This window comes from Pongo abelii, chromosome 5 (genome assembly GCF_028885655.2).
Source record: "Pongo abelii isolate AG06213 chromosome 5, NHGRI_mPonAbe1-v2.0_pri, whole genome shotgun sequence".
Taxonomy (NCBI): Eukaryota; Metazoa; Chordata; class Mammalia; order Primates; family Hominidae; genus Pongo; species Pongo abelii.
Genome location: NC_071990.2, coordinates 85,987,586 through 86,059,674, shown reverse-complemented (window position 1 = coordinate 86,059,674; position 72,089 = coordinate 85,987,586). Strand labels below are relative to the sequence as shown.

The 72,089-nt window shown below is 39.1% G+C and overlaps 2 pseudogenes; both read right to left on the bottom strand.

Annotated features, from left to right (window-relative positions):
* Positions 1–20,148: 20,148 nt before the first annotated feature.
* On the bottom strand, positions 20,149–21,448 carry LOC112133817 (keratin, type I cytoskeletal 18-like; annotated as a pseudogene).
* A 2-nt stretch (positions 21,449–21,450) lies between these two features.
* LOC129059820 (importin subunit alpha-3-like) lies at positions 21,451–43,025 on the bottom strand (annotated as a pseudogene).
* Between the last annotated feature and the right edge of the window lie 29,064 nt (positions 43,026–72,089).

Sequence of the window (72,089 nt, the reverse complement as noted above, 5' to 3'; positions counted from 1 at the left end):
CCCATGCCTGGCTTGGTGGGTCCCACGCCCACTGAGCCTTGCTCACTGCTAGTGCAGCAGTCTGAGATCAATCTGCAAGACTGAAGCCTGGTGGGGGGAGTGGTGCCCGCCATTGCTGAGGCTTGAGTCAGTAAACAAAGTGGCCTGGAAGCTCAAACTGGGCGGAGCCCACCACTGCTCAGCAAAGCTTACTGCCTCTACAGACTGTACCTCTGTGGGCAGGGCATAGCTGTAGAAAAGGCAGCAGAAAATTCTGCAGACTTAAATGTCCCTGTCTGACAGCTCTGAAGAGAGCAGTGGTTCTCCCAGCATGGTGATTGAACTCTGAGAATGGACAGACTGCCTCCTCAAGTGGGTTCTTTACCCCCATGTAGCCCAACTGGGAGACACCTCCCAGTAGGGACTGACAGACACCTCATACAGGTGGGTACCCCTCTGGGATGAAGCTTCCAGAGGAAGGATCAGGCAGCAATGTTTGCTGTTCTGCAATATTTGCTGTTCTGCAGCCTCTGCTGTTGATACCCAGGCAAACAGGGTCTGGAGTGGACCTCCAGCAAACTCCAACAGACCTGCAGCTGAGGGACCTGACTGTTAGAAAGAAAACAAACAAAGGAATAGCATCAACATCAACAGAAAGGACATCCACACCAAGCCCCATCTGTAGGTCACCAATATCAAAGACCAAAGGTAGATAAAACCACAAAGATGGGGAGAAACCAGAGCAGAAAAGCTGAAAATTCTAAAAACCAGAGCACCTCTTCTCCTCCAAAGGATTGCAGCTCCTCGCCAGCAACAGAACAAAGCTGGATGGAGAATGACTTTGATGAGTTGACAGAAGTAGGCTTCAGAAGGTCAGTAATAACAAACTTCTCCGAGCTAAAGGAGCATGTTCTAACCCATTGCAAGGAAGCAAAAACCTTGAAAAAAGGTTAGATGAATGGCTAACTAGAATAAACAGTGTAGAGAAGACCTTAAATGACCTGATGGAGCTGAAAACCATGGCACGAGAACTTTGAGATGCATGCACAAGCTTCAATAGCCAATTTGATCAAGTGGAAGAAAGGGCATCAGTGATTGAAGATCAAATTAATGAAATAAAGTGAGAAGACAAGTTTAGAGAAAAAAAAGTAAAAATAAATGAACAAAGCCTCCAAGAAATATGGGATTATGTGAAAAGACCAAATCTGCATTTGTTTGTTGTACCTGAAAGTGACGGGGAGAATGGAACCAAGTTGGAAAACACTCTTCAGGATATTATCCAGAAGAACTTCCCCAACCTAGCAAGGCAGGCCAACATTCAAATTCGGGAAATACAGAGAACACCACAAAGATACTCCTAGAGAACAGCAACCACAAGACACATAATTGTCAGATTTACCAAAGTTGAAATGAAGGAAAAAATGTTAAGGGCAGCCAGAGAGAAAGGTCGGGTTACTCACAAAGGGAAGCCCATCAGACTAACAGCAGATCTCTTGGCAGAAACTCTACAAGCCAGAAGAGAATGGGGGCCAATATTCAACATTCTTAAAGAAAAGAATTTTCAACCCAGAATTTCATAGCCAGCCAAACTAAGCTTCATAAGTGAAGGAGAAATAAAATCCTTTGCAGAAAAGCAAATGCTGAGAGACTTTGTCACCACCAGGCCTGCCTTACAAGAGCTCCTGAAGGAAGCACTAAACATGGAAAGGAACAACTGGTACCAGCCACTGCAAAAACATGCAAAATTATAAAGACCACTGATGCTATGAAGAAACTGCATGAATTAATGGGCAAAATAACCAGCTAACATTATAATGACAGGATCAAATTCACACATAACAATATTAAACTTAAATGTAAATGGGCTAAATGCCCCACTTAAAAGACACAGACTGGCAAATTGGATAAAGAGTCAAGACCCATCAGTGTGCTGTATTCAGGAGACCCATCTCATGTGCAAAGACACACATAGACTCAAAATAAAGGGATGGAGAAAGAACTACCAAGCAAATAGAAAGCAAAAAAAAAAAAAAAAAAAAAAAGAGGTCATAGTCTCTGATAAAACAGACTTTAAACCAACAAAGATCAAAAGAGACAAAGAAGGCCATTACATAATGGCAAAGGGATCAATTCAATAAGAAGAGCTGACTATCTTAAATATATATGCACCCAATAAAGGAGCACTCAGATTCATAAAGCAAGTCCTTAGAGACCTACAAAGAGACTTAGACTCTCACACAATAATAATGGGAGACTTTAATACCCCACTGTCAGACAGATCAACGAGACAGAAGATTAACAAAGATATCCAGGACTTGAACTCAGCTCTGTACCAAGACGGTCTAATAGATATCTACAGAATTCTGGACCCCAAACCAACAGAATATACATTCTTCTCAGCATCACATTGCACTTACTCTAAAATTGACCACATAATTGGAAGTAAAGCACTCCTGAGAAAATGTAAAGGAACAGAAATCATAACAAACTGTCTCTCAGATCACAGTGCAATCAAATTAGAACTCAGGATTAGGAAACTCATTCAAAACTGCACAACTACATGGAAACTGAACAACCTGCTCCTGAATGGCTACTGGATAAATAACAAAATGAAGGCAGAAATAAAGATGTTCTTTGAAACCAATGAGAACAAAGACACAACATGACAGAATCTCTCGGAAACATTTAAAGCAGTGTGTAGAGGGAAATTTATAGCACTAAATGCCCACAAGAGAAAGCAGAAAAGATCTAAAATCGACACCCTAACATCACAATTAAAAGAACTAGAGAAGCAAGAGCAAACAAATTCAAAAGTTAGCAGAAGGCAAGAAATAACTAAGATCAGAGCAGAACTGAAGGAGATAGAGACACAAAAAACCCTTAAAAAAATCAGTGGATCCAGGAGCTGGTTTTTGAAAAGATCAACAAAATTGATAGACTGCTAGCAAGATTAATAAAGAAGAAAAGAGAGAAGAATCAAATAGACACAATAAAAAATGATAAAGGGTATATCACCACTGATCCCACAGTAATGCAAACTACCATCAGAGAATACTATAAACACGTCTATGCAAATAAACTAGAAAATCTAGAAGAAATAGATAAATTTATGGACACATAGACCCTCCCAAGACTAAACCAGGAAGAAGTTGAATCTCAGAATAGACCAATAACAGGCTCTGAAATTGAGACAATAATTAGTAGCCTACCAACCAAAAAAAGTCCAGGATCACCGATGGATTCACAGCTGAATTCTACCAGAGGTACAAAGAGGAGCTGGTACCATTCCTTCTGAAGCTATTCCAGTCAATAGAAAAAGAGGGAATCCTCCCTAATTCATTTGATGAGGCCAGCATCATCCTGATCCCAAAGCCTGGCAGAGACACACACACACACAAAAGAGAATTTTAGACCAATATCTCTGATGAACATTGATGCAAAAATCCTCAATAAAATACTGGCAAACCAAATCCAGCAGCACATCCAAAAGCTTATCCACCAAGATCAAGTTGGCTTCATTCCTAGGATGCAAGGCTTGTTCAACATACACAAAGCAATAAATGTAATCCATCACATAAACAGTACCAATGACAAAAAACACTTGATTATCTAAATAGATGCAGAAAAAGCCTTTGACAAAATTCAACATCCCTTCACACTAAAAACTCTCAACAAACTAGGTACTAATGGAACATATCTCAAAATAATAAGAGCTGTTTATGACAAACCCACAGCCAATATCCTACTGAATGGCCAAAAACTGGAAGCATTCCCTTTGAAAACCGGCACAACACAAGTATGCCCTCTCTCATCACTCCTGTTCAACATAGTGTTGGAAGTTCTGGCCAGGGCAATCAGGCAAGAGAAAGAAATAAAGGGTATTCGATTAGGAAAAGAGGAAATCAAATTGTCCCTGTTTGCAGATGACTTGATTGTATATTTAGAAAAACCCATCATCTCAGCCCAAAATCTCCTTAAGCTGATAAGCAACTACAGCAAAGTCTCAGGATACAAAATCAATGTGCAAAAATTATAAGCATTCCTATACACCAATAAGAGACAGAGAGCAAAATCATGAGTGAACTCCCATTCACAGTTGCTTTAAAGGAATAAAATACCTAGGAATCCAACTTACAAGGGACGTGAAGGACCTCTTCTAGGAGAACTACAAACAACTGCTCAATGAAATAAAAGAGGATGCACACAAGTGGAAGAACATTCCATGCTCATGGATAGGAAGAATCAATATTGTGAAAATGGACATATTGCCCAAGGTAATTTATAGATTCAATGCCATCCCCATCAAGCTACCAATGACTTTCTTCACAGAATTGGAAAAAAGCTACTTTAAAGTTCATATGGAACCAAAAAAGAGCCTGCATTGCCAGGAAAATCCTAGGCAAGAAGAACAAAGCTGGAGGCATCATGCTCCGTGACTTCAAACTGTACTACAAAGCTACAGTAAGCAAAACAGCATGGTACTGGTACCAAAACAGATATATAGACCAATGGAACAGAACAGAGGCCTCAGAAATAACACCACACATCTACAACCATCTGATCTTTGACAAACCTGATAAAAACAAGAAATGGGGAAAAGATTCCCTATTTAATAAATGGTGCTGGGAAAACTGGCTAGCCATATGTAGAAAGCTGAAACTGGATCCCTTTCTTACACCTTATACAAAAATTAATTCAAGATGGATTAAAGACTTAAATGTTAGAGATATAACCATACAAACCCTAGAAGAAAACCTAGGCAATACTATTCAGGACATAGGCATGAGCAAGGACTTCATAACTAAAACACCAAAAGCAATGGCAACAAAAGCCAAAGTAGACAAATAGGATCTAATTAAACTAAAGAGCTCCTGCACAGCAAAAGAAACTACCATCAGAGTGAACAGACAACATACAGAATGGGAGAAAAGTTTTGCAACCTACCCATCTGACAAAGGGCTATTATCCAGAATCTACAAAGAACTTAAACAAATTTGCAAGAAAAAACAAACAACCCCATCAAAAAGTGGGCAAAGGATATGAACAGACACTCCTCAAAAGAAGACATCTATGCAGCCAGCAGACACATGAAACAATGCTCACCATCACTGGTTATCAGAGAAATGCTAATCAAAACCACAGTGAGATACCGTGTCATGCCAGTTTGAATGGCGATCATTAAAAAGTCAGGAAACAACAGGTGCTGGAGAGGATGTGGAGAAATAGGAACACTTTTTCACTGTTGGTGGTAAATTAGTTCAACCATTGTGGAAGACAGGGTGGCGATTCCTTAAGGATCTAGAACTAGAAATACCATTTGACCCAGCCATCCCATTACTGGGTATATACCCAAAGTATTATAAATCATGCTACTATAAAGACACTTGCACATGTATGTTTATTGCGGCACTATTCACAATAACAAAGACTTGGAACCAACCCAAATGCCCATCAATGATAGACTGCATTAAGAAAATGTGGCACATATACACCATGAAATACAATGCATCTGTAAAAAAGGATGAGTTCATGTCCTTTGCAGGGACATGGATGAAGCTGGAAACCATCATTCTAAGAAAACTATCAATAGGTCAGAAAACCAAATGGCACATGTTCTCACTGATAGGTGGGAATTGAACAATGAGAACACTTGGACACAGGGTGGGGAACATCACACACTGGGGCTTATCATGGGGTGCGGGGCTGGAGGAGAGATAGCATTAGGAGAAATACCTAATGTAAATGACAAGTTGATGGGTGCAGCAAACCAACATGGCACATGTATACCTGTGTAACAAACCTGCACGTTGTGCACATGTACCCTAGAACTTAATGTATAAAAAATATATATATATACATATGTATATATACACACACACACATATATATATAAGGATTCCAGAGCCCACTCTCAGACCATGCTCACTCAGTTTGTCCTGGTGTAGGTATCAGTGTGTCAATGTTCAAAATCTCTAAGGCGACTCAAAGGCATGCCCCTGACTGGGAAACTTTGAGTTAGAAATTCTACAAAAGCCATGAATATCAACAAGCCATTGGTGTCAGGCTGATAAATTATTGATGAAAATGAAAAGGTGTGAATCTTAAGGACTGATTAAAAGCTGACATTGGCCTTGAATTCAAATCTTTCAAAGCATATTTCAGACATGTTCACAAATTACCATGATTAGTTGAAGTGGGAAGGCCCAAGTGTGACTAATTTGGATATTTTTACTTTTCTAATGTATGTATTCTTCCTAATATATTGACCTATTAGATTGTTATGTGTCAAAGCGTAATGAGCCCACAATCCCCATAAGTGAATTATAAACCTCCTTAAAAGCTTTTGAAAATAACGTGTTGAAATTGAATTGACACAAACCACCAGTGGATCATTTGGAATCTCTCTGAGGCCCACAGCACAATCAAACACACACAGTGTAACTACTTGGGGTTGCTCTTTAAGATTCCTAATAGCTCCATCCTAAGCAATTCCTCTCCATTTGGTGGCATGGCTGGTCACATGGATGGAGGCCATTCACAACTGCACGTGATCCTCATTGGCGCTTCATTGCTCTCCATTGCAAAGTCTAATACTTGATTGATTAATTGGATGCCATCAGCAGCCTTGGAGTGGACTTACTGAGAAGGTGAGACCACTAAATGAAGGCTGAAGGTGCCATGGTGTAGCATAAAGATTCTGTTTAGGATATTTCTATCTTACGATCACTAGAATTGAATGCATGGACTTTCCCCTAGAGTAGTAGGTGCCTGTTTAATGATTCCCCCTACTTAATATAATGGGAAAACACCTTTTCCATTTAAAAATGCACTTTTTGAGAATTGTTAGAGCCTATGGTGAAAAGGTAGAAGTTTACTTTCTTTGAGTGGTGAGTGGGGAGATAAAACTATTTTTGCCATTTTTGCCATTTTTTTCCACCTTCACCAATGATTTGACAGTTCATATAGATTATGAAAAATGGAGAGTTTGGAATTTGGTAAGTTTTAAATAATTTTATATAAAGGGATACTTCAGAGAGCCTATGTAGTTTAAAAGTATCCCTGGTATAAAAAGGGGAATTAGATTTTCCAAATCATGGGGGTAAAGTTATTAGACTGTGGTGTTCTGGAAAAGCTCAGGATGTATCTAACTATATTAATAAGTAGTAGTAGATTGCATTTGAGAGGCACATGTGATTTAGCAGTAAAACAAAAGTGGATATTGCTTGGAAATACCTGCCAACCAGCAGCTGGCTGGTTTGGAGATGTAATAACCACAAGCCACACGGTGTTTGGGCACACATGGGTACGAATGCTGTGTGCATGATGGAAAGTTTCAGGCTCCCGGGGGTGTATGTGCTGCTGGCTTCAGTGGGGGATGAGCTGTGTTTCAGATGGGACAAAAGCTTGCAGGCCTAGGTCCCAAGATGCTGTGAAAGTAAAATAAATCTAAATCTTCAATTCTCACCTCCAATGGGGTAAATATTTGTTGTTGGTGGGCAAAAAAATTCTTACTTTTGCTTTTAGTGTATGAAGTACAACTATACATACAGTACATAAATGTACTGCAAATCTGTGGTATTAAAATTTCATTTCATTGGGGAGGGCATAAGAAAAAAAAAGCTTAAGAAAAGCTGGTGAGGGAGGAATAATGAGAAGAAAAATCTTAGATACATTACTTTAAATAAAGGGGAAAAGTTATCCCTGACAACATCTGAACAAGTCCAGACATTTCCATTGTGTGGAATGTTCTTTCCGAGTTCATATCCAGAAAAGCAGAGGCCCATGGCAGGGACATCATCACAGTCTCCTGAACAGCACTGCTCTTTCCTTTCTGGCAGCCCCAGTGATGTTCTGTGTATGTGTGGACCAATGACTTGGAATGGGGTCTTCACTTAGGGCCTTTTTGTAAAAAATAAAAAGTATGTGCTATGCCTTTCCACCTCCCTGCATCCCAGAAGATTGTTAGAAATGGTGACAGTGCCTTCTTTTGAGAAGTGTCTGTTCATGTCGTTTGCCTACTTTTTGATGGGGTTGTTTGTTTTTTTCTTGTAAATTTGTTTGAGTTCATTGTAGATTCTGGATATTAGCCCTTTGTCAGATGAGTAGGTTGTGAAAATTTTCTCCCATTTTGTAGGTTGCCTGTTCACTCTGATGGTAATTTCGTTTGCTGTGCAGACATTTATGCAGCCAAAAAACACATGAAAAAATGCTCACCATCACTGGCCATCAGAGAAATGCAAATCAAAACCACAATGAGATACCATCTCACACCAGTTAGAATGGCAATCATTAAAAAGTCAGGAAACAACAGGTGCTGGAGAGGATGTGGAGAAATAGGAACACTTTTACACTGTTGGTGGGACTGTAAACTAGTTCAACCATTGTGGAAGTCAGTGTGGCGATTCCTCAGGGATCTAGAACTAGAAATTCCATTTGACCCAGCCATCCCATTACTGGGTATATACCCAAAGGACTATAAATCATGCTGCTATAAAGACACATGCACACGTATGTTTATTGCGGCATTATTCACAATAGCAAAGACTTGGAACCAACCCAAATGTCCAACAATGATAGACTGGATTAAGAAAATGTGGGACATATACACCATGGAATACTATGCAGCCATAAAAAATGATGAGTTCATGTCCTTTGTAGGGACATGGATGAAATTGGAAATCATCATTCTCAGTAAACTATCGCAAAAACAAAAAACCAAACACCGCATATTCTCACTCATAGGTGGGAATTGAACAATGAGAACACATGGACACAGGAAGGGGAACATCACACTTCGGGGACTGTTGTGGGGTGGGAGGAGGGGAGAGGGATAGCATTGGGAGATATACCTAATGCTAGATGATGAGTTAGTGGGTGCAGCGCACCAGCATGGCACATGTATACATATGTAACTAACCTGCACGTTGTGCACATGTACCCTAAAACCTAAAGTATAATAGTAATAATAAAAAAAAAAGAAATGGTGACAGTGCTTATTAACCTGGAGGTTGTTAAGTTTAGCCTACAGCTGCCTCCTTATATATTTTAAGTTCAGCCTAAAGGTTTCTCTGTATAAAATGAACAGTAATCTAACTGGATGTGTAAACAGGCTATAACCTACTCTTGCACCAATCAGTGAGTTTCGACCAATCAAAGACAGCCAACTGTTTAAACCGTGTTCAAATAAGCACACACTAAGGCACACACCAAGCTGTAACCAGTCGGGCTGTTTCTGTATCTCACTTCCATTTTCTGTATGTCACTTTCCTTTTTCTGTCCATAAATTTTCTTCGACCATGTGGCAGTGCTGGAATCTCTCTGAATGTATTCTGGTTTGGGGACTGCCCAATTCCTGAATGTTTTTTTGCTCAGTTAAACCATGTTAAATGTAATTTGTCTAAAGTTTTCCTTTTAGCAGGTAACTGAGTGAAACCCAGAATGATGTTGCCAGGCCTCCCTAGCTCCTGGTGTACAGAGGTCACAGGAACAGCCAGAATCTCTGTCTTCTGGTTCCTACTTGCACCTACTCATGAGGGACCACAGGGTCTCTCTTATCCCTTTTTAGTTATTTGTGCGAGGCCCTAATGTGTTTCTCTCTATGTTTGTGGGACCCAAGTGTCTCATATTTTTCTTCTCCAGAGACTCTGTTGGTGTCCACTGCTCACAGGGTAGTTAAGGGAGGGATCTTGCCCTTGCCCTCCTGCTGATGTGTCCACCCCAAAGGATCACAGGGTCCCCCTGCCATTCACTGCAGCTCCAGAGCTCCCTTAGAGAAGAAAGGTCCTCCCCTCCTCAGGGTCCAGTGGAGCCTCTCGGGTGGGGCTGGAGTGGATGCTATGTCCTTCCTTACATTATCCTCATGTTCTCTGCCTCTCTTCCATATTCTTAACGTAAGATGACTGTCTTCTCATGGGATCCCTGTCCCCATGTCAATGAGCTCATCCGTATGACACTGGGTGAGGGAATACCTCTGGCTCCACACCCAGCCCCATGTCAGTTTAGGCTCCACAAAGACCATCCAGCTACAACTGCATAATAATTATCAGTTGATGAGTAGTGTAAAAGTGAGCAGTGGTTCATGAACAGTGGCATGCTCTTTGCTTGAAGGGAACTCATTCATTTATTAACATTCAGCCTCAAATTCCCAGCATTTTCATAGGTTGTTCTTGATAAATACCCTGGCACATTTAGAAACTGTAAACACCTAGATAAAAGGAAGAGGAAAATAAATATCTGAGAACTTTTAACAGAGCATGAGAGACATGTTTAAAGAGTGACAGGGTGGAGCCCAGGTGGAAGACACACCCTGGGAAGGACTGACAAAGGAAGGTGAGCTGTCAGGCAACCTCACAGTATCAGGAGAATTAACACTTCAAATCTAAAACAGGTCCACGCACCTCAGGTGTTGAGCACACACGGGTCTAAAAATCTTTTGTCTCATGATTTTTAACTCTACGGCAAAGTTTATTAGATTTTCTTCAATTTAATAATGAAAATTAAAAGTTGGGTTTTCTTTACAATAGTCATCTTTTGTACCAGCTCTGCTCTAATACATCTCTGTGGAAGTACAGGGTTATTTATACATTGGCTTCTTACTTTCTTTAATTATGAAATTCACCTGTTTGCTTAGGCGCAGGAGAGAACTGTGATGAAACTAAAGGGAATAAGGAAGTAGGTGCTGAAAAGAGTGAATGTAGTTTGCCTATTTCCAAGAATGATATTATATATCTATGTATAGCTCTCTATCGTTTCAATCTCTATCTATAATCATAAACAGCAAAGGCATTGACTTGTCAGAACAGACGTCTCTGTAGGTACAAATCATTAACCTTTTATTTGCTAGATTATGGGGTTGCTGGAAAGGAAGAGGACTCTTGAAGGAAAGTTGAAGAAATATTTCAACTTTTTAACAACTGGTACAACCATCTTAGTGAATACTAGCTTAGTACTAGCTCTGACTTTTCCTTAATTAGCTTTGGTTTGTTTATTTTGATTTTGCAAGGAGCTGGGGGCAGGAGATGAAAATGATGACAGGTTTTGTTTTTTCTCTACACTAGAAATATGGGTAAGGATGGAAATTTAGAGAGACCCTGGACTGGGTGAATATGCCAGAGCCAAGGAAACTTTTGCAAGCCAAATGGCATTGCTATTGGAGGTATCCTGATTTTAAAAGTGGTTTGCAAGGGTGATTTATTTGCAAAAAGGTACTGCAGGAAAGGTTTTTAAAAAGTCTTTGCTGTTGTAGGCCACCCAAACAGTGTAAAATTTCCTAGAATTAGGTATGATTTCCAGACTTACTGTTTAGTTATTAAAAGACTCATTGGTCTTTTTAAGAGGGTCAATGGAATTTAAAAAAATATGGGTAAGGCCTTTTTACACTCTATTTACTTCAAACAGACCAGATATGCCAAGAAAATGTTCACAAGCCTGTATCTTACAAGATAGACAGATTTGAGCTGGCTGGACTTGTAATGTTTATCATTTTGCTGTTTTTATGTTGCTGCTCCTCATGGTGGGCTCCTATCATCATTTTTTTCAGAGTAGTAACACAAAGCTATTTTTCATTTGTAAACTTCAATTAAATCTGAGAGATTCAAAAGTATAATGATATTTCTTTTTACAGAATTGTACTGAGTCCTAGTCCCCAGCAATCCCATAACCTAGCATATATACACTTTTGGTTAGAAGTAGAACAGAAGTATTATTCATGGTCCAATTAAGGTAAGAGATATTCTATTCCTTTGGCTGTAGTCTGCAGCGAGGCCCAGCCTGTGAAGAGTGGTTCTAGTAATAAGATCTTCTTTTGTGGGCCATCTACCCTGTTAGCATCCAATCTACATTCATACTTTCCCCCCAAAATCATCATTTCTGTCAAAAGTTAGCTTTCCCCAGTTTAAATTAAACCAAGTGAGTGCCCCATACTTGGAATCCCTTAAGTTTGTACCATATCAAATTGTAATTATAGATTACTCAGTAGACTTTATTTTTTAGAAATGAACCTTCCTATAGAACTTCATTTATTTATTCGTTGATTCATTCAACAAGTATTTCCTGGGCATCTGTTATGTACACTATGTTTCTTATATAGGGGGGTTGAATACTTATTGGATGAATGAATTAATAAATATCATGTTGTTTGTTGGTGCTGAATATCCAGCAATAACTAGCTTACTGATCTCATGGGGGTTACAATTTAGTGGGCAAAGAAGATAGATATTAAAAACTATATATGTAATGTAATTAATATTTAATTACCTATTTGATTATAACTAATTATTTAGTTATTACTGGAGGAGCTACCAAGGAAAAGCATATGGTGTGCTGAGAATGTTGGAGAGGAGGCCCTAACCTAGTATAGGGAGTGAGGACTGGTACCTGTGAGGAAGTGTCATTTTAAGATGAGACCTGAAGATGAGTAGACATCACACTGATAAAATTTCAGTGGGGAGGATTTACAGCTCTTCAAACATTGTGAAATCTTTACATCTCCTGAGTTCAGCACATTGCCTTGCACTACATAGGCACTCAATAATGAGAATAAATAAATCTAAGATTTAATTTAATTTATTAATTGAAATAGTTTTCTGAGTGTTAGGCATGGGGTCAGGTGGGTGCCAAGGAAGTGGTGTCAGGGGAGGGAAAAATTTCCTACAGCATCCTCTGCAAATACCACTGGCTGTCTTCAGAGTCCTCCCTCACTATGGACTAATTTTCTTTCAGCAGGTATCCAGAGCTGCCTCCTCAGTCAAACTGAATCCATTGGCACAAACTTCCTCAATTTCCTAGGTCCACTCTGCAAACTTCCTTTCTCTGCCCTCAGCCTCCTCTGATCTTATCACTAATCCTGGAAGACAAGGCATCTCTTCTCCCCAGACTGATTTCCCCACCTGTGCACTTGATCCAATCCTCTTGGCCCTCTTCAGGACTGTGTCCAAACTGTTGAATCTAAATAAATCCTCTTTTGCTTATGTCCTTGGTGGAATTTGGCTCTGTTGGCCATGTTTTATTCCAGCCTTGGAATGTCTTTTTGTGATGACACAGATCCTTGGTCCTCCTTCAGCTGGTGAATATTCTGTTCTTCTCAGTCGCTTTTCTTGGCTTCTCTTCCCACACTTGCCCCTAAAATGTTGGGAGATCACCAGGCTCTATCCTCTGCCTTATTTTCTCCATGCTTCCTCAGAGATCTTACTTATTCTTCTGGTTCAGACTGCCACTGATAAGTATCTGGCACCCAAATCCATAGCTCCAGTCCAGGCTTCATTCCTAGTCTCCAAAATGATTTACTTAACTGCCTTCAGTTTATCCTGACTCGTATTTTGTACAGTTGCTTCAAATTTGTTATGTCCAAAATGGAGCTCATTTTTCCCCCCACAAACCAAACCTGTTCTTCCTATTGTATTGTCTCCCTTGGTATAAAACACTGCCTTATGCAACTGGAAAACTGACAGTCTTCTGTGACTCTGCCCTTCCCTTTTTTTCCCTAAAACCTAATTTAAGAACAAGTCAAAATCTCTCCTTTATACCCCTCCTATTCATCTCTTCTGCTGCTGATTTACTTTAGGCTTTCCTAATTTCATACCTGGATTATTGCAGCAGCTTCTGAGACCTCTTTCTTTAGTCTTGCAGGTCTCCAATCCATTCTCCTTGCTGCTGTTAGAGTGTTCTTTCCTAGATAGAAATCCAGTCATGTCTCTATTACTTTAACCTCTTCCCCGAGTCTTCACAGCTAAGAATAAATTCCAAGCTCTTTAGATGGCTTTTAAGGTGCTTCATATCTGGACCTTGCCAACTTCTCTGGTTTTACCTTTTTTTTTAAAATGTCCCAACATATGCTGTAGTTCCTCATATCATTTTACACCTCCATGTTCTGCACCTGTGTTTTCCTCCATCTGAAAAGCTGGTTTCTCTTTACCATGTAAAGAATTGGGCCCTCCTTAATATTTGGTGCAAGGACCAAACATTTCTCAGGTGGAGATACACATGGATGTCTGTATGTGTGAGATTGATATCATTCACTCATATACACCCAGGACATAAATCACCCAATGAATTTAAGGGTTGGGGAGGGAAATGTACACATTATAATACTTTTTAGTGTCTTTGGTTATGTGTATACCATCCTTGAATTATCAGGAACAGCAACACAAGAGTCCTAACACTTTGGTTAGGAATGCTTTCACATAGGAGGTCCACAGTAAAAACTGATGGTCGAGCAATTGCCTGACATCAGACTTTCATAGCTCAATGATTCAAGGGTGGGGGTAGGCTGATAGCTGGGACAGTGCTATGCATAAAGCTGTGAGACAGGCCCCAAAGAAGAGTAAATTAAAAATAGAAGCCTTTGGGTCTGTTGTTGATTTCTTCATTCAACATCTTAGAATATTGGTTGAGTGCAGTGCCACCATCGGGTATCAAATACCTATGGTAGCAAGGCAATGAGTAGAAGTTTGATCTTCCTGGCTAGTCTGTGTCTCTTATTTTGGCAAAGTGAATCTACAGGTAAAGGGGCAAGTTTATTATCTTCAAGCTATTCCTTGTTGTTTCTTTTAGTGAAGATGAAAGAAAAAAATGGCATGAAAAGGAAACAGATACATCTTCAAGTCTGAGGACACGCAGGCTCCTGGAAAAAGTCTGTTTCATGACTATGAGAATGACTGCTGAACCTCAAGAAAGCCCTAGAAGTATACTTGGTATTTTTTTCTGGTTGATAGAGTGAAAGGCAGTTGGGATAGAGATGAAAGCCATGTTAAATAGAATAGAAGGCTTGACTCTTTCTAAGTATGTAGTGCAATTTGCTAATAAAACCACTTATTTATTTTAGTAAAACCATAGGTTTAGCCAGACTTTGGTTTTATAGGTTTACCATAATTTCAGCATCATTTATTATAATCCAGCTCTTAAAGTTTTTGACCTTAAGAATCTTGAGAAGAAATAAAGTAGAAAATATATTGGACATATAAAAAGTGGAGATGAAATTTTCAGTGGAAATGTAACAATAAAGAGCAAGTTGGAGGCAGATTTCAACTTTGTTCTCAAATTAATTTTAGTCTGAGAGAGTTTTTAGAGTAACAAACCTATTTTCTTGGCTGTGTAAAATGTCAAACTCTAGGCAGGCAGTCAAACTCCCTAATCCTGTTGGGTTTCCTCCCTTAAATAGAAAAGAATAAGCCAGGGGACTTGGTAGGGCTGCTCTGGAGAATAATTTTAAATTAGTGTGACTTTGAAGTAGAGCTCCTGTTGATCCCACTAAATCTCTACTAGAGGAGAATAGCCACCACCTAATTGCTGAGGTTTAAAGTGTTACACAGCAAAAACACCATTTGTTAGAATGACTTGAGAAAAATCTGCTCTTGCCATCAATGTTCCTTCTTGGCAGCTCAATACTTAGATCACTTGCTCTAACCTGCCCTGTTGTAGAGGTTCCGTTTAACCCATCCTGATGGAGAATCTTGCTTGTCAAAGGAATCTCAGGTCCACCTAGCTTCTCAGGAATCCATTTATAGGTCTAGAAAAGCCAACTATTTCCTCATCTCTGTGCTGAAGCAATACAGGGTTTTCAAACTCTGTATTGCAGACATGAAACCACATTAAATTGATTCTATAGTTTTTTTTTTTGTTGAAGTTTTTTTTTTAATTATACTTTGAGTTCTAGGATACATGTACAGAATGTGCAGGTTTGTTACATAGGTATACACGTGCCATGGTTGTTTGCTGCACCCATCAACCCGTCATCTACATTAAGTATTTCTCCTAATGCTATCCCTCCTCTAGCCCCCCACCCTCTGACAGGCCCCATTGTGTGATGTTCTCCTCCCTGTGTCCAAGTATTCTGATCGTTCAACTCTCACTTATGAGTGAGAACACGCGGTGTTTGGTTTTCTGCTCCTGTGTTAGTTTGCTAAGAATGATGGTTTCCAGCTTCATCCATGTCCCTGCAAAGGACATGAACTCATCCTTTTTCATGGCTGCGTAGTATTACATGGTGTATATGTGCCACATTTTCTTTTCTTTCTTTTGTTTTTTTTTAAACATTGCTTTAAGTTTTAATGTTTATTTCTCCAAGACAGCCTAGCCTACACTTTGTTTGGATACATTTTACAAGCTAGTTTTCTGCTGCTTCTAGTTTTAAACTTTAACCATGTTTCTGATGACAAGGAATGTTGCAAAAATACTCTAGTTCAACAAAGAGTTATGATCATAAAATAATTTTTATCTATTCTATAGTGTTTCAGAATTACCAGTTGATTTTTAAACACAAAGTAGATATAGATGCTAATGGTGGCTAATCTGGTATGTTTCTTATAGCAAACTGTTGTTCATGCAACACTTGTGCTCAAAGGGGAAGGCACAGGATTTCTTACAATGAGCCACCTAGTTCTTTTTGTACAAATTAATTTATGTCATATTTAATTTAGTGTGCATAACATCAAAACTGAGGTATTATTCCAATTTATAAAAACCACTTGCATAACTGTTATGCAAGTTTTAAAAATACAAAGTTTTCTCCCTAAAGGGGCTCAAAATAGATTGTTCATGGTTGTCTACATCTAAGATAAAAAGATTTTAAAACAATTGAACAGATTAGGCATATTATTAAAGGTATTCAAACCATTACTTGATTTGTACATCTACTCAAACCTCTTCATTGGTCTTTATTCAGCAGTACATATACACCAAATTCCATTTTAGAAGTTTCCATGTCATTTTCATAGAAAACAAAGTTTGAAAACAAGTAACATTTAAACACAGCATGGTATTCTACCACAACTGAAACTTTTTTTTCTTCTTCTTTACAGGACTCAACAAAATCTAAAAATGAACTATGCTATAGATTTACCTCATGCAAACATCTTTATGTTATCTCTGAAAGCACATTTTACTGTTTTATACTATTATGGCAACTTGTGTACTGCAACACAGTCTATTTTGAGGGAAATTTATGATTTTTTAATGCAAAAATCTACACAAATTAGTTCTGATGCTATGGAAAGTTTTTCACAGCATCAAACATTCATCTGGTGCAAATGCACAGGGAAACCTTCCTGAAAAGTTTCCTGACTTGAGAAGCAACTAAAAAAAGGCATACTAGGTAAATAAACACTAAAAACTAAAAAAAAAAAAAAAAAAAAAAAAAAAGGAGTGGGGTTGGGGGAAGGAGGTGGGAAAGGGGGAAATAGAAAACACAGGCTGTAGAGTAAACCAATGTCTGCTGCTAAACCAGCCTTTGTTTTCATGTCCAGTGTACATTAGCACTTATTATCTCATTTTGATGATTTACTAGGTTTGTTATCAGCCCCTGAAGGTGAATCAAGCTTACATGAGTTCACATACAACACCACAACCACACTCTCATACAGAATCACTCCAGGACTAGGAGTCTGCTTCATAAATGACGAGCCCTAGATTTTAAAGATGAACCTGGCTCTCCATCACTGAGCCAGACATTCATTCAACAGTGTCCATTCACACATTGCTTCATAACAAGGCCTGGGCTCATTTTCCTTTGACTTATATGGGCAGGCTATTCTCTTTTATGCTTACAAGGTTGAAGATCACAGTACTGCACTTTCCCCTCAATTGATATAAAGTAAGTCAATGTTCTTTCTCAGGCACTGATGATCTGTGACCTGTAGCCCTTTTTACTTTGAACAATCTAAATAAGCATTCATGTGAAGTTTCCATTACATTTTGCCACTCATTCTCACTTGCACCCATTCTCCATCTTGACCTTATTTGGGCATTTTCTGTGATTTCAAATGAAATCTTCACATTTTATTTCCCTATTTATGCAGCAGCAGATCCCACGAGCCAAGCTTGATGGATCAAACCTTTATATATATACACACATGTATACACATATATATACATGTATATATCATACAGGCCCCAGTGTATGATGTTCCCCACCCTGTGTCCAAGTGTTCTCACTGTTCAATCCCCACCTATGTGTGAGAACATGCAGTGTTTGGTTTTCTGCCTTTGTGATAGTTTGCTGAGAATTATGGTTTCCAGCTTCATGAACTCATCCTTTTTTATGGCTGCATAGTATTCCATGGTGTGTGTGTGTATATATATATATATATATATACACACACACACATATGCATATATGTATATATATGCGTATATATGTATATATATGTATATATGTGTATATATGTATATATGTATATATATGTGTATATATGTATATGTGTGTATATATATGTATATATGTGTGTGTGTATGTATATATGTGTATATATATGTGTATACATGTGTGTATATATATCTCAGTGCTGCATTGTACCTAACTTCCATGACATCTTTCTAAATCTAGAACCCTTCTGTTGGTACATTGACAGATGAATTGAAACCAAATGTTCCGCCTTGAATTGCCTCTGGAACAAGGCTAAGGTCTTCATTAATTATCATCTGAAGAGAAGAACTGATCAATGATCTCATAGCCCAATTTGTAGATGTCTTCATTTTCATGATTTTGAAGTTGTTTAATTTTCTCCAGCCCTCCATCTTCTTCTGTAAGATTGCCTGGCTGGGCACGGTGGCTCAAGCCTGTAATCCTAGCACTTTGGGAGGCCGAGCCAGGCAGATCACGAGGTCAGGAGATCGAGACCATCCTGGCCAACATGGTGAAACCCTATCTCTTCTAAAAATACAAAAATTAGCTGGGCATGGTGGCACATGCCTGTCATACCAGCTACTCGGGAGGCTGAGACAGGAGAATTGCTTGAACCAGTGAGTCAGAGATTGCAGTGAGCCAAGATCGCATCATTGCACTCCAGCTTAGAGACAGAGTGAGACTCCGTCTCAGAAAAAAAAAAAAAAAAAAAAAAAAAAAGATTGTCCATGGTTTATGCCTTATCTTTGGCCATTTTTAGTGTATTACTTAGTCCATTGAATACTGCTGGCACAACTTGTGCATCTGTTTTTTTTTCGACCTCTGAATTTTTTTTTTTTTAAATTATACTTTAAGTTCTAGGGTACAAGTGCACAACATGCAGGTTTGATACATAGGTATACATGTGCCATGTTGGTTTGCTGCACCCATCAACTCATCATTTACATTAGGTATTTCTCCTAATGCTATCCTTCCCCCAGCCCCCGACCCCTCAACAGGCCCCGGTGTGTGATGTTCCCTACCCTGTGTCCAAGTGTTCTCATTGTTCAATTCCAACCTATGAGTGAGAACATGTGGTGTTTGGTTTTCTGTCTTTGTGATAGTTTGCTGAGAATTATGGTTTCCAGCTTCATGAACTCATCCTTTTTTATGGCTGCATAGTATTCTATGGTGTATATGTGCCACATTTTCTTAATCCAGTCTATCATTGATGGACATTTGGGTTGGTTCCAAGTCTTTGCTATTGTGAATAGTACTGCAATAAACACACATGTGCATGTGTCTTTATAGTAGCATGATTTATAATACTTTGGGTATATACCCAGTGATGAGATGGCTGGGTCAAATGGTATTTCTAGTTCTAGATCCTTGAGGAATCACCACACTGTTTTCCACAATGGTTGAACTAATTTACACTCCCACCAACAGTGTAAAAGTGTTCCTATTTCTCCACATCCTCTCCAGCACCTGTTGTTTCCTGATTTTTTAATGATCGCCATTCTAATTGGTGTGAGATGGTATCTCATTGTGGTTCTGATTTGCATTTCTCTGATGACCAGTGATGATGAGCATTTTTTCATGTGTCTGTTGGCTGCATAAATGTCTTCTTTTGAGGAGTGTCTGTTCATATCCTTTGCCCAATTTTTGATGGGGTTGTTTGTTTATTTCTTGTAAATTTGTTTGAGTTCTTTGCAGATTCTGGATGTTAGCCCTTTGTCAGATAGGTAGATGGCAAAAATTTTCTCCCATTCTGTAGGCTGCCTGTTCACTCTGATGGTAGTTTCTTTTGCTGTGCAGTAGCTCTTTAGTTTAAATAGATCCCATTTGTCAATTTTGGCTTTTGTTGCCATTGCTTTTGGGGTTTTAGTCATGAAGTCCTTGCCCATGCTTCTGTCCTGAATGGTATTGCCTAAGTTTTCTTTTAGGGTTTTTATGGTTTTAGGTCTAACATTTAAGTCTTTAATCCATCTGAATTAATTTTTGTATAAGGTGTGACCTCTGAACTTTTTATTGGCCTTCTGTTCCCCAAAGGGTACCCTGCTTCTGCTGGCTTAATGTCTCGGAACTTTGGTGTCATTGTTTTCACACACCACTTTGCCATCCACTATCTGGCAGGTGGTGGTCTTTTAGATGGTTTTCATGGAGTTGCTGCTGTCCAGGGCATCACCAAGATTGAAGTCCTCACAATCTTCCAGCAGGCGGTGGTAGGTGGCGATCTCAGCCTCCAGCTTGACCTTGATATTCTGCAGGGCCTCATACTCCTGTGCCTGGCCCTGTTCTTCTGCCTGGGTCTGTGTCAGCTCTGACTCCAGGTGCAGCAGGATCCTGTTGAGCTGCTCCTTCTGCAGGGTGTAGCGGGCCTCCATCACCCTCAGGCTGTTCTCCAGGTTGGCCTTCAGATTTCTCATGGAGTCCAGGTCGATCTCCAAGGACTGTACTGTACATCTCAGCTCCATGAGCATCATCTCAGCAGCTCCAACCTCGGCGAACTGCGTGGTGACCACTGTGGTGCTCTCCTCAATCTGCTGAGAACAGTACTTGTCCAGCTCCTCTTGGTTCTTCTGAGCCAGCTTGTCATATTGGGCCCGGTTTTCTGCCATGATCTTGGCAAGGTCCTGAGATTTGGGGGCATCTACCTCCACAGTCAACCCAGAGCTGGCAGTCTGGGCTTGTAGGGCTTTTACTTCCTCTTCATGGTTCTTCTTCATGAAGTGCAGCCCTTCCTTGAGGCCTCAATCTCTATCTCCAGCTGCAGCCGAGTGACATTGGTGTAATCAATGACCTTGCAGAGCTCACGGATGTCACTCTCCACAGACTGGCGCATGGCCAGCTCTGTCTCATACTTGACTCTAAAGTCATCAGCAGCAAGATGGGCATTGTCAATCTGTAGAACAATGCGGGCATTGTCCACGGTATTTGTGAAGATCTGAGCCCTCAGATCTTCCTCAGTGGTCTTGAAGTAATGGCTCCAGTCTCTGACCTGGGGTCCCTCTTCTCCAGGGGCTCCCAGATTTTGCTCTCCGGCTACCAATTCTTGGTCTCCAGGTTCCTCACTCTGTCCAGGTAGGAGGCCAGGAGGTCGTTCAGGCTTTGCATGGTCTCCTTCTCATTCTGGATGCCTCCCATTCCTGCCAGACCCCCAGCCATCCCTGTGGACAGGACCCTGGACCCCATGCCACCCTGGAAGCTGTTGGAGTGGGACAGGGAGATCTGGGAACCACAGCCCCCAGCGCCTGCATAGATGCTGGCCACACGCTGACTGTCCAGGCGCCCCAAGGACTGGTAGTTGGTGGAGAAGGTGGAGCAAGTGGTGAAGCTCATGCTGTCTGGGGAGGAGAGTGAGAGGACAGGACTCAGGCTTTGCGGACGACCACTTGTGCATCTTTTACAGTCAGCAAGTTGCAAAAAGGTGAGATAACATTCTGCTGGATAAGGTAAGCCACTTGATCTTTCCTTCCACTAATTTTTGAGTTACTTATGGCCCAAGCAGCTTCTTTCTGAGTGCCAAAATCCCCTTATCCAAAAGGTGTATTATCACTGGTACAAGATTGGCATCAATTACTGCCTGTATCTGCTGCTGACTTCCTGCAGTGATATGAGAGAGGAACCACACTGCTTCTTTATTAATTTTCTCTTTGGGATGTGTCAGGAGTGCTGGGAAGTGTAAAAGGGCATCACAGTTCAAAACTACTTGTGTTTGCTCATCAGTTCCCGTAATAATGTTGCCCACAGCTCGAAATGCAGCAGTCTGAACTTTAACTTCCTGGTGGCTGACGAAGCCAAATGAGGAACTATTCCAGAGTCTATTACCATCTGTATTTGATAATTGCCAGCATCAGTAAGGTAAGAGAGGATCAAGACTGTATCTACCAATATATTTACATCTGTGTGATGAATTAAAACACAAAGGGCTGGAAGAATCTCCTGAATGGTTTCCATTGGTGATGGTGGGTCTTTGTGGCGATATAAGTTGACCATAAGCCAAGTAACATTTCTTAAGAATGTTGCATGTTCTCACTCATAGGTGGAAATTGAACAATGAGAACACTTGGACACAGGAAGGGGAACATCACACACCTGGGCCTGTTGTGGGGTGGGGGTGGGGGGAGGGATAGCATTAGGAGATATACCTAATGTAAATGACGAGTTAGTGGGTGCAGCACACCAACATGGCACATGTATACATATGTAACAAACCTGCATGTTGTGCACATGTAGCCTAGAACTTAAAGTATATATATAAAAGAATGTTATAGGAATAGATGGACTTATGAAGGAAAGTAAAGGTTTCGCAACTCCAAGACTTATGACATAATCTCTACACTGGGGTGCATCACCTATGCTATTTCCCAATGCCCACACTGCTTGCTCGCAGACATTCTGATGGGGTGATTGGAGAAGCCTCAGGAAAAGTGGCACAGCATTGGACTGGACTGAGCTACTGCTTGAGTTTGTTCAGAAGTTCCAGATGCAATGTTTGTCTAAGCCCATGCAGCTTCAAACTGTAAACAAGGATTGTCATGTCTTTCAATACAATGGACTAAAATGGCCAGTATTCCAGATTTTATTAAGTCATCAGTTTGTGGATTTCGATCACTGGATAAAAGCTTCCTGGCAGCTTGAACTGCACTTAATTGAATTCGTTGGTTATCACTTGAAACATTTTGAACAATAGCTTCTAGAGAGTTACTTTGCAGTCTATAATCACCATCTATATCAGAGTCTTCACAGATATTTTCATGTGGTACATTCCTTCTCTTTAAGAGATGTTCATCTCTTTTATTCTTCCTTAATTTAACTCCAAGCTCTGCAGGATCCGCACCAACTACCCTGCCTCACTGACATTCCTAGGAACCTGGCGCCACCTGAGCTGCTGTGTCCGCTGTGTCCGCTGTGTCCGCTGTGTCCACTGTGGCCGCCACACCACCGCTTCCTTCTTCCTCCGCCACTTCCTTCTTCCTCTGCCACTTCCTTCTTCCTCCGCTGCTTTCTTCTTCCTCCGTCGCAGCCTTCTCCTCTCTCAGCCCCACCCCCAAACCTCAACAGCTGAGTTGGGGAGACAATGTCGATCTTGCCACATTTTCTTTATCCAGTCTATCATCGATGGGCATTTGTGTTGGTTCCAAGTCTTTGCTATTGTGAATAGTGCTGCAATAAACATACATGTGCATGTGTCTTTATAGTAGAATGATTTATAATCCTTTGGGTATATACCCACTAATGGGATTGCTGGGTCAAATGGTATTTCTGGTTCTAGATCCTTAAGGAATCACCACACCGTCTTCCACAATGGCTGAACTAATTTACACTCTCACCAACAGTGTAAAAGTATTCCTATTTCTCCACATCCTCTCCAGCATCTGTTGTTTCCTGACTTTTTAATGATCAGCCATTCTAACTGGCATGAGATGGTATCTCATTGTGGTTTTGATTTGCATTTCTCTAATGACAAGTGATGATTAGCTTTTTTTCATATGTTTATTGGCCGCATAAATGTCTTCTTTTCAGAAGCGTCTGTTCATATCCTTCACCCACTTGATTCTATAGTTTTTAATCTCCCTCAGGTGTCCAGTACGGCTTGCCTTCAGTTTGAGAGGCAGAAATCAGCACCTGAGGAGGCCTCTGAGCTTGCAGTGCTGGGTTTGCACTCAGATCATCCGGGCCTGATGACTGTATTCCCCTCAGGCTCACTACAGACTGATGTGTACATCACAGGTGAATTGGTTTGTTTTCAGTGAGAAATATGCCTGGGAGAGGCTGGACACTTGAAAGTTGACAAGTGCTTTCACTCCCTGAAAGTTGCTTGGCAGGTATGGAAGCACATACTCGAGATACTGAATCATAAAGAATTTTGTTTTGTTTGGAGGCTTTTTCTTCAGTCCTCAGACTTCCTTTTTTTTTTTATTTAAATAATTCAGTTATTTTCCTCCTTGACAGAACTGAACAAACCTTGACAAATTCTTAACATTTAATTAAAGAGTTAGTTCACATATGTTTTCTTTAGGTATGCTGATGCCACTAACAAGATTAAAGATTTTGTTAACGTTTCATCAAGACTAAATTATTTTTTCCAGTACTCTTCCTTTGGTTTTTGGGGTGGAGATACAAGCCTTCTGCAGATTGCTGAGGTCATTTGCTATGTGTTGCTTTCAACCAGTTTAACTTTTGGAATTCAGGGTTTTCTATCTCCCCATGTATTAACCATAGCCTGTCTTTGCAATAGTAATTAAAGTGAATGATAGTATATTTTGTTTTGAAAATTTCATATCACAACCAGCAATAATAAGATACAAAAAACAGGCCAGAAAATATCTGCCTTAGAATAATTGTAAAATGATTTAAAAACTTTTTATTTGGGAACTCGAATGGGATATTGAAACCTGTTAAAAGATATAATGGAAACAATATTGCACTTATAATGGCAAAATATGCAAAGTGTCAAAACACAGTTAAGAAAAACTATAAAACATCCAGAAAAACACAAAAGTGGACTTCATCAAATGGGAATGCATATCAAGCTTTTGGATAGAAAGACTAAACATCACAAAGTTGTCAATTATAAGTTAATCTATAAATGTAATATTATTCCAATAAAAGTATCATAAGGTTGTGTAAAAAGGAACAAAGAAGGAAGAATATACAGGAAAACCCTGAAAAAGAAGAACAATGAGAAGGATAAATTCTTTCAGATATTATTTAAAACTTAGTTAAAATATACAAAACATATTATAAAGTTGCCATAATTAAAGTAGTGTAGTGTGTGCTCATAGAGAGTGAGACAGAATAAACCTCACTGCAAATGGGTATGGAGAATATGATACAAGCAGCATCTGAGTTCAGTAGGGGAAAAGATAGAATTTTGTTAATTTGAAATAATTTCAAACTTACCAAAAAAACTTGCAAGAATAGTATAAAGAACCCTCGAATAATCTTTGGCAAGATTTGCCAATTTTAAACATTTTGTCATATTTATTTTATCTCTCTGTCTCTTTCTCTATACACACACACACACACACACACACGCACATTTTATGTATTTTTGGAACCATTTGAGAATAGTTGTATACATCATGCCCCTTTACCTGCTAATATGTCAGTGTATATTTCCTAAGAGCAAGAATATTCTCATATATATTCACAGTAGAGTGAATTATCAGTTTTGGGACATTCAATATCAACATAGCATTTTAATATACAACCCATATTCCAGTTCTGCCAATTCTCCCAATAACGTCCTTTACAGCATTTCCCTCCACCCCCGTAAGTACAATGTGGAAACTGGAACCATATATTACTTTCAGTTGTCGTATCTCTTTAGTTGCCTTTCTTTGTCTTTTTCCATTGCTGTATTGCTATATTTTGGAAAATACAGGCCAGATGGCACATCCAGACTATGGAATGTTATTCAACACTAAAAATGAGCTATCAAGCTGTGAAAAGACATGGGGGAAACTTAAATGCATATTACTAAGTGAAAGAAGCCAATTTGAATAGGATACACACTGTATGATTCCAAGTGTATGACATTCTAGAAAAGCAAAACTATGGAGACAATAAAAAGATCAGTTGTTGCTATGGATTGGGATGGGGGAGGGATAAATAGAGCACACAGGATTTTTAGAGCAGTAGTACTACTTTGAATGATACTGCAATGATGAATACATGTCATTATTCATTTGTTCAAGCTCATGGAATATACAACACTGATAAGATTTGGCTTTGTGTCCACACCCAAATCTCATGTTGACTTGTAGTTCACCACGTGTCAGGGGAGGGACCTAGTGGGAAGTGATTGGATCATGGTGGGGCAGACTTCCCCCATGCTGTTCTGGTGATAGTGATAAAGTTCTCTTAAGATCTCATGGTTTAAAAGTGTGGCACATCCCCACCTCACTCTCTCTCTTTCTCTCCTGCTCCACCTTTGTAAATATGTATGTGCTTCCCTTTTGCCTTCCGCCATGATTGTAAGTTTTCTGAGGCCTCCCAGTCATGGTTCCTGTTAAGCCTGCAGAACTATGAGTGAATTAAACCTCTTTTCTTTACAAATTACCTAGTCTTAGGTAGCTACTTATAGCAGTGTAAGAATGGACTAATGCAAATGCCAAGAGTGAACTCTAATCTAAAAATATGGACTTTGGGTGGTAATGATGTGTCAATGTAGGTTCATGTATTCTAACCAATGTACCACTCTGAGGGAAGAGGGTCTGTTGATAATAGGGGAGGCTAGGCATGTGTTGGGGCACAGGGTATAAAGAAAATCTCTGTACCTCCCTCTCAATTTTGCTGTGAACATAAAATAACTCTTAAAAATGAATTTTTTTAATATAAAAAATATATGACAGTAATTTTAGAGATTGACCCTCAAATTTTGGTTTCTATGATGTTTCCTCATGATTAGATTTAGTTTTTACTTTATTTTGGTGGGAGATGAAATCCAAAATAGACAAGTGTTAGGATAACAGGGTAGCCATGTGGAAAAAGATACACATCTGGATAAATTCTAAATGTATTTGAGATTTACCATAAAAATGAAGCTATATAATTATCAGATAAAAAACATGGATGAATTTATCTATAACTTAGGAATGAGAAAAAAAATTTTATGATTCAAAATACATAAGCAATATGAGTTGATAAACATGGAACAAAAAATTGTTTTTGTGCCCCTGTCCCCCAAATAAAGTAAAACAGAAAGCTGGCAAAATATTTGCAACTCCTAGCACAGATGAAGGATTAATATTCTATTATTTCAATGGCTTCTAAATACAAAAAAAGACCAACAATTCTACAGAAAAATAAATGACATATTGATAACTCACAGCAGTTTAAATAGCCTTTAGACTTCCACAATGGTTGAACTAGTTTACAGTCCCACCAACAGTGTAAAAGTGTTGCTATTTCTCCACATCCTCTCCAGCACCTGTTGTTTCCTGACTTTTTAATGATTGCCATTCTAACTGGCATGAGATGGTATCTCATTGTGGTTTTGATTTACATTTCTCTGATGGCCAGTGATGGTGAGCATTTTTTCATGTGTCTTTTGGCTGCATAAATGTCTTCTTTTGAAAAGTGTCTGTTCATGTCCTTCGATTCCTCAGGGATCTTGAACTAGAAATACCACTTGACCCAGCCATCCTATTACTGGGTATATACCCAAAGGACTATAAATCATGCTGCTATAAAGACACATGCACATGTATGTTTATTGCGGCACTATTCACAATAGCAAAGACTTGGAACCAACCCAAATGTCCAACAATGATAGGCTGGATTAAGAAAATGTGGCACATATACACCATGGAATACTATGCAGCCATAAAAAATGATGAGTTCATGTCCTTTGTAGGGACATGGATGAAATTGGAAATCATCATTATCAGTAAACTATCACAAGGACAAAAAACCAAACACCGCATGTTCTCACTCATAGGTGGGAATTGAACAATGAGAACACATGGACACAGGAAGGGGAACATCACACTCTGGGGACTGTTGTGGGGTGGGGGGAGGGGGGAGGGATAGCATTAGGAGATATACCTAATGCTAAATGATGAGTTAATGGGTGCAGCACACCAGCATGGCACATGTATACATATGTAACTAACCTGCACATTGTGCACATGTACCCTAAAACTTATAGTATAATAATAATAAAGTTAAAAAAATAGCCTTTAGAAATGTGAAAAGATAAGTAGTCTTATTTATAATAAAAGAAATGTAAATTAAAACTATACTAAGATATAACTTCTCAGCTATCACATTGGCAACAATTAAAAAATTTTACTTTAAATTCTGTCAGTTTGTGGAGAAATAAGTACTCAGGCATTTTGAGTGGGAGTGCAAACTATTGCAGACTTCTAACAATATCTAGCAAAATTATGTATGTACTTATTTTTTGGCCAAGCAATTTCACCTCTAGAAATCTATCCTGAAGACAAAAATAAGCTCCCAAGTTAGGCACAAAACAATTTATTAATGTAATATTTGTAACCAAAAGGTTAGAAACAACCTGTGTCCATAACAGAGGACTGGGTGAATAAATTTTGGTACAGTCACTCAGTGGAGTACTATGTAGTTATACAAATAAATGAGGAGTGTTATACAACTATAAAAAAGTAAAGTAAGTGAGTATGTTTATATACTTTCATGATCACTAGGATATATTGTTAATATATTTTTAAGTGAAAGAATCAAAGATAAGAAAAGTGATCAAAGAAAGGAATATATATATATATAGTCTAATATAAATTCTGATATTGAATAGGATACTCAAAAATGAAAAAAGCCACTTAAATTATGTTTGAATCTGTAGATTTGACTTTGAAACTATGTACATATTTTATATAGTTATGAAATGAAGTAAAATTTAAAAATAAATCTATAAAATAGCAAATAAAAAGTAAAACCAATGAATCCAATTGAGTATCAAGTTGATGACATCACCACATGAAGGTCTATTCCAAGAGACTTTAAAACCCAATACTTTACAACATATCCCTAGTGGTATATACACTTAAAGACTATAAAGATCTATGCAAAATCTAGGCTATATATTGTTATCGTGTTCTTAATAATAGTATTATTATTCTGAAACTCTTATGCATGTATATTATAGAACAAATAGAATACTTATGTAAATGTTTATGGTTAACTAGTATTTTTTAGCATAAGAGAAAAGAGATATAAATATAAAATCAAAGAAGTTAAGTAAAAACCCTATTATTGTACATTTAAATAGAAAATATCAGTATTCAGCCTAGGAAACATTGTGTGACCCTCACCTTTATTTAAAAAAAAATTAGCCAAGTAGGGTGGTGCTGCTGTGGAGGCTGAGGCAGGAGGATCACTTGAGCCTGAGATGTTGAGGCTGCAGCAAGCCATGATAGCACCACTGCACTCCAACTTGGGTGACAGGGTGAGACCCTAGCTCAAAAAAAAAAAAAAAAAAAAAAAAAAAGGAAAAAGAAAAAAATATCAGTAAAAATGTATGGTATATATTTTTAAAAAAACATTTTCTAGGGGCTGGGCACAGTGGCTCGTGACCGTAATCCTAGCACTTTGGGAAGCTGAGGCAGGAGGACTGCTTGAGCCCAGTGGGGTTCAAGGCCAGCCTGGGAAAACTGGAGAAATCTCACCTCTACAAAAAATAAAAAAATAGTGGGATGTGGTGGTATGTATCTGTAGCTCTAGCTACTTGGGAAGCTGAGGCAGAAGGATTTCTTGAAGCCAGGAGTTGGAGGCTGCAGTGAGCCCCATTCATGCCACTGCATCCCAGCTTGGGTGACACAGCAAGACTTTATCTCAAAAAGCATATTTTCTATATTTGTCTATCGAGAATCTCAAGAAAAAATGACCAATCCAGTAGCACGGAGCACACTAGCCCCCACATTGTGGGTTCTGAATACCATTTCCCAGTGGAAAGAACTAGGGTTCTTTAAAGACCTATCTAACTCCAGGTCTGTAATAGAAAATGTACAAGATGAGCCTGAAACATTATAGCATAAAGCAAGGGATTAATGAAAGAATATGGGGTCCTGAGAAAAGAACTCAAGAGCCAACTTGAAGAGATTGTCATTGGTTAAAAATGGGACAATTTGAGCACCAATCAACAGTAAACTAATAACTGAAATAAATCAAATTATACAAAATGCTTTAAAATTCACGAGTTCATAATGATACTTAGAAATAAAAACAAAAAATCCTTTTGAGGATGCTAGGGAACTAACTCATTATTTTGAAAAGTGATAAAGGGAAATAATTGAGAATTTTATCATCTTTTCTTTACAAGCCATACCTCAGGATAATCAAATAGCTGCTGATGAAACATATCTCTTTAAATAAGTATTCATAACAGACAAAGAAAGGATTGATGAAGAATATCACCATTTTGCAACCATTAATGAGACAATCCAGGATGATCTGCAATGGCTACTAACATCACAAAAAGAGAGACAACCAGATATAAAGTGCCACCTGATCCCTATGTTTAACCACTCATGAAGTATCTTGTCAGAAAGTCAGACCTGAATGTAATCAAGCCTCTACACATAACAAATAGTTTTCAGGAAAAAACAGGGGAGGAGGGACATGTTAAATGACACCATGAGGATACAGCCAGCAAAATGCAGTATGTGAACAATTATTCAGGAAAAAAGCCTGGTTTCTTCAATGACAAATTGTGTGCGTGGCGGGCGGGTGGGTGGAGACAGGGGAAGAAAGAACACTATAGATTGAGATATGAGATGTGTCAATTGCAATACATGGATCTTGATTTGAACAAACAATGAAAAATATTATGAGACAATCAGGGAAGTCTGATTACTGACTGGATATTTGTTGGTGTTACAGAATTATTTTTCAGTTTTTATATATGTTAATGGCCATATTAAAAAAGAGCCCTTATCCTTCAAAGATGCAGATGGAAATATTTACAGATTGAAATATTTACAGATAAGATTATGTGATGTCTGAGATTTGCCTTAAGGAATCCAGTATTGGCAGAGGGGAGTGTGCAAGGTTAGAGATGAAATGTATTTGGCCATTATTTGATAATCGTTGAAGCTAGGTAATAAATGAGAAGTTCATTGTATTAGTCTCCCTATTTTTGCTCATGTTTGGCATTTTCTATTAAAAAAGGGGAATACTGAGAGATAAGATTTTCTTTCACCCTAGTTAAACCATGGAATAAACTGACCTTTTAAAAAATTATTAAAGGGGAAGCTTAACTGATATTTTGGAATTTTCAAAGTACAATGAAGAGGGCAGATGTATCCCTAGAAACTACAGCATAGGTCTTCTTGGAGGTGTCACATGTTCTTGATGACTTCTAGTTCATTTTTGCTAAAATGTGTTCCCTCTAGGACACTGAGAGGAGTGCTTGTGATTTTGGATCTGAGGTCAGCTCTTGCAACTCTTTCCCAGAGGGCTGCACCAATAGAGTGTGCAGAGTTGAGGGGTTCTGCTGTGCGTTGTCTGTTAACTCAGAGTGTGAAGGGTGTGCAGCTCTCTCTCATTCCTTTCCAGAAGTATTTATGACTCCCCAAGTGCAGAATGGGGGTCAAGTGGATCTCTTATCAGGAGCCATGCTGAGACCTCCATCTCATTTTGCTCAGTGAGACTGTCAACTGGAATTGTTTTCCTGAAGAGAAAAGTGTATTTCCTTTTACTATTGCCAGAGCCAGTTGTTCCCACCAATGGTATTTTAATTGCATACCAAGCAGCTGTCTACATATTTTGTTGCCCAACATGTCTAAATTTGTCACAAAATGATTCCAGTGTATTTTATTTTAGAGCAATGGAATAGAGTATTTTGAAAGAGGATGTGTTGTACAGATATATATCAGGGTGAGGTCCCTAACTGTCTGGAACTGATACAATGAGTAACTTATTTTGACATCAAAAATTAAATGTCTTGAAATGGTACAGTCTCTTCTTTCACACATTTGGAGGCAATATTAAGACTACAGGATGTATAAATCATTGCTATGTTACAGTTGAGAAAATTTGTCAACTTTAGACTATTTCTGTTTTGATGATATAGTCTAGAAATAAAACTGGGTATGTTTGTCTTACCCCATTTTATTACCTATTCCCATGGGTATCTGAGGGCATATTCCCACAAGTAGAGGTTCTCAAAATGTCCTCTGGACCTGACTTAACTTGAGAAATAAGGCTCAAAGCTATTGGATTATCATTGGGGTTGGGGCCAGGGAGCTAGTTCAGAACCAGCATCCAGATCTTTTCCATACTTGCCCTGGTTGAATATGGCGATGTTGGCCTGTGCTTTCCAGCTGCTCTTTCACACATTCAGAGCTTTTTAACCTCAGCAAGTATGTCCAGAAGGTGCAATTAATGTCAAATGCAGGACAATGGCCTGACCCAAGTGTGTGAGTGGTGACGTGGCAACACCTAGTGTCTTGATTTGGGGTCAGAGTTGAGCCTGATGAAGTGTCTGGAATTCCATTCTGGGCCCATTAATTTCTAGATTTCCTGTCTTAAATGCATCATTTTATCTTGGAGAAGGAATAAGTAGAAATAAATCTTCATTTATTTTTAAACATTGTGTTATCGAGATGGGAAAAACATCAAAACGATTCAAAAATTTGATTAAAAAACTAAAAACAACAATTTTATAGTCAAAAGTAATTAAATTGATAGAAATTAGCACATTCATTTATTCATGTACAGAGTGGAGGCTCTGACACTTTTCAACATTGGGCCAATTGTAGGGAAACAGTGAGGAAGACAGTTTCTCTCTTCAAAGAGTTATCACCATAGGAAACCTGACAGTGATACAGCCGCACCTTTGGTGTTCATGGTTTTGACTTGTCTCGTGTTATCCTCAAGGCCTGACATGAAACCATTTAGAATTTTGCAGAGGGACAGAGCATGGTGGGTGGAGGTGGGGGGTGGTCACAGAAGTGACTTCGCTCTGTGGACTCCTCCTCCATCCCTATACATACACACCAACCCTGTTAGAACTCAGTTTTGTTATTATCTACTCCAGTACAAATTTTATAGTAGACAATCTATTATATTCAGGGCTTTGCTAGTATATGAAGAATTAAGGAATGCAAAGCTGGGAGTAGGATAGGTAAGGGCACTGCAGCAGCTGGCAGGAAGATCAGTGATCTAGCCTGGATAGGTCAGAGAAGGCCCTGTGGAAGACAATATGCTCATGCTAAGTCCTGGAGACCTGGCAGGAGTGGGCCAGGGAAATACACAGTAGGCAGTCACTGAATATCTGGAATGAATTTTGAAATCCATGCAGAGGAAACAGCATATTGAGAGAACCAGAGGGTGAACAGCATGGCAAATTTTGGAAGAGAGTAAGTAGTTCAGCCATTCAACATTTGACAAATATTTATTGAGCATCTACTACATGCTAGACTCTTCTGTAGGGATTGGAGATATAATGGTGAACAAGATAGTAAAGCTCCTGTGTTTACAGAGCTTGGGGAGAAGAACTGTACTAAAGTAAAAATAAGTAAACAACATAATTTCAGACAGATAGAATTATAAGTGGATATGCCAGAGTGATTAAGAATAAAGCTAATAACTTAATGGCTATTAAATATTATTAAAAGCCATGACTTTTACATTAAAAATGATTATTTATTTGGAGGATTGAATGTCTAATTATATTTTAGAGGAACTTTTATGTTATGGCAGAAGAATCCTTTTGGCTGTCCCTCAAATTGTCAAAAGTAAGATTGATCTTGCCCATGGGAATAAGTGGGGGCATAGGCAGGTGATAAGAGGAAAGAAGGTATCAAGGAAAGGAAGAAGAGGGAGACAGTGGTAGAAAGTGAGTAAAAAGATCACAGTGCATATTGTGGAGTGGATTATTAATAATAACTGCTGGTATTTTTTTTTTGACTGCTCGTGATTGGCCAGGCACTGTGCTAAGTGAATTAGATTTATTAATTCACTTTATTTTCAGCACAACCCTGTGAGGTAGTTACTATTATCATCTTCATTTTATGGGTAAGAAAACTGAGATGGACTATGCAAAAAATTGAAACTGGACAGTTTCATTACACCATATACAAAAATCAACTAAAGATGGATTAAAAACTTAAATGTAAAACATAGAACTGTAGAAATCCTGGAAGACAGCCTAGGCAACACCATTTTGGACACAGGACCTGGCAAAGATTTCATGACAAGGACTCCAAAAACAATTGCAACAAAAGCAAAAATGGACCAGTGGGACCTAACTAAAGAGCTTCTACCCAGTGAAAGAAACTATCAACAGAGTAAACAGACAACATACAGAATGGGAGAAAATATTTGCAAACTATGCATCTGACAAAGATCTAATATCCAGAATCTATAAGAAACTTAAACAAATTTACAAACAAAACACAACCCCACTAAAAAGAGGGCAAAGGACATGATCACTTCTCAAAAGACACACACGTGGCCAACAAACATATGAAAAAATGCTCAACATTACTAATCAGAGAAATGCAAATCAAAGCCACAATGAGATACCATCTCACACCAGTCAGATGGCTACTATTAAAAAGTCAAAAAATGACAGATATTGGCGAGGTTACAGAGAAAAGAGAATGCTTATATACTGCTGGCGGGAATGTAAATTAGTTCAACCATCATGCAAAGCAGTTTGAGGGTTTCTCAAAGAACTCAAAGCACAATTACCATTTGACTCATCAATTCCATTATTGGCTATATACCCAAAGGAATATAAATCATTTTATCCTAAAGACATATGCACACATATGTTCATCACAGTACTATTCACAATAGCAAAGACATAGAGTCAACCTAAACACCCATCAGTGGTATAATGGACAAAAAAATTGTGGTACATATATACCATGGAATACTATGCAGCCATAAACAAAGAACAAGATCATGTCCTTTGCAGCAACATGATGGAGCCATTATCCTGAGTGAAATAATGCAGGAAGAGAAAACCAAATACCACATATTCTCACTTATAAGTGGCAGTTAATCATTGTGTACATATGGACACAAAGAGCAAAGAACAGACACCACGGCCTACATGAGGGTGGAGGTTGGGAGGAGGGCAAAGACTGAAAAACTACCTATTGGGTACCACACTTATTACATGGGTGATGAAACAGTCTGTACCTGAGACCTCCATGACATGAAATTTAGGTATACCGTAAACCTGCACATGTACCCCTGAATCTAAAAAAAAAAAAAAGAAAACTGAGTCAGAGACAGGTTTCATGAGTTGTCCAGAGGCATAAAGCCAAAGGCGAGACTCAAAACCAGACATCCTGTCTCTGTAGTCTAAACTCCTCATCATGAATCTCATGGCTGCCCTCAGTGGCTTTGGTATGCCTCAGTGGCTCTTCTGTCCTGTGTTCATTTACTGTGCCCGCAGAACTGGGAGACTCATTTTTGGAGTTCCAGTGTCAGCTCAAGCTTGTAATTTTACAAAAGCAAGTTAAGCCTCCCTGGTGTCAAAGCTTTGGACTCAACCTTCTGTTGCCTTCTAGGGATGTCACCCAGGTAGACTTTGAGGATCTTGAGACAAAGGTGGGATTCAATACAGGATATTTTCAGAATCTCTGTTTTGCCCAAGAGATAAAGCTCCCACCAGGCTGCAGATGGTCCCTCTGACTTATTTTTCAGTCCATCCCTGGACCTCTAGGATAGCCTATGAAACCCGGTGGTTTAGTATCATAGAATTGAAGCCTGGCAAGGAAATACCAGGGTTTCCTTCAGTAATGTCACATTGATGAGAATCTGGAAACAGATTTTAATGACCTTCAGAAAAGGTGAGTTCATGGCATTATTGGGTCATCCATTCTTATGTTTAACCACCCTGTGATCAGCACATTGTTTTCCTCTTGTACTTACTGTGACTCCATTGCAAGTAAAAAAACCCTTTCCCACCTTTTATGTACTTGAACTCTCCCCAGAATTTTCAGTTATCTAGGCTAAATGCCTAACATTTAAATTAGATCTAAATTCTAACACAGAGCTTATTCCAGACTCTCTATCAGAATTTTGTACTGTTACCTCAAACCTAAGCAGAGTGGGAAGGATTATGTGATAGACACAAATTTTCTTTGACTGTCTTACTGAATTTACAGAATATTTCTGGAATTGCAATTTGATGTTTATAATATTAATTACTGCAAAATGATTTCTTTGCATGTAAATGAGCATTGATTTGGATGATGGAAGACAACTAAAACCATAATATTATTACTGATATGATGCTACACAGAGGACAGAGCTGGGTTTGGACAGCAGAGGCCTGAATCCTGGCTCCATGACTCACTGGCCAACCTTGAACCAGTCACTTAAATGTTCCACAGCTCAGGTTACTTAGCTGAGAGTGGAAGGTTTATTAGATGGCTTTTAAGTTCTTTCCAGTTTTAAAAGTCAGGGACTCCAAACCATGAGAAGCAGAAAGTAGAATGGTGGTTCCCCGGGACTGGGAAGCGGGGGTGGGAAAGGAAAGTTATCAGTGGGTGTAGAGTTTTAGTTTTGCAAGATGAAAAATTTCTAGCAATCTGTTGAGCAACAATGTGCATATAGTTATCACTACTGAACTGTTTACTTAAAAATGGTTAAGATGGTAAATTTTATGTTGTGTATTTTTGCCACAATTAAAAAGTCATGGACTCCAGTGGACTTCCTTTTTTTGGCATCTCAGTGAAAATACTCTTAATACAAAGAGGTACACTGAAATTTTAGGTCATATGTATCTTGAGGTCTACATGAACTCTTACTCCCTACTCCAGAACACACACACACACACACACACACATATTTTCTGGGGAATCACTGTAGAAATGCCCCCTTTTAAGTGCATTTTAATGGCGAGGAAGTTGTCACAGTGTTCCTAACATGAAGATTGTTTGGCTGGATTCATTTATCATCAAGAATTTTTCCTTCATGATGGCCTGGAAGAATTTAGAGTTTATCTCCAACATGGGAAATGTTATCCAGCAACTGTCTTCCTTAAAGCTTGTCCTCAAAGCCAAGGAGTTGGCAAAGACTCACATTTGGTGTCTGAGCAAAGAGAGCTGAAGTGATTGCTCCGTCTGTTCACAGCCTATGCCTGAAGGAGGTCCCCACATGGCTTTTCAACACTGGGTTGGATCCCCAGTGTTGACATGGTGACTCAGAGGAGAGCTGAGCTGCTTTGTGAACATCAGAGCATCAAGATCTAGCAGGGCTGGGGGGCGCTTCGAGGTGGGCCAGCTTGAATGTTGTGAGCAGGAGCAGATGTTCCTAGCAACCTCCCACCCCACCCCTTTCCCTAAATCGTCCTTATTTATTTATTTGGTGCCAGTAATATTTTTCCATTGTGCATGTTGATATAGAATACGTTAGTGCTGCTGAAGCTCCAGAAAGTTTTAGAAAGAAAAATCTGAACAGTCTTCTACTGAACATTTAGAAAAATCAAACCCACTGCCTGCCAAAAAGAAAAAAGGGGGACAAATGCCCTTAGCAAAGGAAAAGTGCTCTGGGCTGCTGTTCCTATTGGGATGTTGTTATCCCCACCTTATCTCTTGTAGATTGTGGAAAGCTGTGGACTAACTTGAGGCACAAATTGACTCCACGTGTTTTCCCCCGTGGTGAACTCTTGCTTTCTGATCACTTCAGGGCAGGAGAAGAGAGGCAGTGCTTGGTGGGCATGTGGCTTTCTGCTAATGGGGGGGGTGGGGGTGGATTCTCCAGCTGAAACCAATATAATCCACTCAGAAGAATTCTTCACGAAGTTAGATGGGAGTTTGACAGTCCCAAAATGCTCACACAATTTCTGCAGCTATGCAGTTAAAAAAAAAAAAAAAAACCCAAAACAACAACAAAAAAGTCTTAGAAAAAAAGACAATGGTTTTAAATTCCTCTTCCCACCCACACTCTATGCCTGCCTCTGGGCATGTCATCAGAAAAGCTCACTTCTCAGTGGTGTTAATTCATCAATCATTGGAAATACCCCTGTTCAATCATGTCTGAAGCTGGTCACAACATTTTTCTGCTTCTTGGTAGAAATGTGGTCAGTTTCATCCCCATTGATTTTATCTGGGCAAATGGGCTCCCCTTTAAGTGTGTTGAGGTGTGAATATCAGCTCCTAGAGTTTTCTAATTTTGTATATGGCTAAGAAACCGTTCAGGTTTTCTCCTCTCCTGTGTTTAGGCCATCTTTTAAGTTTGTATTACTGCACATGCTGCAAATTGTAGAAGAATGGGTGCTGAGTTACTATCTTAAAAATGTGTTTTCCTTTCTTTTAAGGATCACAATAAATGGTGTTCTTCTCAGAAACTAATATACAGTGTTTATAGCAGCATTATTTAATAACCTGTGTCCATCAATAGATAAATAGATAAATAAAATGTTAGTAAATATATACAATGGAATAATGATCTAGTTATAAAAAGGGGTGAAGGGCCGGGCACGGTGGCTCACGCCTGTAATCCCAGCACTTTGGGAGGCCGAGGTAGGCGGATCACCTGAGGTCGGGAGTTTGAGACCAGCCTGACCAACTGGAGAAGCCCCGTTTCTACTAAAAATACAAAATTAGCCAGGCGTGGTGGCGCATGCCTGTAATCCCAGCTACTCTGGAGGCTGAGGCAGGTGAATCGCTTGAACCTGGGAGGCAGAGGTTGCAGTGAGCTGAGATCGTGCCATTGCGCTCCAGCCTGGACAACAAGAGCAAAACTCCGACTAAAAAAAAAAAAAAAAAAAAAAAAAGGAGTGAAGTAGGGATACATCGTACAATTTGGATGACTCTTGAAAACGTGATGCTAACACATTAAAATATTATAAAAAAAGATATGAAATAAGCCAGACACAAAAGGTCACATACTGTGTAATTCATTTTATATGATAAATCTGGAATAGGCAAATCTATGGAGTCAGAGAGCAGATTAGTGGCTCCTGGGGATGGGGGAAAGGGAAAATGATATGGTGTGTTTTTCTGGGGTGATGAAAAAGTTCTCAAACTAGAGAGGGGGAATGGTTGTGTTAACATTACAAGTGCACTAAATACCACTGAATTGTGTACTTTAAAATGGTTAATTGTATGTTACATGAATTTAATCTAAAAACTTTTTTTTTTAAGAGGTATGTTGTTTGATTTTTAGAGGTGTCCTATTTTTGTTTGGGTTCGTGCCTTTCCTTCTACGCCAGCCCAGAGAGTCTTATTCTTCACATTCTATCTAAATGATCTGTTTCAGGCCCTTGAACTGGGTACAGTTGATATTTAGCCTATCTTCTTATATTCTCCCCCAGAAATTTATACATCCACAGCATCTCTCAATTTGCCTTTTTTTCTTAGTGACGAATATACCCTTTTCAGAATCTGTACATCTATGCTCAAGACTAACCCTGATTGCAGGTGAGAAGAACTCTGGAAAATTGGTATAATCTCTGGAACTGGCAGCTCCAGATGAATAATTTGTTAGCTTTTCAAGGCTTTGGAGGTCAGAGTGCAACAAGTGGAGCTTTAAAACACAAACAAACTGGCCGGGCACGGTGGTTCATGCCTGTAATCCCAGCACTTTGGGAGGCTGAGGCGGGCGGATCACCAGGTCAGGAGATCGATGGAGACCATCCTGGCTAACACGGTGAAACCCCGTCTCTACTAAAAATACAAAAACAAAATTGGCCGGGTGTGGTGGCGGGCGCATGTAGTCCCAGCTACTCAGGAGGCTGAGGAGGGAGAATGGCGTGAACCCGGGAGGCGGAGCTTGCAGTGAGCCGAGATCACGTCACTGCACTCCACTCTGGGCAACAGAGTGAGACTCCGTCTCAAAAACAAAAACAAAACAAAACAAAAACCAAAACAAACAAACTAAATACCTCCTTTGCTTCTGGTCTTTTATGCAATTTCCTTGGCTGATTTTTCTCTGTGGAATGTTCTAATAAAGGAAAGTGTTTTCCTCCTGCCTATTTCTGTATTAAAGCCTCAAAGTATTGGAAGATGCTAAAATGATCCTATTGGTAAAAGTAGGTAACCCTATAAATCCAGTAGTCATTGTGCAATTGTAATTCATATTCTAGGAGTGGGAGCCCCTGACTAGGAAGAGACCCGTGGACTGAGAGGAAGCGGCAGATGAGGATGGAGTGAACGAGCAGGAAGGGAGTCAAGTAGGCCCATTAGAAGCAGAGGAAAAGGAATGAGGATGGGTGTTTAGAGCCTGGAGATTTTGCATGCATGGTGAGGCAAGACATACTTAGGATCACTGCTCCTCTGCTTCCGTTGATGATGCTACAAGAATCTCTAGATAGAATTGTACTTCAGTTTGGTAATCTGGTTCTTTGTTCATGTCTCTTATCCTCAGGAAACAAGGACAGCAGTTTTCCTACTTAAACCAAGAAGAACTGACTTTATGAATAAACTTAGTGTTGAATCCCTGGGGGACCCAGATTGACAAGACAAGCTTAAGTGGAGAAGCTACTGGAATCAAGTTCCATGTACCAAGAGTAAAAATCAATCTTCTTATTCAAGGAGAAAGGACTGCAATAGCTTTTTAACAGCTCTCTGGACTTCAGATAATTAGTCAATATTCAGATAAGCTAAGTGATAGTTAATCAAAAACACACATTGAATTTATCTTGAAGTTCATGGGTTTTAAGATGACGGAGATTAGTTATCATAAGTTTGAGGAAGTTCAGCAAATGCTACTGGGGTTGAGTTTGTAGACATAGAAATTCTTTAGGTAAGAGTTCAGATGACTCAGAAGACTGCATCTGATCATTCATTGTTTACAAGCCCTTCTCAGTGGCATTAAAAAAGTGGTCCTTTCATAAGAGTTTCAAAACAAAGCCAAGATGGACAATTCTTTTATTTATTTATTTATTTATTTATTTATTATTATTATACTTTAGGTTTTAGGGTACATGTGCACAATGTGCAGGTTAGTTACATATGTATACATGTGCCATGCTGGTGCGCTGTACCCACTAACTTGTCATCTAGCATTAGGTATATCTCCCAATGCTATCCCTCCCCTCTTCCCCCACCCCACAAAAGTCCCCAGAGTGTGATGTTCCCCTTCCTGTGTCCATGTGTTCTCATTGTTCAATTCCCACCTATGAGTGAGAATATGCGGTGTTTGGTTTTTTGTTCTTGCGATAGTTTACTGAGAATGATGATTTCCAATTTCATCCATGTCCCTACAAAGGACATGAGCTCATCATTTTTTATGGCTGCATAGTATTCCATGGTGTATATGTGCCACATTTTCTTAATCCAGTCTATCATTGTTGGACATTTGGGTTGGTTCCAAGTCTTTGCTATTGTGAATAATGCTGCAATAAACATACGTGTGCATGGGTCTTTATAGCAGCATGATTTATTGTCCTTTGGGTATACACCCAGTAATGGGATGGCTGGGTCAAATGGAATTTCTAGTTCTAGATCCCTGAGGAATCGCCACACTGACTTCCACAATGGTTGAACTAGTTTACAGTCCCACCAACAGTGTAAAAGTGTTCCTATTTCTCCACATCCTCTCCAGCACCTGTTGTTTCCTGACATTTTAATAATTGCCATTCTAACTGGTGTGAGATGGTATCTCATTGTGGTTTTGATTTGCATTTCTCTGATGGCCAGTGATGGTGAGCATTTTTTCATGCACACTACCTGACTTCAAACTATATCACAAGGCTACAATAACCGAAACAGCATGGTACTGGTACCAAAACAGAGATATAGATCAATGGAACAGAACAGAGCCCTCAGAAATAACGCTGCATATCTACAACTATCTGATCTTTGACAAACCTGAGAAAAACAAGAAATGGGGAAAGGATTCCGTATTTAATAAATGGTGCTGGGAAAACTGGCTCGCCATATGTGGAAAGCTGAAATTGGATCCCTTCCTTACACCTTATACAAAAATCAGTTCAAGATGGATTAAAGACTTAAACGTTAGACCTAAAACCATAAAAACCCTAGAAGAAAACCTAGGCATTACCATTCAGGACATAGGCATGGGAAAGGACTTCATGTCTAAAACACCAAAAGCAATGGCAACAAAAGCCAAAATTGACAAATGGGATCTAATTAAACTCAAGAGCTTCTGCACAGCAAAAGAAACTACCATCAGAGTGAACAGGGAACCTACAAAATGGGAGAAAATTTTCGCAACCTACTCATCTGACAAAGGGCTAATATCCAGAATCTACAATGAACTCCAACAAATTTACAAGAAAAAAACAAACAACCCCATCAAAAAGTGAGTGAAGGACATGAACAGACACTTCTCAAAAGAAGACATTTATGCAGCCAAAGACAATTCTTAAGAGAATAAATTTTGGAACTAAAAACATTATTGTTTTTGAAGTAAAATATAAAATTAAGACAACAGAAGAATCATTTGATCTATTCTTATATGAGAGGTTCTTCATTTTCTCCCAGTGATACCCTCTTCTTAGTGCCTGAGACACACACAGCCAGGAAGGAGTCCTCCTATCCACAGGTGATTAGATTGGGGTGGGCAAGAGACTCAAGATGGACCAATCAGATCTTGTCACCTGGAGGAATATGGAACCAGGGCATGGAGACTGTATCAGTTCACTCTGAGTATCTAAGGCATCATGCTGCCCTTACTATATGAATGACTAAGTTGAGAAGCTGGTCTGTGGAGAGAAGAGAATGAAATATATGTGCAGAGAGAAGCAGTCATAAGAGAACACTTGGTCCCAGACACAGAGAGAGGGAAAGGAAGGGCAAAGGTGCCTGGTGACTTTCTGGGTTCCCTAAGGCCAGCTCTGGTCCTCTGTTTGGCCTCTTTGAGATTCCCTTGTGTGTGTCTTCATGATGAACTCTTTTTATTCGTGCTGGCTTGAGTGGGTTTCAGTTTCTCACACTCCCAAAATGATCCCCAAATAGTTCAGTTCTCTGCTCACCACCTAGTGCCAGCCCCTCCAGGGCAAATGGTGATCTCCATTTTAAAAGCTTTTCAGGGATGGGGATTCCAACTCTCATAAAACCCTATTCCAGTGTTTAGAAACCTTTAATTAGAGTCTTTCTTATTCCACACCAAACTTTTACAGAAATGATAGTCCATTTTTCTTCTTTTTTTGGTCCAGTGAGATAGGTAACAATTTTATTTCTTACTCAAGGACTTTAGATCTTTTATTAGTATTTCTTACCAATGAACTTACCTCATTGTAAGAATCAGATAGGAGGTGTGTGTTAAAAATTCAGATTCCCTGTCTACTCTGGATCTGATCCAGAGATCTAGGGTGGAGCTAGGAATCTGTATTTTTAACAAGCACCCCTAGTGATTTATATAATCAGGGAAGTTGAGAAAGACTATATTTAATGATAGTTAACAAGTTACCCCTTGTGATTTACTGTCTCCAAAAAAATGTGTCACTTCTAATTGCCTCCCCACCTATGTCTACAAGTTTAAACTCTTCATTCTTTCCAAGGCTCAGAACAAATGCCAGTGTTTTCATGATCCCATAGCTGGGGAAATCTCGTCCTCTATTTTGAGTTTGAGAAATTGGTGACTGAGCAGCACTTGGTACAGGACAATCTAACTTTGACCTTTTGTCTTTGGCTTCCTTATGGAATTTGTTCTATTTTTTTCTACTATGGTTATTCAGTGACTTGTCTGGTATTCCCTGTCAGATTGTACACCCATCCACACAGGAGTTCTTTGGAGCATGCCACAGGGGGCTATGAAAGGAATAGGTTCATGCAGGGTGTGTGTAGGGCCTTTTGGTGATCTACCCTGGAGGCCATCCTTCTGTGGCTCAGGGGTTATAGGAGAGCCCACCCTGTTGAGAACAATTGTGGAATTCTCTAGGGCCAAATCCAAAGAGGACTTACCTCTCAATGCGTGTCCCCCACCCTACCCCATTGAGAGTGGCACGATTTAAGGCCTTTATTAAGAAAAGGTCTACCAGGCTGAGTGGGGGAAGAAGCTGACTATGGGGGAAATGCAGTTTGTCAAGTGGCAATGGTATCTTCTTCCTCTTTTGCCTTGGGGAAGAGAAGGTATTTGTTTTGTTCCTTCTACTTTCTACAAGATTGAGGGGTTTAGTCTATTCTTCTCTCCATAGTTAGAAACACAGTTTATTCTCTGAAAGTTACTATGCTCCTAAACCTGAAACCATCAGAATGTGCCGCACTGCCCATGAGGGGAAGGAGCTAGAGAGAAATGGCAGAAGGAAGAGGGTGCTGATGTGGGGCAGGAGGCAGTCTGCTTTCCCACTGTCTGACTTGACCAAGGGATAGGGTGTTCCCTGTGTTCAAGGCAAGACTGCCAATGGGGGCAGGGCTTAAGTTATCTTGCTAGGAGCCTCCAAGAGCAATGTCTATTTGGGTGAGGGGAACTAAGCCATAAAAAGGTCTGGATGGGCCATCGTTTTAGTGGATAAGGGTTTTTAGTGGATAAGGGTGAGGAGGAAGAGGCAGAGCCTCCGAACCTCAGTGGCTTTCCACGTGGTAGGTACTATGCAGGAAGAGGTCCCTGAGTGATATTGTTTGGCTATGTCCCTACCAAAATCTCATCTTGAATTTCCACGTGTTTTGGGAGGGACCGGGTGGGAGGTAATTGAATCATGGGGGCAGGTCTTTCCCATGCTGTTCTCATGATATTAAGTCTCATAAGATCTGATGGTTTTAAAAAGGGGAGTTTCTACAATGAGATACCATCTCACACCAGTTAGAATGGCAATCATTAAAAAGTCAGGAAACAACAGGTGCTGGAGAGGATGTGGAGAAATAGGAACACTTTTACACTATTGGTGGGACTGTAAACTAGTTCAACCATTGTGGAAGACAGTGTGGCAATTCCTCAAGGATCTAGAACTAGAGATCCATTTGACCCAGCCATCCCATTACTGGGTATATACCCAAAGGATTATAAATCATGCTGCTATAAAGACACATGCACACGTATGTTTATTGCAGCACTCTTCACAATAGCAAAGACTTGGAACCAACCCAAATGTCCATCAATGATAGACTGGATTAAGAAAATGTGTCACATATACACCATGGAATACTATGCAGCCATAAAAAAGGATAAGGATGAGTTAATGTCAATTGTAGGGACATGGATGAAGCTGGAAACCATCATTCTCAGCAAACTATCACAAGGATGGAAAATCAAACACCATATGTTCTCACTCATAGGTGGGAATTGAACAATGCGAACACTTGGACACAGGGTGGGGAACATCACACACTGGGGCCTGTCATGGGGTTGGGGAAGCGGGGAGGGATAGCATTAGGAGATATACCTAATGTAAATGATGAGTTAATGGGTGCAGCAAACCAACATGGCACATATATACATATATAACAAATCTGCACATTGTGCACATGTACCCTAGAACTTAAAGTATAACAAAAATAAATAAATAAATAAATAAATAAAAAAGTAAAAAGAAAAAAAAAGGGAAGTTTCCCTGCACAAGCTCTCTTCTCTTGTCCTCTGCCATGTGAGACATGCCTTTCACCTTCCACTGTGATTGTGAGGCCTCTCCAGCCACATGGAACTGTAAATCCATTAAACCTCTTTCTTTTGTAAATTGCCCAGTCTCAGGTAAGTCTTTATCAGCAGTGTGAAAATGGACTAATACACTGAGCAGCCTCTGGAAGATAGCAAATATATCCCCTTGAGACAGGCAGCATTTAGGTTCCTGCCACAGGGAGAGGAATGGCAACAAAGAACAGACAAAGGGACAGTGGACTTTCCACCCATGACTTATGGCCACTGAAGCACCCACTGCTTCACCACTGAAATATTTGTGCGGAACATGTGTTTGTCGGGGGTTGATAAAGAAGAAGAACAAAAGGAGAGAGTAAGAGGACAGAGTGGGACAGCAGACCTTGCCCCACCTTCGCAACCCAGGCAGTTTGAACCAACAGCTCAGCTAAAGGTGAAGGAAAAAGAAAAAGAAAGCTTTGCACAGGGTATAAGATAGCTTTAATCACCAAAAAAGATGAAAAAAATAATGGGACTCAAATTGAGATTTTGTTAAGGGAGGTGGCTACCCAGCAGAAAGGGATTTTGAAAGGGGAAATTAGTAGCCATTATTTAGAAAATTAAAGTGATTCCATGCTTGTACTTCTTTTTTTTTTGCATTTCTTTATTATTATGATTATTATTATTATACTTTAGGTTTTATGGTACATGTGCGCAATGTGCAGGTTAGTTACATATGTATACATGTGCCATGCTGGTGCACTGCACCCACTAACTCGTCATGTAGCATTAGGTATATCTCCCAATGCTATCCCTCTCCCCTTCCCCCACCCCACAACAGTCCCCGAAGTGTGATGTTCCCCTTCCTGTGTCCATGTGTTCTCATTGTTCAACTCCCACCTATGAGTGAGAATATGTGGTGTTTGGTTTTTTGTTCTTGCGATAATTTACTGAGAATGATGATTTCCAATTTCATCCATGTCCCTACAAAGGACATGAACTCATCATTTTTTATGGCTGCATAGTATTCCATGGTGTATATGTGCCACATTTTCTTAATCCAGTCTATCATTGATGGACATTTGGGTTGGTTCCAAGTCTTTGCTATTGTGAATAATGCCGCAATAAACATACGTGTGCATGTGTCTTTATAGCAGCATGATTTATAGTCCTTTGGGTATATACCCAGTAATGGGATGGCTGGGTCAAATGGAATTTCTAGTTCTAGATCCCTGAGGAATCGCCACACTGACTTCCACAAGGGTTGAACTAGTTTACAGTCCCACCAACAGTGTAAAAGTGTTCCTATTTCTCCACATCCTCTCCAGCACCTGTTGTTTCCTGACTTTTTAATAATTGCCATTCTAACTGGTGTGAGATGGTATCTCATTGTGGTTTTGATTTGCATTTCTCTGATGGCCAGTGATGGTGAGCATTTTTTCATGTGTTTTTTGGCTGCATAAATGTCTTCTTTTGAGAAGTGTCTGTTCATGTCCTTTGCCCACTTTTTGATGGGGTTGTTTGTTTTTTTCTTGTAAATTTGTTGGAGTTCATTGTAGATTCTGGATATTAGCCCTTTGTCAGATGAGTAGGTTGCGAAAATTTTCTCCCATTTTGTAGGTTCCCTGTTCACTCTGATGGTAGTTTCTTTTGCTGTGCAGAAGCTCTTGAGTTTAATTAGATCCCATTTGTCAATTTTGGCTTTTGTTGCCATTGCTTTTGGTGTTTTAGACATGAAGTCCTTGCCCATGTCTATGTCCTGAATGGTAATGCCTAGGTTTTCTTCTAGGGTTTTTATGGTTTTAGGTCTAACGTTTAAGTCTTTAATCCATCTTGAATTGATTTTTGTATAAGGTGTAAGGAAGGGATCCAGTTTCAGCTTTCTACATATGGCTAGCCAGTTTTCCCAGCACCATTTATTAAATACGGAATCCTTTCCCCATTTCTTGTTTTTCTCAGGTTTGTCAAAGATCAGATAGTTGTAGATATGCAGCGTTATTTCTGAGGGCTCTGTTCTGTTCCATTGATCTATATCTCTGTTTTGGTACCAGTGCTATGCTGTTTTGGTTACTGTAGCCTTGTAGTATAGTTTGAAGTCAGGTAGTGTGATGCCTCTAGCTTTGTTCTTTTGGCTTAGGATTGACTTGGTGATGCGGGCTCTTTTTTGGTTCCATATCAACTTTAAAGTAGTTTTTTCCAATTCTGTGAAGAAAGTCATTGGTAGCTTGATGGGGATGACATTGAATCTATAAATTACCTTGGGCAGTATGGCCATTTTTATGATATTGAGTCTTTAAACCCATGAGCATGTAATGTTCTTCCATTTGTTTGTATCCTCTTTTATTTCCTTGAGCAGTGGTTTGTAGTTCTCCTTGAAGAGGTCCTTCACATCCCTTGTAAGTTGGATTTCTAGGTATTTTATTCTCTTTGAAGCAATTGTGAATAGGAGTTCACTCATGATTTGGCTCTCTGTTTGTCTGTTATTGGTGTATAAGAATGCTTGTGATTTTTGTACATTGATTTTGTATCCTGAGACTTTGCTGAAGTTGCTTATCAGCTTAAGGGGATTTTGGGCTGAGAAAATGGGGTTTTCTAGATATACAATCATGTCGTCTGCAAACAGGGACAATTTGACTTCCTCTTTTCCTAATTGAATACCCTTTATTTCTTTCTCCTGCCTAATTGCCCTGGCCAGAACTTCCAACACTATGTTGAATAGAAGTGGTGAGAGAGGGCATCCCTGTCTTGTGCCAGTTTTCAAAGGGAATGCTTCCAGTTTTTGCCCACTCAGTATGATATTGGCTGTGGGTTTGTCATAAATAGCTCTTATTATTTTGAGATACGTCCCATCAATACCTAATTTATTGAGAGTTTTTAGCATGAAGCGTTGTTGAATTTTGTCAAAGGCCTTTTCTGCATCTATTGAGATAATCATGTGGTTTTTGTCTTTGGTTCTGTTTATATGCTGGATTACATTTATTGATTTGCGTATATTGAACCAGCCTTGCATCCCAGGGATGAAGCCCACTTGATCATGGTGGATAAGCTTTTTGATGTGCTGCTGGATTCTGTTTGCCAGTATTTTATTAAGGGTTTTTGCATCAATGTTCATCAAGGATATTGGTCTAAAATTCTCTTTTTTGGTTGTGTCTTTGCCTGGCTTTGCTGTCAGGATGATGCTGGCCTCATAAAATGAGTTAGGGAGGATTCCCTCTTTTTCTATTGATTGGAATAATTTCAGAAGGAATGGTACCAGTTCCTCCTTGTACCTCTGGTAGAATTCGGCTGTGAACCCATCTTGTCCTGGACATTTTTTAGTTGGTAAACTATTGATTATTGCCACAATTTCAGCTCTTGTTATTGGTCTATTCAGAGATTCAACTTCTTCCTGGTTTAGTCTTGGGATGGTGTATGTGTTGAGGAATTTATCCATTTCTTCTAGATTTTCTAGTTTATTTGCATAGAGGTGTTTGTAGTATTCTCTGATGGTAGTTTGTATTTCTGTGGGATCAGTGGTGATATCCCCTTTATCATTTTTTATTGCATCTATTTGATTCTTCTCTCTTTTTCTGTTTATTAAACTTGCTAGCGGTCTATCAATTTTGTTGATCCTTTCAAAAAACCAGCTCCTGGATTCATTAATTTTTTGAAGGGTTTTTGTGTCTCTATTTCCTTCAGTTCTGCTCTGATTTTAGTTATTTCTTGCCTTCTGCTTGCTTTTGAATGTGTTTGCTCTTGCTTTTCTAGTTCTTTTAATTGTGATGTTGGGGTGTCAATTTTGGATCTTTCCTGCCTTCTCTTGTGAGCATTTAGTGCTATAAATTTCCCTCTACACACTGCTTTGAATGCATCCCAGAGATTCTGGTATGTTGTGTCTTGGTTCTCGTTGGTTTCAAAGAAAATATTTATTTCTGCCTTCATTTCGTTATGTACCCAGTAGTCATTCAGGAGCAGTTTGTTCAGTTTCCATGTAGTTGAGCAGTTTTGAGTGAAATTCTTAATCCTGAGTTCTAGCTTGATTGCACTGTGGTCTGAGAGATAGTTTGTTATAATTTCTGTTCTTTTACATTTACTGAGGAGAGCTTTACTTCCAAGTATGTGGTCAATTTTGGAATAGGTGTGGTGTGGTGCTGGAAAATATGTATATTCTGTTGATTCGGGGTGGAGAGTTCTGTAGATGTCTATTAGGTCTGCTTGGTGCAGAGCTGAGTTCAATTCTTGGGTATCCTTGTTGACTTTCTGTCTTGTTGATCTGTCTAATGTTGACAGTGGGGTGTTAAAGTCTCCCATTATTAATGTGTGGGAGTCTAAGTCTCTTTGTAGGTCACTCAGGACTTGGTTTATGAATCTGGGTGCTCCTGTATTGGGTGCATATATATTTAGGATAGTTAGCTCTTCTTGTTGAATTAATCCCTTTACCATTATGTAATGGCCTTCTTTGTCTCTTTTGATCTTTGTTGGTTTAAAGTCTGTTTTATCAGAGACTAGGATTGCAACCCCTGCCTTTTTTTGTTTTCCATTTGCTTGGTAGATCTTCCTCCATCCTTTTATTTTGAGCCTATGTGTGTCTCTGCACTTGAGATGGGTTTCCTGAATACAGCACACTGATGGGTCTTGACTCTTTATCCAATTTGCCAACCTGTGTCTTTTAATTGGAGCATTTAGTCCATTTACATTTAAAGTTAATATTGTTATGTGTGAATTTGATCCTGTCATTATGATGTTAGCTGGTTATTTTGCTCGTTAGTTGATGCAGTTTCTTCCTAGTCTTGATGGTCTTTACATTTTGGCATGATTTTGCAGTGGCTGGTACTGGTTGTGCCTTTCCATGTTTAGCACTTCCTTCAGGAGCTCTTTTAGGGCAGGCTTGGTGGTGACAAAATCTCTCAGCATTTGCTTGTCTGTAAAGTATTTTATTTCTCCTTCAATTATGAAGCTTAGTTTGGCTGGATATGAAATTCTGGGTTGAAAATTCTTTTCTTTCAGCATGTTGAATATTGGCCCCCACTCTCTTCTGGCTTGTAGGGTTTCTGCCGAGAGATCCACTGTTAGGCTGATGGGCTTCCCTTTGAGGGTAACCTGACCTTTCTCTCTGGCTGCCCTTAACATTTTTTCCTTCATTTCAACTTTGGTGAATCTGACAATTATGTGGCTTGGAGTTGCTCTTCTCGAGGAGTATCTTTGTGGCATTCTCTGTAGTTCCTGAATCTGAATGTTGGCCTGCCTTGCTAGATTAGGGAAGTTCTCCTGGAAAATATCCTGCAGAGTGTTTTCTAACTTGGTTCCATTCTCCCTGTCACTTTCAGGTACACCAATCAGACGTAGATTTGGTCTTTTCACATAGCCCCACATTTCTTGGAGGCTTTGCTCGTTTCTTTTTATTCTTTTTTCTCTAAACTTCCCTTCTCATTTCATTTCATTCATTTCATCTTCCATGGCTGATACCCTTTCTTCCATTTGATTGCATCGGCTCCTGAGGCTTCTGCATTCTTCACGTAGTTCTCGAGCCTTGGTTTTCAGCTGCATCAGCTCCTTTAAGCACTTCTCTGTATTGATTATTCTAGTTATACATTCTTCTAAATTTTTTTCAAAGTTTTCAACTTCTTTGCCTTTGGTTTGAATATCCTCCCATAGCTCGGAGTAATTTGATCGTCTGAAGCCTTATTCTCTCAGCTCGTCAAAGTCATTCTCCGTCCAGCTTTGTTCCGTTGCTGGTGAGGAACTGCATTCCTTTGGAGGAGGAGAGGCACTCTGCTTTTTAGAGTTTCCAGTTTTTCTGCTCTGTTTTTTCCCCATCTTTGTGGTTTTATCTACTTTTGGTCTTTGATGATGGTGATGTACAGATGGGTTTTTGGTGTGGATGTCCTTTCTGTTAGTTTTCCTTCTAACAGACAGGACCCTCAGCTGCAGGTCTGTTGGAGTACCCAGCCAGCCGTGTGAGGTGTCAGTCTGCCCCTGCTGGGGGGTGCCTCCCAGTGAGGCTGCTCAGGGGTCAGGGGTCAGAGACCCATTTGAGGAGGCAGTCTGCCCGTTCTCAGATCTCCAGCTGCGTGCTGGGAGAACCACCGCTCTCCTCAAAGCTGTCAGACAGGGACATTTAAGTCTGCAGAGGTTACTGCTGTCTTTTTGTTTGTCTGTGCCCTGCCCCCAGAGGTGGAGCCTACAGAGGTAGGCAGGCCTCCTTGAGCTGTGGTGGGCTCCACCCAGTTCAAGGTTCCAGGCTGCTTTGTTTACCTAAGCGAGCCTGGGCAATGGTGGGTGCCCCTCCCCCAGCCTCGCTGCCGCCTTGCTGTTTGATCTCAGACTGCTGTGCTAGCAATCAGTGAGACTTCGTGGGCGTAGGACCCTCTGAGCCAGGTGCTGGCTATAATCTCCTGGTGCACCGTTTCCTAAGCCCGTCGGAAAAGCACAGTATTTGGGTGGGAGTGGCCCGATTTTCCAGGTGCCATCTGTCATCCCTGGAAAGGGAACTCCCTGACCCCTTGTGCTTCCCGAGTGAGGCAATGCCTCACCCCTGCTTTGGCTGGCGCATGGTGCGCTCACCCACTGACCTGCGCCCAGTGTCTGGCACTCCCTAGTGAGATGAACACAGTACCTCAGATGGAAATGCAGAAATCACCCGTCTTCTGCGTTGTTCACTCTGGGAGCTGTAGACCGGAGCTGTTCCTATTCAGCCATCTTGGCTCCTCCCCCCATGCTTGTACTTCTTATACCAATATAGGTAATGAATAGATTCTCTATTCAATTTCATTATATCATTTTCCAAATATGAACCCTAGACTAACCTCTGTACTTGAATAAAGGTAAGACCAGGACTGTTATAATGGAAAGATTACTTGCCAGCTCCTGCACAACAATATCATGTTGCCTTTCTAACAGTGCCTTTATAAAGATGATGTATAGATGCGCTAAGCTATCCATTATCATGCCCATTCTTTACATTATTTGTAATTTTCTCCTTAAGTTCTATTTTGTGCAAGTGCTTTTGTAGTTTTATTGAGGTATAATCAACATATAATACATTATATATATTTAATATGTAGGATTTTATAAGTTTCAACATATGTGTGAAACAATGAAGCCATAAACACAATTAAGATAATGAACATATCCACCACTCCCAAAAGTGTCCTCATGTTCTTTTATTTTTATTTACTTTTTTATTTTATTTTTATTTTTTTTTTTTGAGACAGGGTCTTGCTCTGTTGCTGAGGCTGAAGGGCAGTGGCATGATCATGACTCACTGTAGCCTCGACCTCCTTGAGCTCAAGCCATTCTCCTGAGTAGCTGAGACTGCAGGTATGCAAAAATTAGCATACCCAGCTAATTTTTTATAGAGATGAGGTCTTACTGTGTTGCCTAGGCTCTTCTTGAACCCCTGAGTTCAAGTAATCCTTTAGCCTTGGCGTCCCAAGGTGTTGGGATTATAGGCATGAGACACCACCATGCCTTGGACCTCATGTCCTTTTATATCTCTTTCTCCTGCTGCCTCTTCCTATCCTCCTCATGCCCCCACTCCCCCAACCGTGAAATCCTCAAGCAACTTCTGATACGCTCCCTGTCATTTTTTGGATTAGTTTACATTTCCTAGAATTTTATGTAAACAGAATTATTCAATATGAATTCCTTTTTTTCTGTCTCCTTTCACTTAGAATTATTTTGCAATTCATCAGAGTTGTACTGTGTATCAATGGTTCACTCTTTTATATTGCTAAATAGTGTTCCATTGTATGTATATACCACAATTTCTTTATTCATTCACCTGTTAATGGATAGTTGGGTTGTTTACAGTTTTTGGCTGTTATGAATAAAGTAGCTATAGACATTTGTGTACAAATCTTTATATGAACATATGCTTTTATTTTTCTTGGGTAAATCTGTAGGAAGTAGAATGGATGGATCACATTGTTACTGGAAAAGGGTCCCAATCTAGACCCCAAGAGAAAGTTCTTGAACCTCGCATAAGAAGTAATTTTGGGCATGTCATTAGGGTAAATTGAAAGCAAGTTTATTCAGAAAGTAAAGGAATGAAACAATGGTTACTCTATAGGCAGGGCAGTGGTGTGGGCTGCTCAGCTGATTATCCTTGTAGTTATTTCTCTTGATTATAAGTTAAACAAGGGGTGAGTTATTTATGAATTTTCTGGGAAAGGGGTGGGCAATTGAGGGTTTCTCCCCTTTTTAGAGCATATTGGGTAACTTCTGAATGTTGCTGTTTCATTTGTAAACTGCTGCCATGTAAGATGTGCCTTTGCTTCTTCTTTGCCTTTTGCCATGATTCTGAGGCCTCCCCAGCCACGGGGAACAGTGAGTCCATTAAATCTCTTTCCTTTGTAATTATCCAGTCTCCAGTATGTCTTTATTAGCAGTGTGAGAACAGACTTATACATCAGGTGTAAAATTTTCCACTGTGGCATCATGTTGGTACTTAAAAATTTTCAGATTTTGGAGCATTTTGGATTTCAGATTTTTATATCACTAATTCTGACCTGTATAATTCTTCCCCTGGACAACCCAAGCATTTTACATAACTTTCCATTAATGTATGTATCTCTTAGACTCCCTAACCCAAAGAATCATCTACACTAAACACCTATAAAAAGTGGCATAAATGAGTACATTTTCAGATATAGCATGACTATTAAATATCCTCTGAACTTCTTCTAGATATTAGTCAAATTGATTTTATTTTTTGTAGCATTTTTCTCTTTTATTTTTATTGAAGGAAGCACATGATTACTTTTTCTGCTTTATCACTCTTTTGGGTCTTCTGCTGAATTCAGAGCTCTTCCCCTGACTTCTTCTCACCAGGTTTAGATACAGCTCCCATTCCACCATGAGGAATTCACCACCCTATTAGGCTCTTATAGTTCAGGTTGTCATAAATCTTTTATTTATAGCTCACAATCACTCTTCCCGGGTGTCTTGCTTCCAGCACCACATATGTTTTAGAACAAAGTTTACTCATATGATTTTCAATTATAATTTAACATGCTTCCCTCTGTATTTCCTGCCTGGCTGTTTTCCGTAAGATTTCCAATTCTTATCTCTCTGTTCCTTGACATATTAGCTCTGTTAGAAAGGCTTAGCCTTATTGACTTTGTAGAACAATTAGAGTCATGATTCTTCTATGCATCTGTCCACTATCTTGCTACAAAGATGCTGAGTTTCTTGACATACCAATTTGTCAATATGAAATTGTAAAATATATTATGTGAGCCCTCTCTGTGGCCCCTTTAGAAAATTTGGATATTTGACAGTATCTTTTTGTATTCATCTTAAATCTGATCTTAACAGTCCTAGAAGATTCTAATTTTGAAAAGTGTATATGTGTGTGTATATATATATATATATTTTCACCCCCAATGCATTCTTAAAAGAAATGTCTTTAGCTGATTCATGAATATTCACTGATTTTATTCAATGATAAATCTGGTATTTGACAACTGTTAAGCCGGCATACTTTGGACTCTTCTTCTACCTACTTCTCCTGCAGTCACTACTGTGATTATACTAGCTTTGAAGAGAGAAGTTTGGATTGATTTGAAGTAACGTGAAAATGTGGTTGAGGTTCCTTACAGTCTCTAGTGGAAATCTGTCCACATCAGAGAACCTCTGCATGAGGTGGCATGATTGGTTTTATGTGTTCCAGGGAGGCCTAGTATTTGACAAGCTGGGAATGTTTTGGATTAAAATGGAAGCACATTGGCAGAGTGATGTGGGGAAGCTTGCATAATGTATAATGCCTGTCAGCACCCTGCCTTGATCGAGCTGGTGCTTACAAGTCCCTCAATTTAATGAGTCCAATATACACCTATGAGTTTTTATAAGCTAGCACCAAAGCAAGTTAGAAAAAGTTGAAACACATATGTTTTTTAACCAACTGTGATATTTTCAGGTACTCACCCATGAGGCTTTCAAATGCCTATAAAATTTTCTATTGGAAGCAGTTTCTGGAAGCAATAGTGTACTTGATGTCTAAATTTACACAGCCCCTTGAAGGTGCATCACCTTGATGATCCAAAGATCTGCCTGGTAGCAATTCCTTCTTCTTCATTCTTCGATAGTTTTGCACTTATATATTTTGGCCAGAAACTAAAATTTTTTGCTTACTCTAATGCCCTTTGATCCATAGAGTTATTCAAATTTTAAAAAGCCTTGAAACTACCAAAAGGGTTACTAAATGGTATAGTTGGGGGAGGAGAGAGGTGATTGTAATGGAATTATCTGAATAACAAAGACTTGATAATAAATCTATTTTATTTCCTACCTTGTTGATGAAAATCTTTGGAACTTTTTTTTAACCTTATTAATTTCAATATAGTAAGCATAATATAACTTTTCTCTAATGACTGAGAATGCTGTTGTGCCCGAGGCTTACAGTTTTGGACATTGACTGTCATTGGGAATAGTTCCTTGCATACAATAGATGCTCAGTAAATATTTACTGGAAAAACAATGAACGTATTGCACAGTACTGCCATTCCAGAAATGAGAGAGAAGGACTTAAGTCTTCATTGACCCCAGGGATACATTGCCTATTTTTCTATAAAATATTGTCTTTTACTCTTTATTTTCTAAATTATTTTGTAAAAAGTGGAACATAAAAAGATCATTCAACTGAGTGTTAAGTTTAGATGGGTTCTGATTAACTGAGCCTTAACAAAAGATTTTTTAAAATTTTGTCTTTTGTAGAGAAAATGTTGAAAAACACTGACAGTATTAGTAAGAAACAGGTTTGCTTAGATGTAGCTTAAGACATTGTAAAGCTGTCTTGAGCATTCAAGAATGTAGTGGGTTTTGTGTGTGCCAAAACCCTTTAGCTTATACCATCCCAACTCTAAGATCAGAAAGTTCAACAATCCACGGAGTCAAAAGGAGCACAGCTCAAGCCAAAAAGTGTGACAGGATGCACAGTATATATTGTATATTGACCTCTTTTAAGGTTTGCTTTTTCAAAGAAGACATGAAATGAGTATTCCCTAGCCAGATTCTGTACTCTCTTCATTAGAGCATAATTGGCACTATGGTTTCTCTGACATCTGTACCAAAGATGTTGCTGATTGCTGAACGCATGATATTGGCAGTGGTTGTCAGCTGTTCTGGGTTAGTGCAGCTGATGTAATCACCAAAGTTTCATTCATAACAAGTGCTCGTCTTATAAGGCCCCTTAACCACTCAAATATGGATTTGTGCTGTACAGGTCAAAGATCGAGCATGTATGCAGCACGAAGAAGTCCAGAACGTTCTGGTAGATATTTTATTTGCCAACAATGTTTCTTTCAGTTGTGTCCAATAAAAATAGTTTGAGTGGATGAATGGTGTGGAGAGACAAGGTTCTTATACCTAGAGGTCTCTCTGGTCTTTCATCTTTCCCCCTGAGATCCCTACTCCACTTTTCATCAAAAGCGCCAGAGACACGCTCCTTCAGGATTGATTCTCATGCTGGTTTCACAGGGATTGATGATGTGTGTTTTTCTTGTGTAGCCATGTGGATGGAGTAACTGATCTTCCTTGTTGAGCAGTTAATGAGTGCTTTTCTTTGCCTGGCAGGCTTCTATTTCTCTTTTAAAACTTGGCTCAGACATTGCTGCAAGGGTTATTTCTTAACACCTCCCCCCTACCCCCAACAACTTTGCTTCTGCTCTCATAATATCATGTGTTTATGTCTGTCAAAGCACTCACAACACTGTATTGAAATTTGTGCTGTACATCTGTCATCCTTTCTAAAGCGTAAGCTTCTCTGGGCAATGACCAGGTCTTAGTCATCTATGTATATCCTGTCCTGAAGCATTGGATAGCAAAGAAGTATCTTCCTCAAACTGTAGAGTTTGCAGACAACTTTAGCTGGTGCAGGGATTGATTTTAAGTATTACATGGACCCAGCACTCAGTTACATTCAATTGCATATAAGAATGTTATTCCTCTTTATAACTTTTTACCAATTCTTCTGATAATGACAAGAGGAAATTTTTACTTGGTTCTAACATGTTATTAATGTGTCCCTAACTTTGCTAAGGCTTTATTTTAATTGACCTTGGGGCTTAGAGTCTTTAACAGACAACTGTATCCACCCAGAATGTCATAATATTGTTTGTTTTTCATAGAGTTTATTTATTTTTTGGCCATCTTCTATTTATGGCAAGTGATACTGGTTTTTCTTTATTGTTGTGATATACAATTTCTTGTAAAATTTTAATTTATTTCAATTAAAATGAGTCAGATATTAATAAAAAGATGTAAGATGATACATGAGGGTGGCTTCCCTGTCAGATTATCATGTAGTATGTAACCTTGAGCAAGTTAACAAGCCTCTGTAGACCTCAGTGTTCTTCAATAGCAGAAGGGAATGGAGTTAATCATCACATTAATACCAATATATAAGGTCAACCATAAGATTACAAAGAAATCTGTTATGGAAACTTTCTCCTGTTTCTTGAGGATGATATTTACTTTCCTCTCCCATTATCAGTCTTGTGTGGAAAAGACTGAGAAGTACCAATGAAAGTAAGAGTGTTTTGTTCAAAGCAACGGCTGTAATAACTGAATAATCATAGAATTTAAATAGTAATACATTATAAGAGCTTTACAAACATTGCCTCTCATCCTTAAAACAAGCAATCATTAACAGACACTCTCAGCCCTACCTCCCTGCCAGACAACACAGAAATTTAGTGGCTTCCTCAGATTTCAGCTCCAATTTTTCTGATTCCAAAACCCACAAACTCTTTGTGCTTTGCCACACTTGCATTACAAAGTGAAGCCACGAGGGCCTGAGATTCAGAAATCCATAATGACAATGCATTTAAACATGCACATAGTATCTACACAATTGCACATAATAACATCTTTTTTTAAAGAGAAACTGGTTGGTATCTGAGGGCTCTAGAAACCATCTATTGGAGGCCAAAATCATGTAATAGTTGACCATTCAGTATCTGAAGCTTCACATTGTGTGTATGATCTTTGTGTAGAGGTGGATTGGCTAGAAAGCTTAGAATCTGTGCTTCCCCTTTTGTGGTTTTCATGGTTTTGTAAGAAGTTGGGAATCTTAAATGGTCTTCAAAGTGGAAAGAATAATATTGGTTCAAAAGGGGCAACAGAGATCCCACAATGTTTGGAATGGAGGAAGGTTTCACATCTTTCTTCTGATAGCTGTCAGGAGTAAACACCACTGACTGGCCTCAGAGAATCTACCTGAGATGCACAATTCCTCTCCTGAGCAGAGGACAGCAACACTTCAAAGATTATCTTAATTTTTTTATTTGCAAAAGTTTATTTGCAAAAGTTGAAGAGTAGATAATCTCAACTTTCCATATTTGTAGTGCTCACAAGTCAATTAACAAACCAACTCTTAACTCCTTTTCCAGAAAAATGCTTTGCATTAACAAAAGTGGAGATATTTAGATTGATTTGCTCCATTAGCTGGATCCATTACCTATACTACTTGATATACTCTTCTCTGGTGGTTTGTATATGCCACTATAGTGAAATTCAAAAAAAATTTTCCAACCTATATTTGTAATATAAAATGTATATTTGGTCTTAGTCCCCATTTCCTGATATACAAGTCTTAAAAAAGTCCTTAGAATCTCCAAAGTGATGTATTTTTGTATGCTAATAAGTTGACTGATGTTTGGCAGTCTCTAGGTAACTTCAGGATGGCTTCTAGTCACAGAAAGGAAGGCAGGAATGGAGGTTTGGGACTTTCAGCCCCTCTACCCAACCTCCAGGGTGGGGAGAAGGGCTCAAATTTAAGGTGATCACCAATGGCCAGTGATGTAATCAATTATGTCTATGCAATGAAGCCTTCATAAAAACCCAAAAGGACAGGTTTTGGAGAGCTTCCAGGACAGCTGAACATGTAGGGGTTCCTGGAAGGCAGTGCACCCAAGGAGGACATGGAAACTCCAGGCCCCTTGCTCCATACCTTATCCTATGCATTTCTTCATTAGCATTGTTGGTAACAGCCTTTATAATAAACTGGTAAATGTAAGTATATCTCTCTGGGTTCTGTCAACTGCTCTAGCAAATTAATAAATCCAAGGAGAGGGTTGTGCCACCTCTAATTTATAGTCAATTGGTCAGAATTACAGATAAAACAACCTCTTGTGATTGGCATCTAAAAAGTGGGGGGCAGTCTTGGGGACTGAGCCCTCAGCCTGTGGGATCTGTCACTATCTCCAGGTAGATAGTGTCAGAATTGAACAGAGTTAGAGGATACTCAGCTGTGGCCATTGCAGAACTGATTGCTTGCTTGGTGTGTGTGGAAGAACCTACACACATTTGGTCACAGAAGTTGTCTGTGATGATTGTTGTGGTGTGAGAGCAGAGGAAAAATGGTATGTCTTTTTTCTACTCAAAATGTTATAAGTGCAAATGTCTTAGTCACATTCAAAACTGTTTTTATTTTTCTGACTTCATCTTATCTCCATTTGCCATCCACATTACTGTAGAAAATAAAATCTTAGAAAATGTCAGGCAAACATGGTAATTTTAGGTTACAATGCAGTATACTTGAGGCTTTCCTTCTATCTCTTTTTCTTGTCCCAGGCAATGGTGCCATCTTCCAGGGTTCCACACAGGAACTCATGGGCCTGCAAACTTATTGGGGCATTCTATAACCCCACTCACTGGAGCAAAGAGCATGGGGACACAGCACCAAAGGTGCTGTCTAAGAAGGTGTCATTATGTCTTATTCTTGCTGCCCTGATAATTCTGCTCCAAAGATTCCTTTGTCTTATGGAATCTTTATTGAGTCTGGACAAAAACCTTTTTTTTTGGTAGTTTTAAAACTTTATTTGATGTATTTGATGATCAGCAGCTGGTTCTTATTCATATTGGCTGTAGATTTTTGAAAGTGGTAACAGGTACATAGATAACCAACGTATAGAGCTTGTTTAGTGAATCTTCATCCTCATTATGTTTTCCAGACAACAACACAGATATGGTATCAGATATTCCTTATTTCTTTGGCCCAGACAGCTTTGTTGAGCCTGGCATCAATGGACACATCTGGAGTGTCCATCTCCTTCATGGCAAATTTCTGGTTCTCTTGGAGTGCCCGAGGGGCATGCTTCTTGAAGCCCACTCCACTGGTGAGCTTGTGAATGTCATTGATGGTGTAGTCTTGGGTCACCACCTCTTGATGGCAGAACAGCCCTTCTTCTCACCACCCTGTTTCTGTGGGAGCCATGGTGCCAGGCCTAATTTGGAAAGGAAGAGCGAGAAGGATTCCCAACAAACTTATTATAACCATATTGCTTGCTTCTGTTCTTATTGTTTAAGCTGGGACCCAAACAATGCAATCTCAGCTTGAAAGCCTTCCTCACAAGGCCATTGTCTCTTCCAAAGATTCAAAATTGTATTTTGAACCTCAAAACTGAGTTTGGACCAGTTTTGAGTTGGGCATATTGTAGTTTATTTTATTATAACCCTTTTATGGCTTATACAGACATTTTGTATGTATAATGTTCCATGTATGAAATATTTAAGAAAACCAACCTGAGTAGTGACATTTTGCATTTCTGCAGTAACAGCTTGACTCTGAGGGCATGAAGCTGGAGTATTCCAGCTGCCTGGCCTGGTAGCAGGCACCCTGGGGAACACGGGTGTGCAGGAGATGGAGGCTGTGTATTGTAAATTCTTCAAATCACTATCCTTCCATATATATGAAACTATTCATTTTTATAAGCCCGATGGGACATTAAATGTTTTGTTGCTTCTAAATCTCACTGTAATGAAAGCTTATTCCTACAGTCTACTGAAGGGTTCAATGAATGTTTTTCTTTTAATGTTTCTATATCCTTCCCTGCATGATAGAGTCAGCAACTATGACCAGTCAGATGTAAAAGAGGATAAATACATTCTTAAGTCCTTCATCAGAAACTACACTTAAATAAAACAATTTTAATTGTGCACATTTGTGATATATGTTGTTCTTTTGAGATGAAGGTATACTTTGGAGGTGGGTAGAGTTAGAGGGCTTTATAACTATTGGAATTTAGGCTAAAACTGTCAAGTAATATTGCAAGTGTCTAGCAGGTGGCAGCTGTTACCCTGGTTCCTGCATGGCAGGCCCTTGAGCACTGGGTAGTGCAGAGGTTCTGGAGTCAGATGACTTGATTCCACAGCCTAGCTTTTCTCTTGATGAGCTTCCTCAGGCCCACTCTGTGCATCAGCATCCTGGTCCATGAGGTGGTAATGATAAACCTATCTCAGAGGGTTGCTGTGGGGACACAATGAGTTAAAGTATGTGAAGTCAGGCCAGGATGTGAAATCTTAACCATCAAACCTTGCCTTCTATGCAAATCCAAAAGCACATTTTTTTCTCATAAAGATGATGTCTAATAGATGTTGTCCAGTTGCATCACTGGGAAATTATTAGATATTTACCATGTATAAAGTGCTGTACTGTGGTGGACAGCAGGAATGTGAAATGGCCTAAAACATGGTCTGCTCCCAGGGAATTTGGAAATGTGGCAATAAAATGGGGACATAAAAAGGTGGTTTTCCGAGCAAGATAGTTTGTGCAAAGGGTCAGTTGAAGCCATAATTCTTCAGGGGCTATTAGCTCAGGCTGACATAGGTTGGGAGCCCAGGACTTTGTGTGCGGTATTCCATTTCATGCTTCTTTTGTTAGAAAGGTGTGTTTCTTCTCCAGGAAGCTTTCCCTGGACCCATTTCTAACCTCTGTGATTACTGGCAAAGAATGGGGAGCGAATTCCATGCAGGAAGAATATCACACACACGCACACAAAAAAACAATGAAAGGACTAGAGAACATGGAGGGCCTACGTGAATTTGGTTCTGTGAAAATATAAAATGTATCATGGGAAATAGTGGAGATGTTGCTGAGATGGGCAGGTGGTGGGAGCCATCAGTAGCAATTGGGCAAGGGGTTGGTATAAGCAGACTTTATGTGTTAGGGAAAATCCAATGGCATTGTGGAGGATGGAGTCCCTAGGGCAGGACTGAGTCAGGGAAATCATTAGGAGGCTATCAAAATAGTCCAGATGAGGGTGGTTGTTGGGACCTATAGCTTAGTACATTTAGAGAGGATGGGATGGTTTCATGAACTATTTGGGAGAAAAATCTGGTGAATTTACTGACTGGAGATCAAGGGTGGTATGGGTGATTTGGACTCATGAGAAGGAAGCACAGGAGAAGAAGCAGGGTCAGCTTGGGTGAAAATCATAAGTGCAAAGAACCTGTGAAACATACAGACAGAGCATCCTGTAGAGGCTGGATGTAAGTCGGGAGTTCAAGGGAGAGATCAGGGTTGAGAGAGAGACTGTGGCATTACTTGCCATACGTGGATGAACTGGGTCAAGGAGGGTGTGGAGTAGGGGGAGAGTAGGTTCAAGATGGGTCCTGGAAAGCACATAAAGGTAGGAGGAGGAAGAGCAACCATAAAGGAGTCTGCGAAAGAATAAAGATGAGGGCAGGAACCAGAGTGCAGGGAGCAGGAAGTAAATAGGAGAAAACCCATGTGGATTATGTTTATAAAGCTTGGTAGTTAAGATCTGGGGAGAGAAACAATAATTAGAAGAAAATGCACAGAAAGTTGTGTACTACTGGGATGATCTGGCCACAGGGTTGTGACTGCATGAACCAGGTTGATGACAAGCAATAGCAGGTAAGAAAAAAATACCAGGGAACTAGGCAGGAGGGCTCCCCAAGGATGGGAGACTAGACAGATGGTGCTGCCATTCTCAGGAAAAAGGTCGTCTGTGGTCACACTGTTGCCAGGGACATGTGTTTCTAGGTTGATCATGGAATGGGAATTGTAAAATAGAATAGGATGTGGTGGAGTTATTATTTAAACTGAGATTTTACTTATATGTACTAGCAAAAAAATGCTATAATTTTTTTTAATGAACACCTACTTTTTATTTAAATGTGCTGAGGTTGTGCCTAAAAATGACATATTATATTAGTTTGCATTTCTTGGTTGGAAGGCAGGCAGTATCTCATAATGTTTAAACACTCTGACTACTAGTTCCCACTTGTTAAAAGTGGGAATAAATAGAATACTTTCTTGAAGAGGTTGTTTTGATGACTAAATGAGATCAGCATACATATAAGCATAGGGGTCAGCACATAATAAGCACTGAAAGAAGGTTATCTGTTATTTTTATTTTTATTTTGATAGTCACTCCTGCATGTAATTTTTATGTAAATTGCAGTTTATTGAACAGGGTTTCAGTCATTTAAAACTTATGATAATTATATATAAGCTTATACTTACTTCTGAGCTACAAGAATGAGATATTCTTACCTAAATAAAATTACAGAAATTCTTAGAAGAAAATAGGTATCTACTTAAGAGAGCTGTTTTTTTTCCCCCACCATTTTAGGAACTCTTTTACATGCACGTGATTGAATTCCATGTAAACTAAAGCTAACAGGTAGACACTTTGGGCACTTTACAAATTATTTAAATCTGTTTGCAAATGCAGGATGTCTACTAAATAACATTTAACCCAATGTATTCACCACAGAACTTAGCCTTCAAATTGTATTTGTTTATGTATATTCTATAGAAGAAAAAATTATACTGAATTCAGAAAACATCTCTCTCCAATATGTCAAAGTTACTTGGGGGTTCTGATAATTTTTATTTGTGTGTGTGTGTGTGTGTGTGCATGTGCTGAGACTAGAAAGGACTTTATCTTATATCACTTTTAAATGTGACTTTCTCTGGGATGGTATTTCGGATATTGTAGATACTCAACAAATATTTCTAGTATGCCTACAAGAACAAAATAAAATTTTTGTAATAATTTCTAAAATTAGTTCGTTATTTGATGCAGATATTAGATTTTGTGTTTATTTTAATCACCTCATATCAGGATGGGAAGATATCTCATGTCAATTAATGGTATGCTTTTCTTCTGAAATGTATATCTATAGATTATTTCCCTTTCTTTACCAGGTAATAGAATAATTCATTATGGATTGAGTTCCTAGGAAATTTGATTTCCATCAGGCTGAGATTACTATATCCAGGAGCAACACAAGTCAGGTTTCTTTTCTCATGGAGGATCTGGGTTTCATAGCAAGGAATATTCATTTATTTCATTTCCTCCACAAAATTCTGCAAGATATGGTATGCTTTAAGTTTAATCTGAAATACATAGATTTGTAACAATCTTTAAATAAAATTAATTCTTAAAAAGGGTTTTTAACTAACAATTACTTTCCCTTTCCACAACTGTGGTGCTGGCTTTCATTATAAAATGAAAAAAAGGGATACGTTTGAGCTTTTTGTGCTAGGGTGCCTGTCAGAGCTGACTTGTAAATAGGGAAATGCCAGATTATTCATTGCACAGAGCAAAATTCAGACTTAAGCTTGAGTTAAACGAATTTCTCACTTCCATTCAGTGTGATATTGCCCATTGGTCTTGACCAAGGGGTTTTGTTGTTTTTGTCTGTTTTTTTCCTAATTTGACCAGCTCTGTTTCCTTTCTTTGGAGAAAAAAGATACCTTTTCAGAAATGAATCTGAAGTGATTTCAGCATGGTCAGTGTGGTCTAATTTGGCTGGAAGTAGAGGTTCATGATTAAGGGAAAGCATGGAAGCTAAGGGCAAACCTGACTAGGTTTACCAAACTTTAACCTGCCTCACTTGCTTTTAGCTGGTTTAGCTACTTAAAAAAATTACTTACCCTGAATATCACTTAGCTAAGCAATGTATCACAAGACTCCCTTCAGTTTCTCTGTGGTAATGGTTGACTAAAAGGTTTTCAAATTACCATTGTGAAACTGAAGGGAGTCTTCAATTTAGGGAGACTTCAGTTTCACAATGGTAACGGTTGCCTAAATTGATTTTCAAAAACTTAGAGTCTCCTCTCGTCCAGTTCGAGCCAGTTGAGACCACTAACTCTTCAGCTGGGCCTGTGCAAATGTCCAGTGGGTGACCTTTTGACATCAGAGAGCCATGAGCTCCACCCTCAGATCATGCTAATATTGCCGTTTTGCAAACATACATCCTATGAAGAGCCATGAATCTTGACTAATTCTTGCACAGAACACAGATTACCACACTTTTCCTTATCCCCACTCACTTTTCTCTGCCTCACAACACTTTGTTCCGCTATTCCATAAGGATTCCCAATCCCCATCTTTGGGGAGGTGGGTTTGAGACCTGCTTTCCCATCTCTTGGTTTGGCTGCTACATAAATAAATGCTTTCTCTGCTGCAAAACTCATTGTCTTGGTGATTGGCATACTGCATCATGGGCAAAACAGGCCTGGTTCAGTAACAGCATCATTGCTTGGGAAGGAGGAGATCTCTAAGGTTCCAAAATTCTATCTAGACAATGTTTTGGGTCTTTCTTTTTTGAAATCTCTACAATATGAATTTCAGTGGATTGTATCATACTTATAAGATAGTCTATATTGTTTACATCACTTCACTAAATCCTATAGTTTATACGTGTCTAAAGCTTTACATCTAACAATTAGTGAAATGACATAAACTTCAGTGGTGAAGACAGAAAAATATAGGTCTTCTCAATCATTTTTTAGTTTCTCCATTTTGAGGTATGCATTGAAAAATGGGCAATATTTACCAAGAGCAAAACAAACAAACAAAAAACCCTTTTTGGAGCCTGATACTTGATGGGATGTGACCAAAAAAAAAAAAAAAAGAAATCTTGCACTAGATCCTGTAGTTATAAGGCTAAGGAGGCACTAAAGCTAACGTTTCAGCAGCATGCAATTAAAAACACTCTTGGTAAAGTCTTTTTTCTTAAACATATTGTGGATTTCCCAGTCTCTCTTTCTGTATCTATTTTATATATTCATCAAGGTTCCAAATTCCCTTAATAACGAGAGAAAACCTTTTTGTTTTCCAATTATAGGTAAAGGTTCAAATGCAAATAGAGTGTGGGGTTTGAGTAATTCGAATTCACATTAAAGTGCAAGTGACTAACACCAGAGTCCTTCCACAAAGTGAGGATCCTTTGCTACTGACCTGGAAGGCCTGAAACGGTTCTGTTCTGTGAGCAGGCATAATGCAGATTGGATCTGTTGCTTAATATTTCTTCTTTTTCTGTGTGACTCTGTTGTTTTGAATCAACAGATTGATTCTGTAGCACCAATAACACATTCATCACTTCTGCATGTTATCTCTTGGCTTTTGGATAATGTGTAGCATTGGAATAATTATAACTGAGACTGTTTTGTCATAGATTAGAAACATATGATTTGAAATAAACATACCTTTAGAAAAAGACATTTGGAACTTGTTATCTTTGTATGCATAGATTTTTTTTTTTTTTTTTTTTAAAGACAATCGTATGGGATTCGAATGCTTTGACTGACCTAACAGAGAGCAGTAAAGAGCTTAATGCATTTCTTTCCTCACACAGCTTTCCTGGCCAGAGCTATGATCTGAATGATTGGCAAGCCCTGTAACTGAGTTCCCAGGAAAACAAATGACCTCATAGATGGAGCAGCTCCATATTAGGAAGTGCAACAAAAGTTATGAAATGCAGTCACAGCAGGGAAAGAAGTTTGTTCGTACTTGGATGGTGACCTTTTGTTTCTAAGGTGCTGTAGGGTGGGTCACGCTATTAAGTGCCATTACCTTGGTCCTGGGGGAAAATACTGGGTCTCTCTTCCCCTCCTTCTCTCCATTCTTTTTGATCTCAGTTTTTGGCAGCACCTTATAACCATGTGATATGTTTGAGGCTACCAGGTGAGAATGCTTTTTGGACTGTATTTGATTCCAGGAAGCAGAGCTTCCTGGTTCCTGGCTCTTTTAGAACATTCATTCCTATAGCCCTCTCAGTGGTTTGTCATCATTTGTCTGCATTGAAGTGTTGTATATTCTTTCCAATATTGTTATAGGAATTCAACAAGAGCTTAACTAGTACACCCTTTACATCTTTGTTCGATATGTTCAAAAAGCTATAGACGAGTGGGAGAGGTGGAAGCTTTGCCTCTGGAGAAGGGCTTGTTCTGGGATGGGATCTGGAGCTAGGAAGGAGACATCTCAGGAGTATTTTGGTCACCAGCACATCCTGTCAACACAGATATTCAGTTCATTTCTCTACTCTTGTCTGAGTGGCCCCTAGCAATCTGGCTGACCATGTGCCTGACTGTATTCTCTTGTTATCTGAAGATTCTGCACTTATCTTTTCATTGTTACCTCCTTAAGTGCTATCTTAGATACCTTGGGCTCAGAAGATTGTACACTGAGAAGACTCTTCTTCCTCTGTCTTCCTAGTCTTGATTTTGTAGCCTGTCCTGATGATTTTTCCTTTTTTAAATAGACTATTCTTTAGAGGAGTTTTAGGTTTATAGCAACATTGAATGGGAGGTGCAGATTCCCTGTATAACTATCATTTTTTCTTTGTATTGCCTTTGCTCCTTTGTCAAAGATCAGTTGACTATATCTGTGTGGATCTATTTCTGGGCTGTCTATCTGTTCCATTTATCTATGTGTTTATTCTTTTGCTAGTAAGACACTGTCTTGATTACTGTAGGTTTATAGTAAGTGTTAAAATTGGGTAGTTGCTAGCTAGATTAACAAAGAAAAACAAAGAATATCCAACTAAGTACAACGAGAAATGACAAAGTTGACATTATAACTAATCCCACAAAAATACAAAAGATCCTCAGGGACTATAATGAACAACTCTATGCAAATAAATGAGAAAATATGGAGGAAATGAAAAAAAAATTCCTGGAAACACAACCTCCCAAGATTGAACCATAAAGAAAGTGAAAACTTGAACAGACCAATAACAAGTTCCAAAATGGAGTCAGTAATAAAAAACTTACTGACCAAAAAAAGCCCTGGACAGGATAGGTCTACAGCTGAATTCTATCATATGTACAAAGAAGAAATGGTACCAATCTACTGAAACAATTCCGAAAAATTGAGAAGGAGAGGATCCTCTCTAACTCATTCTATGAAGACAGTATCAGCCTGATACCAAAATCTGGAAGAGACACAATGAAAAAAGAAAACTTCAGGCCAATATCCCTGAGGAATACAGACACAAAAATCCTCAATAAAGTACTAGCAAACCAAGTACAGCAGCACATCAAAAAGTTAACACACCAGCCTGGTGTGGTGGCTCACGCCTATAATCCCAGCACTTTGGAAAGACAAGGAGGGTGGATCACATGAAGTCAGGAGTTCGAGAGCAGTCTGGCCAACATGTTGAAACCCCGTCTCTACTAAAAATACAAAAATTAGCTGGGTGTGGTGGTGTGCACTTGTAATCCCAGCTACTCAAGAGGCTGTGGCAGGAGAATTGCTTGATCCTGGGAGGCAGAGACTGCAGTGAGCCAAGACTGTGTCACTGTACTCCATCCTGGGTGACAGAGTGAGACTCCATCTCAAAAAAAAAAAAAAAAAAGGTTAAGACACCATGATCAGGTAGGCTTTATTTCTAGAATGCAAGGGTGGTCCAACATATGCAAATCAGTAAATATGATTCATCACATAAATGGAATTAAAAGCAAAAATCATATGATCATCTCAATATTTGCAGAAAAAGCTTTTGATAAAATCTAGCATCCCTTTATGATAAAAATCTTCAACAGAGTAGGCATTGAGAAAACATACCTAAAAATAATAACAGCCATCTATGACAAACCCACAGCCAACATTATACTGAACAGACAAAAGCTGGAATGATTCCTCTTGAGAACTGGAGCAAGATAAGGATGCCCACTCTTATCATTACTATTCAGCATAGTAATGGAAGTCCTAGCCAGAGCAATCAGGCAAGAGAAAGAAATGGAAGGCATCCAAATAGGAAAAGATGTCAAACTATCTCTCTTTGCTGACAATATGATTCTGTACCTAAAAAACCCTAAAGACTCTGCCAAAAGGCTTCTAGAACTGATCAATGACTTTCACAAAGTTTCAAGATACAAAAATCAATGTACAAAAATCAGTGGCATTTCTATACACCTATAATGTTCATGCTGAGAGTCAAATTAAGAATGTACTTTCATTTACCACAAACAAAAAAGTGAAATATCTGGGAATGCAGCTAACCAAGGAGGTGAAAGATCATTATAAAGAGAACTACAAAACACTGCTGAAAGAAATCAGAGATGATAGAAATAAATGAACAAAGCATTCCATGGTCATTGATTGGAATAGTCAATATCATTAAAATGGCCATATTGCCCAAAGCAATGTACAGATTCAATACTATTTCTTTCAAACTACCAACATAGTTTTTCACAGAATTAGAAAAAGTATCCTAAATATTTGCAACCCAAAATGAGCCTGAATAGGCAAAGCAGTCTTAAGCAAAAAGAACAAAGTCAGAGGCATCACACTACCCAGCTTCAAACTATACTACAAGGATATAGTAACCAAAACAACATGGTACTGGTATAAAAACAGACACATAGACCAGTGGAACAGAATAGAGAACCCAGAAGTAAATCCACACCTCTACAGCCATCTGATCTTTGACAAGGCCAACAGAAACAAGCAAATGGGAAAGGACTCCCTATTCAATAAGTGGTGCAGGGATAACTGGTTAGCCATAAGCAGGAGAACGAAACTGGACCCCTACTTTCCTACCTTTCACCATATACAAAATTAACTCAAGATTCATTAAAATTCTAAATGTAAGACCTGAAACTACAAACATTCTAGAAGAAAACCTAGGAAATACCCGTCTTGATATTGGCCTTGGCAAGGAATTCTTGGTTAATTTTCCAAAAGCAATTGTAACAAAAAATTGACAAGTGGAACCTAATTAGATTAAAGAGCTTCTGCAAAGAAAAGAAACTATTAACAGAGTAAACAGACAACCTACAGAATGGGATAAAATATTTGCAAACTATGCATCTGACAAAGGTCTAATATCCATAATCTATAAGGAACTTAAATCAACAAACAAAAACCAAATAACCCCATCAAAAAATGGGCAGAGGACATGAGCAGATACTTCCCAAAGGAAGACATGCAAGTGTCCAACAAACATACAAAAAAAGTTTTTCACTAATCATCAGAGAAATGCAAATCAAAGCCACAATGAGATATCATTGTACACCAATCAGAATGGCTATAATTAAAAAGTAAAAACTAACAGATGCTGGTGAGGCTGCAGAGAAAAGGGAATGTTTATACAGTGTTGGTGGGAATGCAAATTAGTTCAGCCACTGTGGAAAGCAGTTTGGAGGTTTCTCAAAGAACTTAAAACAGAGCTATCATTTGATTCACCAATCCCATTACTGGCTATATACCCAAAATAAATCAAATCATTCTACCATAAAGACACATGCATGCATATATTCATTGCAGCACTAGTCAGAACAGCAAAGACATGGAATCAGCCTAGGTGCCCATCAATAATGGATTGGATTAAAAAAAAGTGGTACTCATATACCATGGAATACTATGCAGCCATAAAAAAGAGTGAAATCATGTCTTTTGCAGCAACATGGATACAGCTGGAGGCCATTATCATAAGCAAATTAATGCACAGACAGAAAACCAAATACCACATGTTCTCACTTATAAGTGGGAGCTAAATGCTGAGTACATATGGACACAAAGATGGGAACAATAGACACTAGGGAGTACTGGAGGGGGAAGGGAGGGAAGGGGGATAGGTTGAAAAGCTACCTATTGGTTACTGTGCTCACTACCTGGATGAGGGGATCCATACCTCAAGCCTCAGCATCATGCAATACACTCATGTAACAAACCTGCACATGTACACCCTAAATCTAAACTAAAAGTTAAAGAAAAAAATGTAAAAAAATAAAAATAAGCAAATTTGGGTAGTGTTATTCTTCTATCTTGGCTCTTCTCCCTCAATATTGTGTTGGCTATTCTGTCTTTTGCCTCTCCATATACACTTTAGAATCAGTTTGTTGGTATCCACAAAATAACTTGCTGATATTTTGGCTGTACTGCATTGAATCGATAGATCAATTTGGGAAGAACTGACACCTTAACAATATTGATCTTGATTGTTATTTAAGTTCTGCTTTGTTCAGTGAGGCACAATCTCATTTATGCCTTATAATATTCCTATGAGGTGAGCAAACTGCAAACACAGGCTCAGATAAAGTAGGTAATTAGTTCAAAGTCACACAAGTAGGAAATGGTAGAGACAGGATTTGAATGCTGATCTACCAGGCCCAAGAGTTCCTTCTCTGAACCAGTTTCCAAGGCAGTATTGTGAAGTGCTTCAGGAAGCAAGTTCTGGTGTAAAATTAGCAGGGTATAAACCTTTGCTCTGGTACTCGCTGGGTGTGTAAACTGGCATAGAGCTTAACTTTTCTCTTCTTAGTTTCTTCATCTCTAAAATAGAGGAGATGTTATTATTAGTAGCTGCTTTAGTTGTTTGGAGCTTCATAGAGTTGGGCACATACAGTGATGTGAACAGGGCCTAGCACATAGTAAGAGCTTAATAAGCTTTAGCTACTACCATATGCCCACTCCTTGTTGGTCATAATACCTTTTGGGTCCTGGGTCTTGACACATTTGGGCAATGAAGTCTAAGTATTATAGTAAGGGCAATGACTACCTGGCACGTCTGGAAGAATGTCTGCTAATCAGTAAAAAAACAGTTTTAAACCCAGCAAGTGTGTGCCCCTGTGTGGTGATGTGATGTGATGTGATAATTATTAAGGTTAACAATGGAGTAATCCTTTTATTTCATAGTGTGATAAAAGCCTTATAATTCCAATATGGCAAAAGGACAAAACTTGTCTTAAACTTTCCCTAATGTATAGATGACTGATATGGCAAATATTTTCCTGAGTGCAAAAAAAAATTGCGTGTCGGAACTTGGGACCAGGGACTCCACAGGAAGAGAAAAGAATGCTGAAATGGCAACTGAGACACTAAAGACAATCTTCATTACAAAATGCAAAAAAGAAATGTCATTAGTAAAGCTACATCTCATTCTGTTTCTAGATCCAGACCAATGTTTCTCAAACTCCATTCATTGTTGCCTAAGAAGAAAAATGGAATAAAATTAAAATTTATGTCTGTGAATTAGTTAATTCAATTAAAATTATTTTTTCCCTAGTGAGAGAAATTAAACATTGAGAAATAATATTTTTTCAGATAGGATGAAGCTT